Source organism: Leptosomus discolor, chromosome Z (genome assembly GCF_034619465.1).
Source record: "Leptosomus discolor isolate bLepDis1 chromosome Z, bLepDis1.hap2, whole genome shotgun sequence".
Classification (NCBI taxonomy): Eukaryota; Metazoa; Chordata; class Aves; order Leptosomiformes; family Leptosomidae; genus Leptosomus; species Leptosomus discolor.
In genome coordinates, this window is record NC_141419.1 from 65,311,160 (window position 1) to 65,380,118 (window position 68,959).

General features: G+C 43.3%; 4 protein-coding genes across 5 annotated transcripts; 2 read left to right on the forward strand and 2 right to left on the reverse strand.

Annotated features, from left to right (window-relative positions):
* Positions 1-783: 783 nt before the first annotated feature.
* On the reverse strand, positions 784-2,064 carry FOXD1 (forkhead box D1). The gene has a single exon (XM_086480246.1). It carries the CDS (start codon positions 2,062-2,064, stop codon positions 784-786), a length of 1,281 nt encoding a protein of 426 aa, XP_086336372.1.
* Positions 2,065-14,303: 12,239 nt separating this feature from the next.
* On the forward strand, positions 14,304-21,514 carry BTF3 (basic transcription factor 3). The gene is made up of 6 exons (XM_086479282.1): positions 14,304-14,359; positions 14,671-14,739; positions 17,603-17,716; positions 17,903-18,104; positions 20,581-20,637; positions 21,146-21,514. Exons 2-6 carry the CDS (start codon positions 14,671-14,673, stop codon positions 21,190-21,192), a joined length of 489 nt encoding a protein of 162 aa, XP_086335408.1. The 5' UTR covers positions 14,304-14,359; the 3' UTR covers positions 21,193-21,514.
* A 13,145-nt stretch (positions 21,515-34,659) lies between these two features.
* Positions 34,660-42,674, reverse strand: ANKRA2 (ankyrin repeat family A member 2). 2 transcript variants are annotated; one of them, XM_009958180.2, is made up of 8 exons: positions 42,323-42,674; positions 40,115-40,273; positions 38,649-38,714; positions 37,195-37,292; positions 36,921-37,046; positions 36,475-36,541; positions 36,306-36,386; positions 34,660-35,248 (listed from the first exon to the last, which is right to left on the reverse strand). In XM_009958180.2, the coding sequence occupies exons 1-8, from the start codon at positions 42,618-42,620 to the stop codon at positions 35,193-35,195; spliced, it is 951 nt and encodes a 316-aa protein (XP_009956482.1). In that variant the 5' UTR covers positions 42,621-42,674; the 3' UTR covers positions 34,660-35,192. The 2 variants fall into 2 exon arrangements, with proteins under 2 accessions (XP_009956482.1, XP_086336706.1); XM_086480580.1 differs by lacking the exon at positions 36,921-37,046.
* A 1,127-nt stretch (positions 42,675-43,801) lies between these two features.
* Positions 43,802-54,989, forward strand: UTP15 (UTP15 small subunit processome component). The gene is made up of 12 exons (XM_086479404.1): positions 43,802-43,891; positions 44,414-44,506; positions 44,591-44,775; positions 45,878-46,056; positions 46,860-46,985; positions 47,607-47,742; positions 48,909-48,993; positions 52,463-52,612; positions 52,838-52,939; positions 53,143-53,276; positions 53,777-53,835; positions 54,342-54,989. The coding sequence occupies exons 1-12, from the start codon at positions 43,802-43,804 to the stop codon at positions 54,563-54,565; spliced, it is 1,563 nt and encodes a 520-aa protein (XP_086335530.1). The 3' UTR covers positions 54,566-54,989.
* The last annotated feature ends 13,970 nt before the right edge of the window (positions 54,990-68,959 follow it).

Consider the following 68,959-nt stretch of genomic DNA (forward strand, 5'->3'; position numbering starts at 1 on the left):
TCACGATGTAAAATTCCTTGGCTATTGTGCTGTTCCTCCCGAAGAAAAAAATATCACTGTCCCAAAGAAGGGAGAAGTATTAAGGAGGGAAGGGTCTGAAGCCAACTGTTTGGCTGGGCTCCTTTGGTCTTCGGGTTTGATTTTGCTTTTTTTTTTTTTTGAAAATTAAAAATTTTATTTTTGAAAATGTGTAAAAATTTTACATTAAAATGGTACAATAATACTTGCCAGTAATTTTTAACAATATTCCTTGTAAAGAATACGCATAAAGTACAAAATAAAAAACTCCGTAAGTCTATTATAATACAAAACACAGGTTAAAATAAGAAATGATAATCTTGACTTTCTTCTGTGTAAACATGTTAATCTTTTCTTTTCTTTTATAAAAGTACATAAGACAAGTGTACTAAAATGAAAAAGTATTGCTTTGCTGTCCTCCCTCAAGCCTTTTTTCTTTTTCCTGTACATTACTGTTTTCAAGCTCCTAAACCTGAGAATCTCTGAACTTAAACGGTTTAGAGACGTTATTTATCACCATCTTTTTTTTTTTTTTTTTTTTTTTTTTTTTCTTTTTAAGGATTAACGAGTAACTTTCCAATAGCGTGACCGCCTGCCCGTGCAGCATGTAGACCCGGCTTTGCTTAAATACAGTGGGTGCCCCCCGAGCCCCACCGCGCAATCCCCACGCAAAGCCAGAGCCCCTCCGGGCAGCGTCCGCCGGGCATCCGAGCGGCGGAGAAAAGAGATACCCCAGATCCTACCTTCGGAAAGACTCCCAAACCCTTAACAGTTAGAGATCCGGGCCGCGAAGCCGGGGGCAGCGGGCAAGGCGGCGGCGGGCGGCAGGCCGCCCCCGGCGCTCCCCAGCGAGCGGGCCAGCCCCGGCGCCGCGGCCGACTGCGAGGCGCAGCTGCTGCCCGCGCCGGGGCCGGGGCCGGGGCCCCCCCCGATGATGCTCTCGATGGAGAAGGGCGAGCGGGCCAGGGCCGCGCCGCTGCCGGGCTTGGCGGCGTGCAGCGAGGCCGCCAGCGCCGGGCCCAGTGGGTGCGCGTAGCCAAAGGGCGTCCGTGCCAGCTCCGCCGCCGGCAGCAAGGGGCCCGGCGGCGCGGCGGCGGCGGCGGGGGGCAGCGCCGCGCCGGGGGCGCTGCCGGGGGCGGCGGGGGGCTGGCGGGGCTGCGGGGAGGGGTGGTGGAAGGCGAAGAGGGCGGAGTGGGGATGGTAAGGCTGGAGCTGGAGGCCGTAGCCGCAGCCGTAGGGTCCGTAGGCGCAGGGCGGCTGCTGCGGGGGCTGGGGCGGGGGTTGAGGGAGGAAGGCGGCAGGGTCCACGGCGCGCAGCAGCAGCTCGGGCGCCGGGAGCTGCTGCCGCTTGAAGCGCTTTCGGCGGCGCAGGAAGCTTCCGTTGTCGAACATGTCGGCGGACTCGGGGTCCAGCGTCCAGTAGTTGCCCTTGCCCGGGTTGCCCGGCTCCCGGGGGATCTTGACGAAGCAGTCGTTGAGGGAGAGGTTGTGGCGGATGCTGTTCTGCCAGGCGGGGAACTTCTCCCGGTAGTAGGGGAAGCGCCCGCTGATGAACTCGCAGATCTCGCTCAGCGTCAGCCGCTTCTTGGGGCTCTGCAGGATGGCCATGGTGATAAGGGCAATGTAGGAGTAGGGCGGCTTCACCAGGCTGTTCTTGCCGCCGCCGCCCGCCCCGCCGCCGCCGCCGCCTGCCCCGCCGCCGCCGCCCGCCACCGCCTTCTGCGGGCCGCCCCGCGAGGGGGGCCGAGAGCCGCCGGCACCGTCCCCGCCGCCCGCCCCGCCGCCGCCGCCGCCTCCGCCTCCGCCGCCGCCACCGCCGCGCACGGGCGACCGCGGCAGCAGGGCGTCGTCGTGGAGGTCGCCCACATCCTCCTCGTCCTCTTCCTCCTCCTCCTCCTCGTCGTCGTCATCCTCGGGGTAGGAGCGGCGGCGGCGGCGGGGCTGCGGCTCCTCGTCGTCCTCCTCGTCGTCCTCCTCGCCCACCACATCGATGTCGGTCTCCTCAGCCAGCGCCGACGCCTCGGACATCTCTGAGCTCAGGGTCATGGCGCGGCGGCGGGGCAGCGCATCGGTGGCGGCCGGCGCGGCGCGGCGCGGCGGGCGGGCGGGCGCCCTCCCCGCCGCCGCCAGGCCCCCGCGCCGCTCCGCGGAGAGCCGCCCCGCCGCCGCCTCCGCCGCCGCCGCCGCGGGCAGGCGGGCCGCTCCGAGCCGCGCCGGCCCCCAGCGCCGCCGCCGCGCCGCGGGAGCGCTGGCGGCGGCTGGTTTGGGGTTTCTTTCGGGGTATTTTTTGCTGTTTTTTTGATTTCTTTCCCTCTTTTTTCCCCTCCCCCTTTTTGGGGGTCTTTTGTTTGGTTTTTTTGTTCTTTTTTTTGTTTTTTTTGGTTTTTTGTTGGGGTCGGGGTTTGGCGGGGGGGGCTGTGCCGCCGCGCCTAGAAGTCGGTTCCCCGTTCTTTCTCCTCACCTCAGCCCCCAGACATTAATGGATGCGGGGCAGGAGGCAGCGCGCCTAGTCCTGGGAGGAGGAGAGGGGAGGAGGCTGACCAGGAGGGAGGGCGGAGCGGGCGCCTTGCCGGGCCTTAGGAAAGACGATGAGAAGGCTGGGGCCGAGTCCCAGAGAGGGCGGCCTTCCTCCCCGCCTTATAGCGAGGGGGCCATCACATGGCTCACAGCGTCAGAGCGCGGCGGGGCGAGTGGCGGCCCCGGGCTGCGCCGTGTCTCCCCCTCGACGCGGAGTGCCTCGCCGCCCGCCCCGGCCCCCCGCTCTCGCCCAGCCAGGAGCGGCTCTAGGGGGCCGCGGGGCGGCCGGGGCCGTCTTCAGTGGAACATGGGGGCAATAAAGACAATACGCAGCCCTTCCCCCGGAAAAAAAAAAAAAAAAAAAAAAAAAAAAGTGCAAGTCTGTCCCAAAGTGGTGGAGCGTCTTCCCAGGAGCCGTCCGCAGGGTGCCGGGAGCTCTGCGTCTCCTTGGGCTGCCCCCAAGGACGGGGTCCTGCTGCCCGTCGGAAGGAGTGGGGAAAAAAAAAAAAAAACAGGCCGGAGAGGGAAGTGGTGAGAGAGTGCTTTAGAGACATCTCCTCCACACACCCTTCGCCCTCCAGAGTTTAATTCATTTAAGAATTAAATCAAATATCTCTCGATGTCGACCTTGCAAGCTCCCAAGGAACCGCCTCCAAAGCACACCGCTAATCTCACAGTTTATTTGTAAGGCTGTTGTTTTTAAAGGGAGAGAAGCAGCTCCCTCCATTATGGGAAACACTAACAGAGAATTAGCGTCACCTCTTTCGTATGCAAAGGAAAACAATTCACCAGCCTTTTAAATGCGAATTCTGCTCTGTGTAGGAGCAATACTTCCGAGAAAGCGACACAAAGGATTGCTTCCTAATTAAGTCCCACCGTTCCCAGTTTCAGGTGATCTGTGCGAGGACAGCAGAAGAGCGAGGATCTCCATTGTGGGAGGGCTGGCAAGGGAAAGAAAAAACCCAAACTTGGACATAAATGCAATCAGCATGGTTTTAAAAAGAAAAGCTTTGAAAATTCCCATCCCTCCCAGTTCTGGCAGGATAAACCACGATCAGAATCCGATTGGGATGGGAGGAGTAGGAGAGCATTTCGTACTCCGGCAGAAATTGTCGTGAGAAGGGCAAACTGATGCCGGGCGTCCTTACTGCTCAAATCTCGCTTCTCAAACAACCCACACAACACCATTTTCTTGAAATACCTTCTCCGTATATTGTCCTAATCCAAAACTACAAGCCACCCTCCGTTCCATGGATTTACGACATAATCCTTTCTACTATTTCCAAATAATCCTATTTACATTTTGTTCACTACTAAAGCGCCTGCAGGAGAATATCACCAAAAGTTACAAAAGAAGGGGGGGGGGGGGGAGAAAAAAAAAGAAGAAAAAAAGAACCCCCAAACCCAGTAATTGACTACTATTTTTTTCCTGTGGAAAGACTGATAATGTCACTCGAGATTTATAGTTCAAAGGACGTAAAATGCCTCTTTGAATTAGTTTTGGGGTCCTAGGGCCAGTTACTAAAAGGCAGGCAGAAAGAGGACTTTTCCTCTCCAAGAAGTTTCTTGTCTTTACAAAGAGCTGGATTCTTCCTTTTTACTCCTTTTTATTCTTGCTTTTCTCCTGGTAATTTCTGACGTGCTTGAACGTTTAAAACCATCTTGCAAACAAAACCCACGCTCTTAAATAGGAAGAACGGTGGAGTTAAAAAATTTATGGGGAAGAACCGTTGTAGCGACAAACCAGAAGAGCTGGATCTGCCCACGATCTCCTGCTAACACCCACGCAGGGCGCACCAGTGCTTCACTGAGCGTGTAGCACCGGCGGGTCTCCGGCAGCACCGCGGCCCCAGAGTGCCGGGAGGGCCCCGGCTGGGGTGCTGGTCCTCCTGGATGTGGCCGGCCGGGGTGGCCTCGGGGCGGGGGGGCGGGAACACCCCTGGTAGATTTGAGCAATACTGCCAGCGCTCATTTGTCGCCGCAGGGCTGGGGGATGGTGGCGGTGGGGGTGGCGCTGAGGGGCTTGCTTTCCGGAGGGCAGCTGAGCCAGTTAGGACCTGGTGTCACTGCAGCCCTTGGAGATCGCGACTCGTCTTTGTGCATCCTCCGCTCGCTCCCGTCCCAACAAACCGGCAGGTGCCTTCTCAAAAGGGCGAGAAAGAAAAGAAGGAAGGCGAGCAGCGGCGGCACAGCCATGAGGGGCGTTTCCCCAGGTAGGGCCCTGCCGCCCCTGGGGCCGCGGGGGCTACCCTGTCCCCAGTCCCGCGGCCGGCCCCGCTCCGCGCCGCTCCACTCCCGGCGGCGCTCTGCGCGGGCGGGGGATGCCACCTACCGGCAAGGAACGCCGAGCGGAGGCAGGTCGGCCGGCTCCGGGACGCCGTGTGCCCAGGCAGGGTGCCCGGCGTGGCCCTCTACCCGAAGCAACCCCCGGGGAAGGGCAGGGTAGGGCAGGACAGCCCCCCGCCCGGGGACTGAGCGGGACCCAGAGACCCGGAGGAAAAGCAGAAACGCCCTCCATGGGAAGTCTGGAACTTCCCCGACCACCTTGCCACCCCGCCCCGGGGCTCTGACGCCCCGCAGGCCTCCTCACGGCACCGCGGCTGCCCCCTTCTTGGGCCACAGAAACGGCCACTCCGGGCCCAGGACGTCGGGGGCTGTCTTCCGTGGTTTCCAGCTGGTTGTGAATGACTTAATAAAACATGCACCTAAAACCACTGTAGCACATAAGCGAGACATGAAAGACAGGTACACATGTAGGGTTTATCTTTCTATTGCTTGGGCTTATTAATATTCATTATACATTTAAATTATACACTCAATTCCTGCATGCATATACAGAGCACTCCACGTTTCAGCAGTGCGGTGCATGCATGGGATCAAAGCATGCTGGTAACCCACAGAAGCAGTCCCGGTAGCTCCTGCTCTTCATTTGAGCCCATGCCCCTCCCCTGCATGTCTACACGCCCCTGGTGTCCACAGCTCCTGCAAGGCAGCGAGGACAGGCACTTCCACCCCAGCTTCATCCCTCAGATCCAAATCCAAGAAAGGTTTGGGCATTTTGGCAGCTTTATGGTGCTGGAGGTGGCTGGACCAGGGACATCCTGGCTCAGATGGTGTGTCCAGGGACACCAGGCAGGAGCCAGACTGGGTGGACCTACCATTGCTTCCCTTTGATGTCTCCCTTGTTCCAGGTTACAGTGTTCCTTGGGACCCCCACAGCACCCCAGGTCACACACCCTTCTACAGCTGGGGAGCCTGTTCCCAAGCAGGGCACCCAGGAGCCCACATTGGGACAGGGGGTAGATGGGCCTACAGACCTTTCCTGGCCCTTTATTCAAAATCAAAGAACACCTGGGCTATCGTTTAGGGCATTTTCAAAGAGCCACACTGGCACACTGGCTGAGGTGCTCTGGGTTTTCTGGAGCTGACCCTGATCATGCATAAGGATGACAGAACCTTCTTCATCACCACATGGGTCTGGCGCCTGGTAGCAGTGTGCACCCCTGGGTGATGTGTTGAGTGTTTGGCTAGGTGCAGCCTGTGGAAAGTGAGGTAGAGCCTGGCCACTAGCTACACATGCTGGAGCCAAAGAGACTTCCCTGGGCCTTCTGCACCTTGCAAGACTCCCAACACCAAAGGCTGCACTTCTTTTGGCGTGGCCTCATACACCTCCACACCCAGATCTGAGTTTGCAGAACTGGATTAGCTGTTACTGAAATAAAACAATTTCTTGAATAATTTACACTTTCTGTCAATGTAGTTCCTTGAGCCAAAGATTGGACTGGATTCTGAGATGCTTGTGTTACAGAAAGAATGAATCCTTTAGCAACGACCTTGCAACAGATGGTGGTGTCTGTGACAGAGATCATTGCAGCAACAGCTGTGGTCTCCATTGTCCAGTATCACAGTGACCACCATTTTAGCTCCACTTTTGTGTGGGTTTATCCCCCTCTTCCCTTGCTGCGTAGTTTTGGGGGAAGGCAACACTTCCTTTAAACCCTCTGCAGAGGCTGGGATTACAAACAGTGTCTGTGTGACCAGGCCAAAAAAAAAATTCATTGCTGAGAGGTGTCAGCAGCCACCTGAAAAGCTGAAGAAAAATCTGGGGCTTCCCACCGTGCCTACTGCTGAAAAAGAGTTTGTCACCCTTGGAGACGACCCTACCCCCTCACCCCCCCCCACCTCCCCCATTGTCAAACCTTTTTTTTCTTCTTGCCCAAGTTCATAGTTATTTTTTTCTTCTTCTTTTTTTTTTTTTTTTTCTTTTTCCCCTTTGTTCTATAATTCATTTGCTGTTACAGGTCAAAGTCACTTCCTTTAAGGCCCTTTTTGGCCTTTAATTTCTGCAGCATGTGATTAAATGTTATCAGGACCCTTCTGCACTTCTTGTTCAACAGAATACAAGGAGAGTTTACACCAGGTTAGACCAAGACCTGTCAAGCAGCATAAACTGACTTGAACATCAGTCAATACCAGACATTTAGGGAAGAATATAGGAATAGGACAAGTGTGTGAAATTGATTCCTAGCTGCCAAAAATCTAGGTTTCAGAGTTTTTTTAAGCCAGAGATAATATCTGAATTTAACAGCCTGTGATGGAACTTCTGTGAATTTCTCAGCCACTTTTGAAATCATGTACATTTACACCACTGCACATGTTCTGCAGTGAAATGTTCCCCAGCAACAATCATGTGTGGTGTGAAGTGTCTCTTTTTGTTTGCTTTAAGCCAGTCACCTGCCCATTTAATCCTATGCGCTCTCATTTTTATACTAGAAGAGGCAAGCAACAACCGTTGTTAACTACCCTTTCCCCGCTGTTTGCGACTTTGCAGATTTTTTTTTCATTGGTCAGCTCTTTTTCAGGCTGAGGGTTCTGCTTCGTCGTCACTGGATTAGCACAGAAGTAATTCTGTACCCCTGACAATCCTTGCCATCCTCTCCACCTTTTCTCATTCTGCTCAGGTTGACAATTATTGTAATAATCCTCCAGAACAGCACAAGATGTCTAAATTGCTTTTCCAGTTTTCATTTCAACTTATTCCTACTCTTTTAAGCCAGTGTCTATTCCCGATGCTCGTGGAGGGTTATCGGACTTTCAAAACAGACCATCAGAGCTGATACAGCACGGTACTTGTCACATGAACAAATTATGTTTGTTGAGGTTACATTTGATTTCGTGACTCCACTAACTGTTGAAAACCTTTTCCACATAAGCTCCGAATTCTTCATTGTAGACAAACTCTGGCAAATTAGGAGGGAGATCCCATAATTAATGTCTCAGATATTTGAGATATTTTCCATTTAATTCTGTAGTGATGCAAGTAAGCCCCTAAGGAGTATGAACTCATTCATAAATGCAGAGAATATTGGCAGGTATGCTCTTTGTTCACTTAGAAATCCTTGGGGATAAGCTATACTGTCATCAAAGATAGAGAAGATTGATTTTTCTATCTGAAACCAGGTGAGTGGTGTGTACCTGTCAGGGCTTGAGCAGAAATAACAGATTGCTGCTGCCCTGTCTGGCCTCCCCACCTCTGGCCACCTGCACTCACCACTTACCTTCTGCCAAGCACCAAGCCGGACCTCAGGAGGCCTAGAAAGCCAGAGGCAAAATCCAGAATGAATTGCACCTTCACGGCTGCCAAGACGTTAGTAGAAGGTGGCATATTGACAGCTACACATCTAAAGTGGGGCAAATTTAGTCCTGATCATTCTGGGCTAAATGTGCCATCCTTGGGTGGGACTATGCTGATTTTGGGTCATGCCTTAACAACGTTTCTGACTTGTAACTAATTGTCTTAGCAGGGGTCAAAATATTTCTGTGATTATGGCTTAAATGATAACGTTCTCTTGAATTCTGTGTTTGTGTGTTTGAATCTCTGATATCTATAAATTTAAGGTACTCTGATATATAAATTTAAGGTACCATCTTTTTCACACACAGCCAGTGAGGAATAAGGTGACTTCAGACTTTTACCTATTCCCCAGCAAGATCTTAATTGTTAACTAAGAGTAACACAAAAGCCTTACTCTGTGAGCCTTTACCAGTCTGATCAACATGAACTCTTAAGTATTTGGCAAAGCCTGTTTGAACCTTGTTCAGTGAAGGCAGGTGATTCTTCAGGTAGTAATTCTCCAACTACTCTCTAGTCAGCCTCTGTGGAGTATAATAAACAGAAGGAGGCATCGTACAGCTCATGAAAGGCTTGTGATGTGGCTTGAACCCCAAGTATTTTGGGTCACTGAGTTTAAGAGTTACAGGCATGGTGAGAAAAGGCCACTGTTTGCTGAGGAGCACTCTCTCTTCCTTGACGCTGAAACCTATTATGGATTACACCATACAGCTCACTGGCACATGGTACAACACTGTAATATGTGAGATGAAAACAGCACTGCACTTAAGTTCAATTAAGTCCAAAGCGATTCAATTAAGATCAAAAAGCAGTTCAATTAAGATCAAAAGGCAATCAAAGAGATGTCGGGGCCTTGGGATGGTTGGTAAAGTAATCTGGAGCACAGGTCATTTCTTCCTCTCTCTTTCCAGTCACTGCCACTAACATTAGAAGAAACAGATGGACCCAGTCTATAATACATGAAGCCAGGGCTGGTGCCACCGCCACAGTTTTGGGTTTTTTGATAATGGGATGGCCTACATGGCACCAGGCTTGCTGGAATCAGATGGTGTCACCATTCTCAAAGGAGGAAGATGTACTCAATGACTTTTTTTGCCTCAGTCTTCACTGGAGACCTCTCTTCCCACACCTCTTGTGATGACGGGCCACAAGACGGGGACTGGGGGAGCAAAGTCCCTCCCACTGTAAGAGAAGATCAGGTTCGTGACCTGCTGAGGAACCTGAACACATGTAAGTCTATGGGACCTGATGAGATGCATCCCAGAGTCCTGAGAGAACTGGCTGATGTAGTTGCCAAGCCACTCTCAATGATATTTGAAAAGTCATGGCAGTCAGGTGAAGTCCCCAGTGACTGGAAAAAGGGAAACATTGCACCCGTCTTTAAAAAGGGTAGAAAGGAGGACCCTGGGAACTACTGACCTGTCAGCCTCACCTCTGGGCCTGGGAACATCATGAAACAGATCCTCCCACAAAGCTGTGCTAAGGCACATAGAGGACAGGGAGGTGATTCGAGACAGCCAGCACGGCTTCACCAAGGGCAAGTCCTGCCTGACCAGCCTAGTGGCCTTCTATGATGGAGTGACTACAGTAGTAGACAAGGGAAGAGCTTTGGATGACATCTGTCTGGACTTCTGTAAGACCTCTGACATGGAGCCCCACAACATCCTTCTCTCTAAATTAGACAGATGTGGATTTGATGGGTAGACTGTTCGGTGGATGAGGAATTGGTTGGATTGTCACATCCAGAGAGTAGTGGTCAATGGCTCCAGATGGAGATCAGTGACAAGTGGTGTCCCTCAGGGGTCCATAGTGGGACCAGTGCTGTTTAGTATATTCATTAATGACATAGATGGTGGGATCAAGCGAAACCTCATCAAATTTGCAGATAACACCAAGCTGAGTGATGTCATCTGAGGGACGGGATGCCATCCAGAGGCACCTGGACAGGCTTGAGAATTGCGCCCATGTGAACACCATGGGGTTCAACAAGGCCAAGTGCAAGGTCCTGCACCTGGGCTGGGGCAAGCCTTGGTGTCAATAGAGGCTGGAGGATGAAGGGATTGAGAACAGCCCTGCTGAGAAGGGCTTGGGGGTGCTGGTGGATGAAAAGCTTGACATGAGCCAGCAATGCACGCTCACAGCTCAGAAAGCTAACCATATCCTGGGCTGCATCAAAAGGTCGAGTAAGATGACTCTACTCCGCTCTGGTGAGACCCCCACCCATAGTACACCCAAGGCCACAAAGATGGTCATGGGGCTGGAGCACCTCTCCTATAAGGACAGGTCGAGAGAGTTGCGGTTGTTCAGCCTGGAGAAGAGAAGGCTCTGGGGAGACCTTATTGCGGCCTTTCAGTACTTAAAGGGGGCCTGTAAGAAAGATGTGGGCAATCTTTTTAGCAGGGCCTGTTGTGATAGGACAAGGAATAACGGTTTTAAACTAAAGGAGAGTAGATTTAGACTGGATATAAGGAAGAAATTTTTTATGATGAGGGTGGTGAAACACTGGAACAGGTTTCCCAGCGATGGTAGAAGCCCCATCCCTGGAAACATTCAAAGCCAGTTTGGATGGAGCTCAGGGCAACCTGATCTAGCTAAAGACATCCCTGCTCACTGCAGGGGGGTTGGACTAGATGACTTTTAAAAGTCCCTTCCAACCCAAACTATTCTATGATTCTGTGACTGTATGATTCAATCTTCCTGGGCTCCCATTCAATGTTTATATATTTAGTATCTATTAAAAAGTTAAGAATTCTTCAGTGAAATTACATCTAGACCTTTGGAGATGGTTTCTTTTCCTTTCATATCTCTCACAAAACTTTTGCTCCCGTACTGCATAATACTGCTACTTTCCTCCATTAATGTACTAACATATATGCATATTTTTCCAGATAACTTAGCACTTTTCCCCTTATGTCCTGGAGTATCTACATCAGGAATGACAACATTACTATTATGCCTTGTGGTGCCCTGCTGATATGTCATACGATTCTCTTTTCTCGACTGCTGAATATGGCATTCTTTTGAGCAAAGGTTTCCTAATGAAATGTTGAGTATCAGACAGATTTCCTTCACTGCCTGAAAACACATTGAATAGGAGATCTTTGTGGTCACTGGCAATCAGGACAAATATTACTTGACTTTAGCCTGATCCCTTATGTTTATGACCTGCGATTTGTTTTCTGAATACATACAAACTTAACACCTCTTCTCAATGTACCCTATTATTACTTACGCAGAACTGGCCATGCCTTTCAGGAGAGCTTTTCCACTGGCATTTTGACAGCAAATGTTGTCATTCTTCTGCCTTTAAACTTCCACATAACTTAGGAGACAAGTTTCCCAAGTAACAGTTTAATGGTCTTTTTTTCCACTCCTATGCCACTTCTGTGCAGCTAATGAACTTTGCTTTAGCAATGCATATTCTTCAACGGTTTTGAGATCCTAACTTTCACCCTTTTTCAGAACTGAAAAGATGCTTACTGAGCTCAGCCTCTGTTTCAGTGCTACAGGCTTTGGATCTGTTTTGTTTCTCAACAGAAGTTCTTCAGCTACAACTAAGTCCAGGTTTAGGTTTATGTTTCCCATTATGCAATTACACAAAAAGGACTGGAGAAAACAAGCCAATACTATTTTAGTATTCTAAAATACTTTTTCTCTGATGCAAGTTTGGTTTTTGAAGGTCTGCTGTTTGATCCAGGAAATGTAACCAAATCCCTTGAACTGCAGTTCTTGAACTGCTTCAGCTGATTCCTGATACAACTCAGTGATGTGGTTTTCAGCATAATTTGTCTTCACAATCTCACATGCGGGAATATGAGATCATACCTCCACCCCAGTTAATCCTAGGCTGACAGCTGTGACAGCGCTTTCTACAGCTTCTATCTTGGAGTAATCTTTCTGTGACTCATTTTCACTTCAGTATTTCAGTCTATGAAAACATTTTGCATGTTTGTAATCATCAGTTGGCCTAGTAATTCTTCTGAAATCTTGCTTATATATTGATGTCAGACTGTGATAAATCTGAAGCTGAAGTATTTATTGCTTTTACCTTCAATAGCCTCCAGTGATTCAGGTGGGTTTTTTTTTTTTTTCATCTTGGCTCTATTCCCTTTTGCTGAAGGTACATTGCCAGTTTCATCTTGCAGTAAATTTATAAGCTTTCTTTTTAGCCCAGAATAAACTCTGGCCTCCCCAAATCTCTCCCCAGATGCCCCCTTCCCCTGGATCTGTTTTGTTCCTTTCCTTCTGAATTAGATACTGGGTTTGCTAGTTCAGATACAGTAACATGGGCTTTTTTTATCTTCCCTTTCTTTTCTGAGCAACTGATTCACTGCTCCAATTTTACAGATATGCTGGATCAAATTTCTGCAGGTTCCCCCAACATCCTTTATAGCTGTTGGATCATCCTCTAATTTTCGGCTGTGATACTAGCCTGCTGGGAGGTGCAGGTCGCTCTTCAGCAGCACCTTTTGAATCACCACCTCCCTGAGACCTTCTGTCACCGCCAGATGGAGTAATTCCGGGTTTATAATTCATACTAACTACAAAAGTCTTAATTTTAACAGCGATCAAAATCTTCTGTACAAATTAACACTGAGCTCTAGTGTAGTAAAGAGATATTGCAAGAGCAAATAACATTTAGACTCACATGAAAAGCAATGCCTTGAAAAAGCTTTGGCTCTGGGAATTACCAACACAGCAGCCTTAACATTAATCAATAAAGAAGGATAAATTCATTATTAACATAGTCTTACAGAAAGAAGAACAAAGGGAATAGTTTATTGAGGATATTCCAGAGAAGAACCAGTTTAAAACACATGAAAATACAGGATGAGACGACAAGGTCAGTAGTATTTCTGCTGATGCCAGGAGGCCCATTGGGTTTGATTGTAATGATGATGGGGTCAGCATCACGGAGAAACACATCTTCTCCTCTCTTGTGCCACCCAGTAAGCATGTGTAGCAGTGATGGGAATGCCAGGCTTCTTCCCCCTTAAATCTACTCCTGCACCCAGCTATGCAACACAGATCTGGATCCCTGCAAAGACTGCTTAGCTTTCTGCGTGGTGAGAATGGTCATGCGAGCCAGACATGCAAGATACCAATAGTTGTGAATTAGTCCCACCTGAAACCTCAGAGAGAGCAAACTGAAACCTGTGGAGAACTGACATTGTAGACTGTGAATGATCTCTGCCCTGAGGAACAAAGGCTGAGAAACAGAGTTTAGAAAAACTCAAACGCAGCAGCAACTGCTTGAGTTAGGCCTTGGAGGTGTGTGTTTGGTTCTCAGAATAGGATTCAGGCAACAGGAAGACAGACAGCACAGGAAAAGGGCACATTAAGACCTCGGTGACGGAAAACACCGCTGCAGAAGAAAAGCTCTGGGAGAACCAGAGAGCACAAGCAGAGCGTGGTCAATGGCCAGCAGCAGCCGCTTGCACAGGGGTGCCTGGTAACAGCAAAGAGGATGCAGAGCCACAGCGGAAAACACCTGAGACGGAAGGAAAGTAAAAGGAGACAAGCACGGCCAAGGGGCGGTGGTGACAAGACAGCCTTGCGGAAAAGATAAAACCCTCAGTGGTTCGGCTTTCAGAACGGAGGCCGGGCGGAAGAGCTTGGCCCGTCGTGGAGCCCCTGCGGCGCGGTACCGCCCGACGAGGAGGGCGGAGAGAGGGCGGGAGAGCCACGGGAGGGCTCGGCTGGGAGAAGGAAAATCACGGACACGGGGAGGAGGCTTGCGTTACACCAGCGAGAAAGAAAACGCAACGCTCACGTGTTTTCTAGGAAGAAAAAAAAAAATTAAACAGATAACGCCAGGTCGGAGACGGACCCGTCAGTGGCAGGGAGCGCCGCCGGCGGGGCCGCAAGCGCCGGGGCGGGAGGGAGGGAGGGCGGGAGGGAGGGAGCGGAGGCGGCTGGCGCGGCACGTCGAAGCGGCCGGAGCCGGCGCGGGACCGGGCTCCTGCAGGTCCCACCTGGCGGCCCGGCTCCTCCCCGTGGAGACTCCGCCCCGCCGGCCCGGAAGGGCGCCCCCTTGCCGAACCGGTCAGGGGCGCATGCGCTGTGCGGGAAGCTGTGTCTTCCTTCCGGCCGCCATCTCGCTCCCCTCCGCGTGCTGCGCCCGGCCCCGCGCCCCGCCCGCGGCCCTCGGCTTTTCCCCCGCTCCGGTGCTGCCGCTGTCGCCCCGCGAAGGTACAAAGGGGGCGGCGGGGGACGGCTGGGAGGGGGCTGCTGCGCGGCTGGGGGCTGCGGGTGGTTGGGGGCAGAGAAGGCCGTTAGGGGCTGGGCCTGAGCCCGAGGGGAGCCGCGTTTCCCTCAGCGGCGCTGTGCGGAAGCAGGCAGCCCCCTTCGCGCCCCTGTGGTGGGGCTGGGGCGCCTTCCTACTCGGAGGGTTGGGTGTAGGTGTGTGGCGAGCGGTGGCTGCGGAGCCCCCCGCGCCCACCTGCGCTGCCGCTGGGCGCTTCCTGACCCGCCTGCCGTGGGCGCTGTTGTTGCTTCCGCAGATGAAAGAAACAATGATGAACCAAGAGAAGCTCGCCAAGCTGCAGGCCCAAGTGCGCATCGGTGGCAAGGTAGGAGCTGCCTCCCCACCCAGCCCTCGGGACTGCGTGGCCTCCCACGCACGCCGGACCTAAGACGAAGGGCCCTGAAAACTGAGGTGTCGAGCAGCCCGACGTACTCACAGTTTGGCTTGACTGCCCTCAGGGGAAGCTGCGCTGCTGTAGGGATCACTAGAGTCAGTTCCGTAGAAGCAGTGTGTGGTAGCTGAACCCCCAGCCTTGTCTCCTTGGGCTTGCTGTGACGTATTACAGCACACTTGCAGCCGGTATTCTTTTATGGGCTATTTTAGAAGCTGTGTAAGATTTGAAGTGAGTAGACCTTAGAGCAGGTGAGCTCAGGTGCAATTTTCATAATAGATTATAGAAGGCTATGTTCCAGACTCTCATTATGAATCTTTAAGATGCTTGTGTCTGTTTTTTTGCCTCTTAGAACAAAGTTGGAAACTCTGTACTTGTCATACTCTTGTAATTGTAGGCTAACACGCTTAGAAGACCTTTTTGTTTTGTTATGACATCTACATACATGTAGCTGTGTGATTGCTGAACATAAAGTGTTTTTAATATAGTTGTATGGTAGTAAACAACTTTTTAATTACAGTGTTAATTTTAAGGCAATAATTTTTTTATACCTGAGAAAGTGTGCACACAATATTTTAGCATACAAATTCTTGAACTGAACTCTTGCTGACAGAGTTCCAGCAGCTTTCATAACTGTGTTTAATTTTTTTTGCCTTTAGCTGGAGATTTAGAGAGCTTTAAATCAGGCATGATGTAGTAATTGACTGGCTTGGTGATTTTGCATATTCTTTGTATGGGTTACTGGTTAAGTAGACAACTGCTGTATTAATATGTTGAGGATTGTGTGCATGTTACCAGCGTGTGTTAGTTGACTATAGAGGCTTTTAATGTTTGTCATGTAAGAGAATGCATTCAGATCACAGCTTTTCGATCTCTCTGGTCAATATAGGTCCTTTAGAGACATTAAGCAGATCTTATAATATGCTGTTGGTGCTGTCATTCGGTTTTAAAATTGGTCTGTGAAATACTTTAAATGCCTGAACTTGACTTTTTAAATTTGTTTTATAACTGGAAATTATAACTGGGGTTCTAAATGGCATTGTCACCATGTAAGTTGAGATGGGTGTGGAGGAGGCAGAGGGATGAGAGTCACTTCTCCTTGTGATAAGAGGTTGCACATTACTGCTGCTCGAAGGCTTTTATGATGTTGCAAGGATGTAGATCTTACAAATAAGCTAAATAGGATGTTTAGGTGGAGGGCTATTGTAGTACTTTATGTGAAATTTGATATTTTTCTGTAGCATATAGCTACAGCTAAATGTCGTGGCTCTTCTTCCAAACCTTTTTAGAGGAGTGGCAGATGAGTTTGTAGTATTCCATTGGTGGCCTGCTGTACCCACTGCTCTTTATTATAGAGGTAGAGGGGTATGAACAGCATGTCTCAGCATGATCAGGGTAGAATTTGCTTAGTAAAAACCTGTAATCTTTAGAAGCTTAAATCTATTGAGATGAAAGCAGCAGCTGTTCATTAAAACTAAACTCAGATTGTCTGAAGTTTGATATCTGTTTAATACAGGCACAAAGGAGGTACATGTTCCTACATAGCCTTTGGTTCAAGACGTCATTTTTTTTGAAATTTGAGAGATCTTTTGTCCAGAGAGACTTAGCACATGCCTTACATGACTCAATTTCTGGGTAGTCAAGGTACTAAAATAAAGCCATTTCTATTTTAGTAGTTTCCAAATTGCTGTGTGCGCTAACCTGACAGTAGCAGGGAATGAATATCAAGCTTTCTAAACAAATGACTAAACTTCTGAGTCTTCCCAGCGTTGTTTGCATATGGATTTGTTATTAACATTCCTCATTGTTTGTAACTGAATTGTATTAGAGTTGTTAGTATCCAGCCAGTTTTCTGACTTCCACCAGTTAACGCAAAAGGTATTGCAGCTGTTTATATGTCCGGGCAGCAATACATTCTCGTGCTGGTTGGCGCATGGGCAACTGGAGTAGGAGGACTTGGATTAGTAGTTATAGTGTGTCAAAAAGGAGCTTAGTTTCACTTATTCCTAGGCAATTTATATCAGATTTTATTGAAGCTTTATGGTTGTGCAAGGAAGTATGGGACAAAACTTTCTGCTTTTTCCTTGGTATAGTAATCTTCTAATTTGGGACAGTTACTTCTCTGGAGAAATCTAGAGCTCTGTGTCTGTAGGGGAACTTAAACTTTGCTTGTTTTGCTTTTTAAACAAGGGTGGTCTGCAATACTATGTAGAAGTATTTTTTTAAAACTTTTTTATAAAATATTTTGGGAAAATAAGTGTTCTTCAAATACCTAAGTCCCATCAGATGAGAGATGTCTACTTGGAATAAAAATTTAGTATTTTGAGTATTCTTATATTAATTTTTTAATGATGTGTTGATAACTTTATGGCCTCTGACTGTTATATGAATTTGGCTGCAATTTAAGAAAGATGATCTAAGTAAAAATTCTGAAGCTTCAGAAATTACCTTATTTCCTAAAATACCTTCAGTTTTATGCCTGTAGTAACAAATGAGGGCAACCTTGCAGATTTTCTTTTCTAAGATGCTGCAGAATCCCTGTAAGAATTGTGGAATAAACATTCTCTGGTGCATTGCTTCCTAAAACCTCATGCTTCTCACAGACATGCAAAGCCTGCCTTGCAGCAAGGGAAAGACTGCTGCAGTGCAGCTGGAGGGGTGGGGTTGTATGCACTGTGACACAGAAGTAAAACTTTAAGTTGATTTGTAGATGGCTGCAGAGTAGTTACACGGCCCGGAGGTTTAGAGTTTGTGAAGAACTACTAAAGTATTAATTTGTAACTTTTTTTTTGCAAAGGGTACTGCCCGCAGAAAGAAGAAGGTTGTCCACAGAACAGCTACAGCAGATGACAAGAAACTTCAGTTTTCTTTGAAGAAACTGGGAGTCAACAATATATCTGGAATTGAAGAGGTAATTTCTTCAAAGGAGTAAGTAATTTTCTATATAGAAGTAGAAAGTGTATCGAAACCAGTTTCCTGGTAAGTAGCATCCTAAACTTGTCTGTAAATTATCGGTAGGTCTTTATCGAACTTCACTTTCCTGTTAAATTGAAAAGTCTTGCTAAACTGCTTCAAATACTGGCTCTTTTTCTTGCAGGTAAACATGTTTACCAACCAAGGAACAGTGATTCACTTCAATAACCCTAAAGTTCAGGCATCTCTGGCTGCTAACACTTTCACTATCACCGGCCATGCTGAGACAAAGCAGCTGACAGAAATGCTTCCTAGCATCTTAAACCAGCTCGGAGCTGACAGTCTGACCAGCCTGAGGAGATTGGCAGAAGCTCTACCCAAGCAGTGTAAGTTGAAACTTGGAACGCATTTCATGCTGGCAGCTGACATGAGGCTTATCTGTATAACAGCAGTGAAATTCAGTGCACTCTTGCTGTCTGCAAGTATATTATAAAATGCTTATAAAGAAATGGAATTCTTAGATCTTATTTATAGCTCAAACCCAATGATGAGTAAAACTGAATAAAGCAGAGGCACCTGTTAGCATATCTTGCAGCTGGTCTAGGACTGGAAAGCTATAGCCAGACTTGATTTCATGGTAGTGTACTTCTTGGTTGGGCTACCGTATTTTGACTTATCTTGTTCATTAAAGCTAGGAAGACTCTGGAAGAGTTAGGTTTTAAAAAAAGAAAACTTTTGAGTATGTCTGTTTTGACACTTTGAGTGGAAACAAGTAATAGAGAAAGGGACTTGAGGACAGACATCTTGCAACTACTTTGCTGCATCACAGGTGTGAAGGTAGTTCTTGCATGGGCTTTTTGATAGCTAGGAAGGAGTTAAACAGTATGTTACAACTTCGCTGTGTGTAGAGAACAGGACTGCCATGGGCATTAAGCTAAGTACACCAACTTTATCTTAAATTGGTAAAAGAACGTGAACGCTTGTTCTTCCTAAAACTGTGTGGGAGAAGTAGAGGAAGGACTTAAGTATGTGGTGTTTGGAAAAGGTGCTGCCAGTGCAGGGTGAGAATTAGGAGTGAAAGACAGGCTTGTTGGTACTGGGAGCATTCCTTGTCCTGCATGTATGGTCTTCCTACTTTTCTGAAATATCTTAAGCCCATTCCTTCCAAGGTGTGGAACATCCCAAGCACAGAGAAAGGGGAGAAGAGTATCATTATGTCCAGTTTCTAGTAGGTCTGGACTTGATTGTTACTTTTTTTCTTCCTGTGCTTTGCTGCCAACAAGACAGCTTCCATTTCCCTTCCTAAAGTTGCTGGCATTTCCCTCTTGTCAACTTCCCACTGAAAAAGTCCTACTAGAAGTAGTCTTCAGAAGGTGGGGTAAACTGCTTCTTTCCCTGTGGAGCTCAGGTCCTTCTTGATAATGTCACCTGTGTGGCTTCCTTGTGGTAGTAGTAAAAAAAAATTTGAAGGATTTAAAATGATCCCTGAAGATCTCTTTTTCTCGTAACAGGGCAGGTATGTTCTGGATAAGCTAAATCGTGCAATTTTAATATTAGGGAAGCTTGTTTAAAGTGCTTGCTTTGTGTGACCTAGTAAATGGCTATTCCTTTCCACTTTGGATAGTTGCCAGAGTGGTTGCACAAAACTTTCCATTCAGCATTGTCTGCTAGATTTGGAAGCCTGACGTTGAAGAGTGAAGTGTCTGTGATGATTGCATCTACAGGTGTTAAAGTAAACTTAGTCTGGTCTTGGGGATGAGAGAGAATCAGACAACTTAGGAGGAAATAACATGGTTTGCTTTCAAAATGTTGTATTTGATGCTAAGATGCATTTAAGCTGTAACAGCTTTCTGCTGTTTAAAAAAAAAAACCAACAAAAAAATCCCGAAGGGTTAGCAGTGACCTTGTCCCAAGCCCTTTCAGACAAAAGTTTATGCATTCATCTGTTTTGCTTCTGTAGAAATCAGGGTACAGGTCTAGTATGAACCTATCTCTTTCCTCATGCTTTTCTCGAACACTGAGAAGGATTAATTAGGATAAACCTGAGTAGAGAGTATGAGGTGGCTTACCCTTGGTAGTACAGCTAAGAATAGCAGTAAAAGTAGTGGCACAGGCACCCAGGGACCAGAGATATCTATTTGTAGCATTATATTGCTGTAAGTCAACAGATGCTCGTTGGTCTGCTCCAGTGGACATGGTTAAGTTTCACTAGCTCTGGCAAATACAATGGGAATAGTTAAGAAATTACTGAATCAGCAGAGATGTGGACCTGAACAGATGATAACATCAACCACCGAAGTGTAAAATTGTGCATGCAGGTCCATACTCCTCTGACTTTGCCAGGGAGCAGTAGTACCTTTAAGTACCTCTAGTCATGTGTGTCTGCCTGCAGCTTCACCAATGCAACCTCTGTTTTCCTTGAAAGCCTAGGATCATAAGAACATTTATTTTCTTTAAAACTTGGTTATGTAAAATATGTAAACCATGAGAAACACTGAGCAGTTAATAAACCAAGCTGCTTTTAAGAGAAACAGTCAGTTAAAATCAGTCCTTGTGTTTGTAGCTGAAAGTGATTACCATGCAAGGCACTTGGTGTACCTAGATACAGGATAGTGACTGGTAAGCTGGTTTAGCATGCATCTTCTCATTTCCCCACTGGGCTGTTTGAGCATTATCAATAACAAAGGGAATGTGAACTTCCTAGGTTAGCTGAAGATTTTTATTCAGCAGGGGAACTCGATAAAGCGTTGTGGTTTAGCTCAGGATCTTTGATTAATGTTTTCAAAAAACACAAAGCAAAACAACTAATCAAGACGCCAATGATGAACTTGACTGATGCTTTTGAACTACTTTCCCTTGCAGCTGTGGATGGAAAAGCACCACTTGCTACTGGTGAAGATGATGATGATGAAGTTCCAGGTAAGAAAAGGCATGCAATAGAGGAAAAGGAAGTGAATTTTGGCAAGAGAGCATGTGTAACCTCAGATTTGGGCAAGGATGGCAAGAGTATTGACTAGTCATACACTGTCGCAGAATTTCTGCGGGCAGATTGTTTCGTTGTTTTTGGACACCATGAGGGACAGTTTACTGGTTGGAGCTAGCATTTTTGTCCTGTGTAGAAGTAATAGCTACAGACAAAAGAATTATTTAATATTCAGTAAGAAGTATGGAAGAAGCTACCTTCTCAGTATCACTTTGCCCAGCTGTGGGTATAGTGAAGTTAAGTGCTCTTAGAATTGTGCTTTATAATGAATCATCCAAAATTTAATGGATTGAGCAAGAATGAACCATGAAGCTCTTAAGTTATAAGCTGGAAGTTTTTTATCTTGTAAGCACTTGATATAAAGTAGAACTTCGGAACAAAACAAAAATGTTTGGCAAGGTGCAAGTGGGTCAAAGTTTAATTTCAATGTTTTTTTTTTTCTAGATCTTGTTGAAAACTTCGATGAAGCTTCAAAGAATGAGGCAAACTGAACTAAGTGTCACTTTCTGAATAAAGTTAAAATTTGACAAAGCTACATGGAGCTGCTATTTTATATTGTGACTGCTTTGATTTTATTTTTGTTTCCTGATGAGATATCAAGATCTGTGATACTTGGAAACTCCTTGAACCTGCAGCTCTTTAGTTACTGCTTGTACACAATATTATTTGTGTGGCCTGACTGAACAAACCTATGCTTTTAAATAAGGCAGGTTGCTAATGGATCTCTGCCTAGAGACAATTTTTGAGTAACTTGTATACAAGCAAAACCCATCTTTCATGAACTTTGACATACAATAAAAATATAAAAAACTCTGGTGTGGCTTCTTGTCAGAAGAGCAGGAAATAAATTTGCCATAAATATTAAATAATTATGAAAGGTCTTGCTTTTCTGCAGAGCATGTGCCTTTTGCTGTGATAGAAAACTGGCTTCTAAAAAAATTTTCTGTGAATAATAGAGCATTTTAGACTTAATTGGTGAATTGCCAGTGTTCTCAGGTCAGAGCTACATATGCTCTAAATCACTTGTAATCTAATGTATGTAAGAAATAGATCTGTATTGTAGAAACGATTATTGGTAGTTCAGTGTAACATAAAATGTGCAAGTTGAGAGACAACTGTGCTTGGCCTTGAAGAACAGTGGCAAGCTGTTCGCGTTTTGTGGCAACTGGATACTAATGTTGAATTTTTATCTTCAGAGAGTGTTTAATAGCTATTTCCAGGGTGTAGCTATTTTATGAGTTAAATAATACTTTCCCAGTATTTAAATTTTATTTACCTGAAAAGGTCAGTTATGTGGGGGAATGAAGTACAGGAAGCGGAAAAAGCATTAATAGAGTTGATAATGGCTCTTAATTAAGTCTGTATTTAGCATCTTCAAATCTATTAACTAATAATTATATTTGGATGTGTCAGAAATATGTTCTTTCTGTTTATGTGTTCCAGAAAAAAAGAGAGCTTGTTTTTTTGGCACAAGAAAGACTTCTTAAATTCCAGTCTGACATTTGCACAGCTGGACCTTCTGGGGTGAGGGCTAAACTTCATGTCTGGGAGTCTTCGGTGTTAATGTTAGGTCAGATCGCTTCAATAACAGAAGCTAAGTGAGGATAGAAGAGCACTCAACTGCCAGCCTTCTGAGGTTGTTTCTGGAGCAAATACTTCTGGAAGTTCTTCCTGACTTGCGTGGCATAAAATCCGGGGTAGAGCTTTGCTATGGCCATAACAAAGTTCTCTTTGTGCCTGGGGAAAGGTGGGGCTGTGTCTGACTTGTCAAGCACGTTTGTAGTGGTGTAAGTCATTGCTGTTGGGAAACAGTGGAGGAACTTGTTCTAGCTATGCAGCTACTGTGCTTTGAGGTAAGACAGCAGGCTGATGTGAGCGTGAGATGGCTAAAGTCAGGTGCAAGAACTTGGAGGAACAGTTTCAGTTTACTTGTCTCCATTTGCAAATACCTTATCAGTAAATTAGACTTTTAGAATTGAATTAATTAAAACTAAAAAGTGCAGTCATTGCACAATTGTGGCAATAGGGTAGAAATACTGAACTGTGCAAATTTGAGTTTTGAAATGAGGATGGTGATGTTAAGCTAATTGCACTGTAAAGGTAGAAACCAAATTCTACAGAGCTGTTTACCATGCTTCCTGTGACCTCTTGAGTCAATGAATCTGTACTGACTTTCTGATAAATCCATAAATGTGTTGCCCATTCTGGCATTCAACTACGTAAGTTCTCAGAAGTACTTCCTTTAAGCCACAATAGCCCTTGCTTATGAAAAGTTTCATTTTGGTTTCTGTATTGTGAAGTGGCTTAGTGTCTTGTTTAGATGATCTAAACTGTTAGCCTTTTCCCCACTAACAGACATCCTTGGTGCTTAAAAAATAAGAGCCTTGCTAAAACAATGTCTTTGAAATGCAAAATAATGCTAATCCAGTGATAAACAGCATGTCTGTAGAAGTCTACAAGCTGGGGACGCTCTGGATCAGGAAATACTGGCACACCTCTGCACCCCCAAACTGACTGAGGATCAAGATAGGATAAAAATGTGTTCTTGATTATAGCAGATGGAAGTAGTTCTCTTGTTGGAAGTCTGTTTTGTGTCTGTGCTCCGTCCTGGACTCAACGCTGTGATTATTTTCTCTTACTAAGAGGTTTGGTTATGGTCTTCCTAGTCGGTCATTAACTGCTAGTAACTGAAAATAGTTGTGTTGATGTTTCTCACTGGCTTGAACTTCGACGTCACCATACTGTAATTACGCCTTTATGGATTCACACCTCTAGTCTTGCTCAAGGAAAATGATTTCGTATCTCCATTCCAAATATCTTGGACAATGGAGAAACAAAAACAGATGCCTGCATTTCTGTTGGAACTAAGGTTTGAGCTTTTTATTTTTGAAAAGCTACGTGAATGTTCTGGTTCTGTCATGTCAAACTTTCTAACAGCTTGACTCAAATGCAGTAGTGGGTACTAGTGAGTTTTCTTTCATCATTTTTGCAGCAGATTTTTAGAAGTACCTTCATCATTGTTAATCTTGTGCTTCAAGGGCTTTGTTCTTGTTTAAGACTAGTATATTCTAGTGAAAAAAAACAAAACGGTTAAAACCCTCTTGGAAGATGATGAGACTATGTATTTTTATTAAGCTAGTGTGGTGTGTATATATAAATAAAAAGCTCCCCGATGTGGTTTTAAAATAATACAGTTCTTAAAGCTGTAGAAGCATCTTGAGTTGGTGGTTGTTTTTTTTTTTTTTTTTTTAAAGTCTTGTGAGTTTGAGGTTTTGTCTCTTAGGAAATGCTCCCTGTGAGAATTTAAACCATATAAGTGGTAGTGGATATTTGACATAGGTGACCAAGGAGGATCCCTGGAGTTGGTTTAAAATGTTCACAACTTGATACCTCAAATACCAGATCAATACTTGTTATCTTATTATGTTGATTTGCTGAGGGTGTGGGGGAAGTTCACATCCTACTCCTAGAAATTTTGTGCTAATAATGTGTTTTGTGGGTGGAGCATCATAGAGAAGTTTCACCTTCCCTAAGCTTATCTCTGCTGAAAACTTAAATGTCACATTATGGCACAGATAGAGTAATGAAGAACACTTGAAGAGAGTATCTTGCATTTGTCAGAGGCAATAGAAGAATTAAAAGAAAAACACAGTGTGGTCAGAACAGTGACTAGGAAAAAAAGCTTACATGTGTGAGTGTTATAGGTGGTGGGAGGTGGGTGGGGCAACTGAGTATTTTTCAGGGAGATGGGAGGAGTGACTGAGCAGCCAGAACATGGAGGGTGGTTGATCATCCTGGCTGTGAGAATCGATTCAGACAAGTTGGGGAACAAGGCAGTTAATATTCAGCAGAGGTAGGAAAGCCTACATGGAAGTCTGTGTTGATGATGACTAGATTGCAGCCTTAAGTGACTGGCAAGATGGTGGTGTATGTAAAGAAGAGAGATTTTTTTTTAAGCTAGGTATTTTAAAATATTAACAAATACTTGCAATGCGGCTCCTGATTTTTCTAAGCTATTGTTTGTTCCTTTGCAGATCTATAGTTTCAGCCACATCCTGCAATTTGTGAGAGTTGCTGAAAATATTTCCCACTGGATGTGACAGTTAAAAGATCCTGACCTGTAGCAGAGATTGGAGCCTAGGAGGAAGTCTTATTTACAGAAAAGGAGCTGACAGTTCAGCTGAGCCAAGCTTACTTAGCTAAGGTGAACAGTCTATAGCATGGGGGAGAGTCATGATTAGTTTGGCTGTTACTGGAACTCGGTAACTTTAGAGATGGGTAAAAAGTGGATGCATCTAGTAGTTCTGAGAATCAGGAGTATAACTATTTCTGAGTGTTCTAATCAACTTTAAGCTGTGGTTTCCTGGTAGCATGAGCTCCTTGTGGTCTCATCATGAAGGTCTTTCATTACTCTGTTAATATTCTGCCTTCATTTCATGCATAGATTATCATTAGAGAGTAATGCTAATGAATGGAAAGAAGAGAGCTTAGGTAATACTGTTACTGTATTGTCTTGCTGTAATCTTTTTCGAGAAATAGATTTAACAGATACAATTCATGTATTGCCTTTACATTGCAATGAAGGTTTCCTGGCAATGAAAAGAACCATTCTAACAATGTTTGTGTAGTGCAGGGATTAAGAAGACTTTTACAGATGAGTTATGGCCCAACCTTTTGCATTACTAATGAATTGGAACAAATCATGGGTTAATTAGTGTTGTAATGGTATAACCACTAAACATTGTTTTTATAGCAAATGTCTGTTATCCCTTATGTAGGCAGAAGGCAGAACTCTTAAGCTATTTTACTGCTCTTCAGATCCTGGGCTGGTTGAAGGTCAGTTTGATCATGCAACAGTGCTTTTGCTACCCAATAACCAACACTTGCAACACTTTTCTCAGACAGTCAGGGATTTGATATGCCATGCAGAATATTGGCAGAAATACGGTGGAAGTATCTGCTGCACTTGAAATCCCTATTCTAAACTTGTGTTAAGTATGAGTAGTGTTTAGGGGTTTTGCTTGGGTTTCTTGAGTACTGGAAAAATGTAGGTGTAGGTTGTGCCCTACTGTCCCAGTTTTTAGGAGGCACTTGAAGTTGAGTTAATAGGTCTTAATTTCTCTGGTTAGAGAACTAGACAGTGTTTTCTAGCACTGTATCCGAGTTCATAATGTCTAGTGGGCTTACTGGAATCTCAAATTTCAGCCATGTACATGTGAGCAGTCTCTTGCTTCACAACCAATGTTAAACTTGTGGCACGTGTTTGCACCTGCTTATTACCATAGAATGGTTTGAGTTGGAAGGGACCTTGAAGATCATAGAGTTCCACCCTGCCATGAGTAGGGACACCTCCCACTACACCAGGTTGCTCAAAGCCCCATCCAGCCTGGCCTTGAACACTGCCAGGGAGGGGGCAGCCACAGCTTCTCTGGGCAACCTGTGCCAGTGTCTCACCACCCTCACAGGAAAGAACTTCTACCCAATACCTAATCTAAATCTCCCCTCTTTCAGTTTGAAACCATTACCCCTCGTGCTATCACTACACTCCCTGATGAAAAGTCCCTCCCCACTTTTCCTCTAGGCCCCCTTGAAGTACTGGAAGGCCGCTACAAGATCACCCTGGAGCGTCTCTTCTCCAGGCTGAACAACCCCAACTCTCTCAGCCTGTCCTCATGGAGGAGGTACTCCAGTCCCCTGGATTATCACTGGTTTTAAAATGATGTAATAAGATAAAGCAAGATTTGAAGGTGTTGGAAGTATCTACTGAAACAGGAGGAACTCTGGGTCTAAGGCACAGCTCCAGGAACTGTGGCTATTCCTGCTTTCCTTTTACTTCCAGCAACCACATCAGGCAATTGCAGAGGTAACTTGGCTTGAGGGGCAGATCTCTCAGCAGTAGCATTTTGTGAGCTGCTGTTTTGCAATGAGTTGATAATAACTATGCCTAAGTAAGACTGCCATCTTTAAGGACACAGCTGAGATCAAGGAGAGCTTCTTGCGCTCTTGACTGTGCAGGACAAAGATAATGTAAAGATGGCTGTGTCTGCCAAAATTTATGCTAGATCTGTAACATTAGTGTTTGACACTGACATCTGTGGCGTTACACACCTGTTGAGGGTAACTGACAGTCATAGTAGGATGGTGTTGGTAATGCACATGGTGATTAAGATCTTGTCTCTTCAGTATTGTTGCCTCTGCAGGATTAGCAGGAGTTAAAAGTGGTAATGCCTCATTAGAGCCACTTACTTGAGCAACATGGCTGTGGTACATAGTGAGCAGATTTAAGTGTGTAGGAACAATTTTTTACAATATTTATTATGCTCACGTATGTTTTAAGGACTTCTGTATTTGTGCTGATTTCTAAAAATGTTTGGCTTCAGCTATACAGGTCAGTCAACTCACATTTTGTTGTGTTACAGTTGGGGGATTCATCAGCCCCCACAGGTGTGAAACTTAACTAAATATATGGTGAGAGACACCTACTGCCTCAAGGCTCCTGATCCTGTAAAGGTGATGTGAACATGAGTGTTTGTAGGATTCATACCTAAACTAAAAATTTGATGAAGTGAAAAAATTGAATGGTTGTGGCAGCAGTGTAGCAGGCTTATTGATTTGAGGTGTCTGTTACAAGTTTTTGTCCCTGGGACAGTTGGCATCCAAAGCAGCAGGGAGGAGTTAATGTGAAAATTTATTATTTGTCCCTTCTGGCTGCTTTGCATCACTTAGTGTTAGGAATCAGGAGATGCTGCAGTTCTTTCTGGGTTAGGGAAGTTCCTAAACAGCATAGAACCAGCTCATGCTGCTGGCATTTGCCTTTAGTGTATGTTTGGGGCAGCATTTGGATAAACAATCCCCATGTACATCTGCAGCATTTCATGCTCCAGTAATTCCTACCCGGGGGTGATGATCCTTAAGATTGTGTGTGTGTGTCTGTGTGTTTTACTGTTTGTAGAAGCTGGAGTAGCCTACAGGTCTCAGGATTCACTGAGTCATCTTCCACTAGCATATAAAATTCAGACTTGTGTAGATGTGACCTCGTGCACGTATACACTGGTGTCTAGGCTGACCTCTGTCAGGAACTGTAGATTAGATGGATTGTCAATCTGCTTTGGCATGTTAGCCCTCACATTTGTAGAATAGACCCTCCCATTGTATTTTGGTTCCTCGTATTTTAGCATTGTCCTATTTTAATTATTTGTTCCTTGAAAATTAAGTGCCGTTATTAATTTCAAAACCTGCAATTGTTTTTACTTTTGCTTTTTCAATTATCTCTCATCTTGGTAGCTCTCTGGTTTTGTCACGAATTACAGTATGTTTGACAGACAAACTATGTCAGCAAGCTGTAAGGTGAATTCCAAGGGGGACTTGAGCCTTCAGGGTTGCATCGGTATATTTTCTGGGAGGCTGTGGATCTTCTTGAAACATTCCCATTTTACATGAGCAGAAAAGCATAGCGCTTCTAAGGAAAAGCCTTTTTGGAGACAGTGTCAGTGTTGTTACACCTGTGTTCTTACCCTGTATTCATGACAGACATTATACCACAGATGCCGAGTAGCTAGACAAGCTGTTTTTGTGATGCATTTTCAGAAGCAACTGCGTTTTGAGTCCTTTAGATTGTAGCATTTGCAGTTATCTAGGTGTAGCCTAATGGCTACAAGTGCATGGATTTACAGGGTGTAGCCAGAGCTTGCCCACTCTTCAGCTGCGCTAGAAGCCTGGCTAAGTGCTGGCACATCACGTTTACCTGCAGATTGCACATCATCCAGTGTCCTCTAGCTGACAATAACACAGTAAGGTTGGGTCAAGCCATTGGGTGGTATGATAGGTCCTTCTGAAATATTTGCAAGTGATATATACTAGAATTTGTGTGAAAATGATACTGTCCTGTAAGATGTGGTTTCTGTTTATGAAATAGAAATGCTGATGTGGTAGAAAAGCTTGAAGGCTGTGGAAAGCATGTCATGTGGGTGTATTTGCCATGTTTTGATTTTAGTGCTAAAAAAAGAGCATGTGCTGCTGGCTTATGTAGTGAATCAAAACAATATTCTCCACAATGCAGGTCAGGATTTTTTTTTTTTTCCAGAGGATTATTCAGAGATTACTTAGGTTTCTTTCTGTAGGAAAGGGATGAGCTGTACAGTGCAGTCCCACAGCTGTAATCCACCTTGTCGCTGTGCCCAGTTTTACATCTCCCTTTCTGTTGGGCTCTGCAACCTTCCCTGCTGATTTCTGTGTGCATGGTTGGCTTCATCACTGCTCATCTGCTGAAGATTGACATGCTTTACAGTCCTGTATGCCTGGAGGATTGCTAGCTTGCTTTGGTGACAAATCACCCTCAACAGAAAGATCTATTCAGACGTCATTCCTAGGACTAACCCCTAACAATATCTTTGATCTTTAAAGTTCCAAGTGACTGGATTCCTAATTCACCCAGTTATGCATTCATTGCCAGATGGAGCAGTGTACTTCCTGAAAGCATTATGTGCTGCACAGCAGGAGGTGCATGCAAGCGGAACTACTATAACAATACTAATGATGATCATTCGAGTGACGGGTTGTGTCTGCACTCTGGTGATTTATACTGTTGTTGTAAAGGAAAAAAAAAGTCTGGTCCACAATGTTCAGGAAAAAATGCTGGAATGCCCCTAACAATAAACTTCTTAGTGAAAAATGCAGAGCAGATTTTAGTCTATCATCCCAGTAAGTACAGTCTTTCTCTATTTTTTTTTTTCCCCTGTCCTTATCCTTTACAGTTTCATGAGAACATGCATTTGCATCAAGTTTGTGCTAGGGATTAGCTAGAGCTGTGAATGTGAACTGCTTGGGCAGAACAAGTTACCTAGAATTAGGATAAACTTTCATGGTTGCTCTACTTCTGACACTTTTTGTTCCAAGTACTGTTAGAAAACAGTGGTGGAAAATAAGTAGTTCTGGCCTTAGTTTACAGCTGTCTCTTCAGGCTGTGAGTTAAGTAGCATCATCAGGCTTTAAAGCAGTGATCTTCAAGATTGCTTAAAGATTACTGGAAGAATGGAGGACCAAAGCACAGTAAAACAGCTTTGGAAATCCAAAGTTGGTGCATGCCAAAGCAGAAGTTTGTCTGTTATTTCTCAGCCAGTAAGAATAAGGTTCAGTGGTCAATTTCCATCTCCTTGGAGAGGAGCAACATTTCTTTCTGCAGGAATACTGTTGGGTTACTACGTGCTGTGGGGGCAACCTTGCATCAGGCCCTGGGACAGAGTTTGCCTCTGGTGCCACAGTGGGAATCTGTGATCACAGTGGGAATCTGTGATCACAGTGGGAATCTGTGATCACAGTGGGAATCTGTGATCACAGTGGGAATCTGTGATCACAGTGGGAATCTGTGATCACAGTGGGAATCTGTGATCACAGTGGGAATCTGTGATCACAGTGGGAATCTGTGATCACAGTGGGAATCTGTGATCACAGTGGGAATCTGTGATCACAGTGGGAATCTGTGATCACAGTGGGAATCTGTGATCACAGTGGGAATCTGTGATCACAGTGGGAATCTGTGATCACAGTGGGAATCTGTGATCACAGTGGGAATCTGTGATCACAGTGGGAATCTGTGATCACAGTGGGAATCTGTGATCACAGTGGGAATCTGTGATCACAGTGGGAATCTGTGATCACAGTGGGAATCTGTGATCACAGTGGGAATCTGTGATCACAGTGGGAATCTGTGATCACAGTGGGAATCTGTGATCACAGTGGGAATCTGTGATCACAGTGGGAATCTGTGATCACAGTGGGAATCTGTGATCACAGTGGGAATCTGTGATCACAGTGGGAATCTGTGATCACCTCGCGTGTATCTTGGAAAAGGTGGAGAGCAGAGGCCCTATCGTAGATCCCTTGGCTTCTTGCTGTGGGCACCAGCTCCCTGTGTGGCATAAGGAGTTGTAGGATACTGATTTTTTTTTTTTTTTTTTAATGTACCAAGGAAAAATCCACAGGAGGCTTGAAGGGAGGTGAGGCTCTACCCTGGGAAGATCTGGCAGGAGGTTGCTGCTTTCTGCAACTGTCTCAGAAATACAAGTGGGGAATTCAAAGTACAAGACAGATGAACAAAGAAGGCAACAGAGTGGAACTAGGAACAGCCCCAGGGAAAACCAGAACAGACAGGGAAGGGTGTTACAAAGCGCTCATCAAATTTACATGCAAATAGTAATCCTAACATAGTATGTGATTGACTTCTCCCTTGACTGAGTCCTGTCTGGATGAAAACATACAGATTTAAAGTTGTGTTTCTGTCACTGGACACTAAGGGGACAGACAGGGTCTTTCAGGGATCCTTAGCAGAACAATGATGGCACTAAAGGGTAGTTACAATTAAAGCTTTTTTTCTTAACCAGGTGTTATGATTAGTATAGCACAGAATTTATGATTAGAATGGCACAGGATTTCTCCAAGGAGAATCAGTGTAGTACAACTTATAAGCATAATATAGAATTTACAATACAATTTAACTTATAATTTCTAATCACCTGAACCCTCTGCAGATCGGGTCAAATCTTAATACATGGTTTGCTGTGCCAATGTACCAATCACAATCTGGACTCAAAAATCATACAAAAGGATGAGTCGCTCCCTCAGTCCTTGAAAGAAGCAGACCACGATGGAGGCATCCCTGGCCACTGAGGGGTCCTGGTCTCACTGTCCAGCAGCAGCTCCGGTCCAGGTTCCCCCTTAAGACTTCTAACAGCTTGGTTCTACAGACCAAGGTTTGGAGAGAATCGGATTGGAGTTAGGAATTTGACTGCAGAATTTTCAAATTCCTCTGGTCTTGTGGCATGTCATGGCAAGGAAACACTGCAGCCTTCAGACCCATGGTGTGGTTCAAAGGTAACTCCTAGGGTCTTCTCCCTGCCATCAGAGGCTACAGAAATTGTTCACTAAACCAAAATCAGCAGGCTGACATTTCAAAACACTAACCAATGTGGAATCAGAGGTTTTACAATTTTTACCACTATAAACAAAGAAAACTCACTACTGAGAAGTATTTACACCAAGAGAAACAAAAATTAATCATTGTGCCTCAGAGAAACACAAAGTATGCAGAGTGAAGCATGCTGTTAATATTGCATAATCAAGAGTTGTCTGTGGTGTCTTGACAGTGATTTTTTTTTTTTTTTTTTTTTTTTTTTTTTTCCAGTGAGTAAAGCTTTTTCTTGGCATAGATTTTTTTTTTTTTCCCCGCTCCCAGTGTGCTAACTCTGACCAAGTTTTCTTGGGGGTGTCTGTATCATAGCTTATGAAATACTGCTGGCTGTTCCCTGCAGGGCCCTCACATGAGCCACAGAAAACTTAAATGCAGTGTTCATTGCCTTAGCAGCTAATGTTATGCTATAGAAAGGACTCTTAATGTAGGAAACTGCTTCTGAAAGATGACCATCTTCACCTTCGTACTCACTTTTGTGGAAGGTGTGGTCATGACTATCTGACAATTGCTTTAAATTCTACAGCAAAAAGGAAGACATTTTAAATCTTGTGTCTTAATCTATGTTCCTTTATTTCAACGTCTTCCCATATAATCCAAAAATGCATTTTCTAAGATACATTTTCAGGCAATAGTTAAGAATTACTCAGTTTATTTCCCATATATTAACTCAGTGCTGACTGCAGTTCAAGACAAATTACAAAGCAGACATTGAAGGTTCACCATTTATAACAAGTACTTTCCTATAACACGAACAATACAGAAAAAGGAAATTCTGTTCCTTATGCATACTTACGTAGTATGTCTATAAACAAGATGTCTTAATGGCTCAGGTTATGATATTTCAAGAAAACAAAGTTGGCATTTTATTTGCATTGCTTTTCAACCAACATGGAAGTTCAATATCTGTTTTTACAAAAGCCATTGAATTTTAGTATTTCTAATACGCACCTTTATAGCAACTGCCACTTCATGTTATTTTAAAATTACTTACAATAAGATGTATTTTTCTAGATTGATTATGAAACAATTTCCCTCTCTTGCTTCCAAGGCATGTCAGATTTACTGTTTCTTTCATCTGATGTAATCATGCATGATACAGTAAAACTGGTGTAAACCCTACATAAAAATACACGTGTCAAAGCTCAAGAGACACATAATACTCACTTAGATGCAGCAAGGATTTCACTAACACCTGCAAGATCTGTTACAGTTTCTTGCTTCATCTCACTTAAGGTAAATTCCATTTCAGATCTCAGCTTCATGAAAGAAATAGATCTCTGGACTGGTTCTCACACAATCTTCCAGAGGTTAATTTGACCCAATTTACACCTTCTGTACACCACAGATGTTTCAGTACAGAGTCAGAGAGAAATTTGGGCAGAAATTCAGGTTTAATCCATGTAGGTTTGGAATTTTTTTCCTTACCTTTACCCCTATTGTATTTTCAGTCCCTTTGAAATAACAAAGTTAGCATTTTGAATTAATTAGTTCTCTGGCTCTGACTCAAAGAACGCAGCTGGATTATTCCTCAGCCTTTCAGTATCTTCAGTCAGGATCACAGTGCATGTACTTTAAACACTATTGATTTCCTTTGTGTATGGAATGATTTTCAAATTAAAAGAATAAATGTAGTGGACACTACGCTAGGAATACAGTAACTTAGCTGGGTCTACTCATGTCTTGTGAACTCTACGTGGAGAGTAAATTTTAGATTGGGCTCACTACCCACGGACTGGGTAAGAAAGGCAGGGATTAGAGGTGTATGTGCGTGAATAGAGGTCAGACCTCTAGTGGACACAGTGGAGAAATGCTCATGGAAACACGTGAACACCGGGTGGGGTATCCATCAGGGGAAAACCCTCTGAAAAGTCTCTTTCAAAACCTCGTCTATTATTTCTGCAAAACTATCACACGCCCCATTACTAAATGTAGTTTTGATTAAGTGCAGGAGCCTCAGAAAATCAGTTAATATGCCTGATTTTTAAACTAATTTCAAAATCATAATTGATGTTCCAACTAAACAGCTACACTGGGCCCCTCAAACTGGGGGATGAGAGGCTGAAGAGCAGCCCTGTGGAAAGAGATCTGGGGGTTGGGGCTGATGGCCAAGTTGAACATGAGTCTACAGTGTGCCCTGGCAGCCAAAAGGGCCAACCATGCCCCGGGGTGCATCAGACAAAACAGCTGGCCAGTTGAGGAAGATGGTTGTCCCGCTCTGTGCTGCACTGGTGCAGCCCCACCTCAAGCACTGTGCAGTTTGGGGCACCGCGATAGAAGAAGGACAACAAACTACTAGAGCGCGTCCAGAGGAGGGTGACCAAGATGGTGAAAGGTCTCAAGGGCAAGGCTTGGGAGGAGCGGCTGAGGTCGCTTGGTTGGCTCAGCTTGAAGAAGAGAAGGCTGAGGGGTGACCTCATGGCAGCCTACAGCTTCCTCATGGGGGGCAGTGAAGGGGGAGGTGCTGATCTCCTCTCTCGTGACCAGCAATAGGACACGAGGAAACGGAATGAAGCTGTGTCAGGGCAAGTTCAGGTGGGCGTTAGGAAAAGGTTCTTCACAGAGAGGGTGGTTGGTCACTGGAACAGGTTCCCCAGGGAAGTGGTCACAGCACCAAGCCTGTCAGACTTCAAGGAGCATCTGGATGATGGTCTTAGTCAGATGGTTTAGTTTTAGGCAGTCCTGTGAGGAGCAGGGGCTCAGACTCAATGATCCTTCTGGGTCCCCTCCAACTTGAGATGTTCTATGATCCAAAGGGCCACACTTTTTGGCTGAAAAAGGCTGAAATGCAGTAGGCTCTGCCTTCTCTTTCCATACAGCTAATGTCGGATTTCAGCCACTGCAGGGACAGTATTTAGGGAGCTAGGAATTCAGCACTTGCAATTAGGCTTCCATATACCAGAGAAATTCTACCTAGAACACTCTGCCCGAGTTGTTTCAGGACTACAACAGGAAGGCAGAGGCAGGTGCAAAGAAATCAGGTAGGAATTAAAACTACCATCAAAGTCCTTCAATTTATTACCAACTTCTTAAAGATCAGACAAAGCCAAAAGCTGACACAGTTAATAGTAACTGGGGATCTTGAGAATGATCAGACATGGTGCACATTTTGGTATTATTAACAGTAAAGACATCTCATATGGTGATATACCTCAATATTTAAACAAATTTCTTCCTACAAATACGTACCAATGATGTGATGAAGAAGCAGGACACTTGGCACAGTGCCACCCACTGCACTCAGTGTAAACATTTAGATGGGCAAAACTGGTTTTACTTATGAAGTTTTTCATGCACAACTGACTTTTTCTTCTAAAATGATATAAAAGACATTTATGAAAAGGATGACATTGCACATTCCTATGAACAACAATGAAAGAGGAGGAATATTAAAAAGCTTAACTAAAACCAGCAAATAGTTGAACTGAGGTAACATTACAGAACAACCAACCCTTGTCACTGATTACAGGGCTAAGAAGCAGTTCAAATCTCCAAGCCAAAAACTGACACCTGCAGAAGAGCCAACCATTATTCCTTGATATTTTGAAGTAGCCGTAATAAATGAGACTCGATAACCTGTTGAACTAAAGCAGAGAAAAAAATCAAGTTAATCAGTGTTCAATGTTTTTTCACATTTTTAGGGTTGCACTGTTTTTTCCTGGCAGATGGAGGCTTGACCTGTACATTCATTTAATTAAAGAACAGTACTAGATTCACTCCACAAGGAGAGTTTGCATCCCTTCAGAAAATAAAAGTCTCATATAATGCAAAACCAATAAACCCAGTAAGGCAAATGATGTTTTCGGAGGTGATGATCCAGGTGATTCTCTGGTTCGGATAGGCAGATAGCATATGAAAAGCAAATTTTTAAGCCTATAAATGGAAAGTAGGCAAAAAAATTTATTAGAAACTACTTTTGTGGAACATTTTGAGACTGAAGTCTTGAAGTAGTCCTACATCTAGACATTTGTGAAGTTACTGCCCACCTTCCATAAGCATAAGGCTCTGCTTGAAGAAGTCACACGTGCAATGGAGGGCTTATTTTTGATTCACTTCATTTCTGTAATGGCAGGCATTTCACAGCTTTCAAAATGAAGGCAGCATGAGGGAAAAACCAATGAAGAGTCCCTTCTTTGCCTCTGTTTTCCAGAACCAAGCAAGGCAGCTTAATTCACTGATGCTGGTACTGTTACCGTCTGCCTCCAAGACAAACCAGAGCTAGAGCTCTCTGACAGGGGAAGAAGGTTTTGCAAACCACATCAACATTGTGCCAATCAACAGAGTGCCAGGGTGAGAGGTTCAGCAGGGCTGCAGGCCTCTTAATTGTCCAGGGCAATGCACGCTCCTTTGTACAGGGCTGGGGAGCAGCTCAGCTCCCCTTGCCTGGATGGTGGCTGCATCAGCCCTACACACCATTATTTGTGCCCACAGACGCAGATCTACGTTAGTGACGTTTTCTTACTAGGTATCTGGCTTTCTAAGACAGGGATGGAAATTCCTACCCTTTTTGGCCTGACACATTTATATGTATTAAGACTAGTGATCTTGCAGCTGCAAAACCTCTGCTGGGCAATCACAGCAGCTACATAAACAAGGAGCAGTAAAAATAAACATCAAAGAATTTATGTTTGCAATACTCACCACTCCGATAGCCCAAGGCTACAGCCAAATCCATGGAATTATAGCCAGCATCTGTTTCGATAGTTGGATCAGCACCACTTTCTATGTAAAACAGGAAAGGAAACTCCTATTTCTGACAATGAGAACTGATACATTATTACTGATAATTCAGTTTAGACAGTCTTCTTACCAAGGAGAATTTTTACACATTTCACATGGTTCCCATGTACCGCATAGAGTAGAGGTGTGCCTCCATTCTGCAAAAGTAAAGAAAAGCCTTATATGTTTAATGATTGAGCAGTCTGCAACTGAAATTCCTTAATGCACCAGTATACTTCTATGCATCAGCAAGAGACTTCACAGGTTTTACACAAATGAGGTTCTGTTTTGGTTCTTCAGAACTTCTGTATTTTTTTGTCTACTGTTTAGACTGTAAGCTCACCCTTCTACAAGGACTCAGCGTTAGTCTCATTCCTTTTTTACCAAGAAGTCAGAACTAGTAGGGCCAACTTCTTTTATTCTGTGGAAGTTCTGAAACTGTCAGAAGAGGCAGAACAATTTTTCAAACCCAGTGCTGTGCCTTGTTTCAAATTTCTGACCAAAGCATCCTCTGACAAAATCAAGCTAGAACCTTACCCAGTCATACTCATTGACATCAACTCCACAGTCGAGCAGCATTTTGACAATATCTGTGTATCCTTTACTGCAAGCCAGTGAGAGGGCACTTTCTCGCCCTTTCCCCAAAATCTGAGGATCTGCACCCTGAAGAAATAATCATCATCATCATCAAATTAACCACACTGTTTTTTATATGAGGTTTTACACAGAACTTAACTTTAAAACTTAGGAAGGCAAATTGAACTAAAAAGTAAATAAATAAATCTAAAATGAAGTGTGTTTTTTTCCTTACATTCTGGAGGAGAAACTCCACAACTGCTATCTGCCCATGAGCTGCAGCCCACATCAGAGGGGTAAATCCTTCTTCATCCTTATGATTGATGACATTTTCTGTTTAAAGAAAAATATGCAACTTAGTAATCCCCTTCACTAATACACTGTATAAGCTAGTGAAATGTGTTGACATATCCATGATAAATGGACCGAGGTACCGGTGTGTCCTAAAAGTCATTCTCATTTTAACTTCAAAACCAAAACTCTATCCCAATGGTGTTGCACATATCTTTGTCCAAAAAAGATCCAGACCCAAGTAAAATTTAAGATTTGGGTTTGTTTATTTTTTTAAAGCTCTATAAATCAAGCTCTGTTTTTACTCAGAAATGTTATAAGTTTTCTGGAATCTGTGCTTTATCTTTGGAAAGAAGAGAAGGGCTGCTTGAAAAATAAAGAGGTATATTCTGTATTATATTGTAGAAATTGGGTTTTTATAGTAGAGTGAGTTAGAATCTTGTACAGATTTAGCTTGTGAAGTAATATAGATAGGGTAACTCCATTCCCCAAAAGTTCATGTCATCAATAGGGTGTTTTATGGAAACAATTAAGGTCTACTTCTAGTGCAGCTGGAAGAAGGAAGAAGGGCTTTTTTAAAGAACTGGCTGACTGAAATAGTTGAGTTGCATTTTTTTTTAAATACCTAAGTAGTTAAAAAATCCCATGCTTATCATAGCACCATAATATGCATGTTTAACTGTTACTGACACGCCAGAATCACTTTGCTTTCCATATACATGGCTCATTACAAACTACATGGACTTGGTGACTCATTACCTGCTTTCTAGTAAACATTTCAACAAAGACACACTGAAAGCATGGCTGATTACTAATAGTAGAATAAGAATATATTATCGTTAAGTCAATATGTTATTTAGAGTTGAAGTTTTGTATATGTGTTATGCACACAAATGCCACACTGAAGACTATCACACAGCTCATTCTCAGTAGCACTATTATACTGCAGGTGTGAGCCATACCTTAAATTACCAACATATAGCTCTATATGTTGACTGATTAAATAGAATTGGAAAGCCAGCATTAATAGAAACGTGTTGTAAATTACAAAGATAACTAAAAAAATAAATAAAAAATTAACTCTTCCACTAGACCTAACGGATTCTCCCTTCTCATTTCCATGGACTACCTACAGCTGGGGAGAAGGGGGAAGAAGGGATTTACCTGCAACTCCTATTAATGCTAACGTTTAATTTAAAACCCAAACCATAGCAATAAATGAAACAACAGTCCACATCTGCAAAGAACAGACACCTCAAATATCCTTCAATTTGTACCAGAATTGAGGATTTTTTATTTTATTTTTTTTAAAATACAGCTTTGTGGGAAAAGTCAAGCACAACAGGGTATAAGTGCCCCAAAGAAAAGAAGGCAGCATTCAACCTCCTTCTGCCTCACCTTGTTCAATACGTGTGGCCAGATACAACATTTCTCCCTGAGCAGCCAGCTGATGAACTGATAAAGCTGCAAAAAGGGAAGCAAAAACACATGTTACAAATACCAGTTTTCATTCTGCTCTATTTGGAGCTGGGCATAGCATGTCCATTGGCTTGAGCAGTATGGAACTTGGATTTGAGAGGATAGATAGGTTTCACCTTATGCTCTGAACTGGAATCACCATCTTAAAAAACTGAGAAGTTTCCAAAAGGTTTCATAGGTTTAGGTAATTTTTTTAACCAATCTATAAACCACACTAGAAAGCAAAGATATTTCCTACACTGACTCTTCACAAGGCAACATGCTCTCTTCTCTGCTGCTTGATCAGCAACCCAAGATCACATTAAGAACATTTACCAAATGAAAATAAGCATCTTTCAATAAATTAAGGCTGTGTAGTTGAAAAATGACATCTAAGAGATCACATGCCATCAGGAGTCATGCCGCTCAATAAAGCCAGTAGCACAACTCTCACTCACTACGATGCAGAATAGATCAGACATTACAGAACTATAAAACATGACATCTACAGGGGAAGAAACAGAATGTGGTGGGTTTTTCTAATTTCTTTTTTAAATAAAAAGTACCAAGCATTAAAAGCAGACTAATTCTTAATAGATTATAAAGAAAAAAATCTCCAATCACACAGTAAACTCTGCATGGGAGCATGATTTTGATAACAACTTGGACCAGGTCTGAAAGGTGCTCAGGAGAGAATATAAAATAAATTATAAATATTATATAATAACAAAATCAGCTAATGATTACATAATATGTAAATGTTCACTGTCCTCTTCCTGTTCAGTACATGAAAGTCTGATTTTTTTTTTTTCAGAAAGACTGTGTATTTTGTTCAGAGGCCTATGTTGCGGCTCCAGATTCACTTTTCCCGTCCAAGCAGCCTTTTTTTTTAATAAAAAAAAAACCAACCAACATTGGACTTAGAATTCATAGAGGAAATAATTTATAGATGAAGTAAATTATGGACAATTGATTTATAAAGAAAATGCTTGACAATTAACAAAACCTTCTTGACTTTCAGGATCTGTGACAATTGTGACATTTGCAGTAGTCTGCAGCACTTGCCAATCACCTAATTTTAATAAATTTTACAAGATGCACAGGTTCTGAGAACAAGAATATGAAGCACACTAACTTAAAGCTTAGAAAGGATCAGGAAAATCTTTACCTATATTTTTTAAATCAAGAATTGGATCCTTTCTGGAAAGCATGCTTCAGTCATGAATTCAATACAGCAAGTGGATTACTATTTTATGGTTGGAACCATATGAAATTAGATATGGCTATCTCAATGTTTTCTTCCTATATTAAAGTCCACTACAACACCAAAGAAAAAATTGGGAAAATCTGTCAAGCATCTAACATACAGTTCACAAATATTAGCGGTAAGGCAGAAGGATACTTACAGTTTACAAGCAGAGGTGTTGTAGAGACTTCATTTCCCCTGTGTTTGTTAGTTAGGGTAGTTGACTGTTTTATTGGCGAGAAATGCTTAGTAGTTGATGGAGTATAAACATGTCTTACTTGGATACCAGGGGAAGGAGAAGTGTGGATGTTGCATTCAGCTACATTGAACAGAGAAAACAGACAGGATTTTAGTACTAGTAAGAGCATTAAAAGCAAGACACAGCTTCTAAGTCAACTAGAAAGCACCAGTATCACAAAATCTTTAAAACACACAAGTTAAGTAATTTTGTGGCACGTGCTTTTCCCTCTGCATATTGTGAGAGTTCAATAAAGGGCTGTATTAATTTCTAGCACAAAACAATGTTGCTCCCCCACATATTCATCATGGCATAATGTCACCCAGAGAAAAGCTGGTATCTAAATGAGGTAAGCCTTTGTCCAGATTTTCAACATGCCTGGGACAGATTTATCAGGTAGGATGGCTCCGCTGAGCCCGTCATATCCTTAGTAACACACTCCAGCACAACATGATGCAGCTCTGGTCAGCCATGCAGTCAGGTAACTGCTCAGCTCATTCCTCTGCCTATTCCTTGACCAGTCCACTGCATGGGTGAAGATGACCTTCACTGATTTTCTTTACCAGGACTTTTTCCACTCCTGTTGGATAAAACTGTAACTGCATTATGAATGCCTTATGAATACTTATCCAGCAGGAAGAGAGTTATTCCACACTAACTTACATAAAATACAACTGCAGGTCATCACTTAGAATTCAAAAAGTTGTTCAGTGCTGCTGTGTTCACTTGTACTTTTCTAGATTTCTATTAGAATCTAATGGCATTTTATTACAGAATATATATATGTTACCTTGGCTTCTAATTCTTAAATGTAGTTTTTCGGTTTGAGAAGTAGCTAAGAAGCCAAGTAATTTTTAAGAAGCTAACTGATTAAATAATGGAAAGACATATTGAAGGATTAAATTCATTATAGGCTAAACTGATTTGATATCAGTGTGCACTAGTGATTAATGACTGGAAGCTAGTTAACATGCACACTGAATTCCCACCATAGAGAACTTCATGATCACAATCTCAAGAGTAAATCTGGGGAGAGAACCAATTAAAAGAAGTAGAGGGTAACAGGAGAAAAATGAAATTACATTTTGTTTGCCAATCAATATCTACAGCTGACACGATCAAATTAAGAGACCTACCAGGGATTTTTGACCTGCGGTCCCTGGATCCGCAGGACTACTTCTAAAGTGTTCACAAATGTTACTTAAGAAAAACAACCCTATCGCTGATGGATCTAAATTTGCCGTTCAGGTCTGCAGCTCCACTAGTAAGCACTTAGGGCCTGCAAATCAAAAAAGTTCGAAAATTACAATGGCTGAACTGCAGCCAAACAATACAAATCAGAGAAACCATCAAAATCCACAATAGGTCTGCGTTTGTACACGTTACAGGAAATGTGTGAAATTCAACCTCATGAAAAGATACATCACTAACAGCGAGCACTGGAAACCACAATTGTTAAGGGGAAACAGATTAAAGTCCTAATTCTGTTCTCTATCAATATGCTCAGCCACGAAGAAGCATGGATCAATTCTGATGAAGCTGCCCAGCAATGGCAGGAGATCAGCTGCAGGGATCCAGACACTGGAGCAACATTCGCTTTCGAGAAGTGTGAAGCTGAATTGGCAAGCCAATCGCTACAACAACCACAGGCTTTTTATAGCCACATGGATAAAACAAAGTCAACTGCATGACCTATCTTATTTTGTCATTGTACCAGTGAAATGATAAAACGTGCTGCAGAAAGCTACTGAAGTAGAAATGATCATACAGCACTTTCAGCAGTGTTTTGCCAAGATACAGACATTCAACAATGTGTAGCACCTTGTAGGACGTACCATACAAAAGAAGTCAGTTTGTTTTCATTATCATCATCAGAGCTAAATTAAATTAGAAACTTTTTGTGCCACTATGTTTTCAATTAAAAAAAAAAATTAAAAATGTGATTAAAAAAATAATCTTGGGGAAATCAATTTTTCATTGATAATCCATTAAGCATATAGTAAGAAATGTTAAGGGAACAAATCTTAGAAAACTATTACGGACTAACACACGGGTAAGGCAGAGGCTTTTTTTAAAAACACAACAGCTTAACAGGATCACATAACAATTAATTGTGCCATAAAGTTCAACCTTTAAATAAGACAGATGCCACTTCAAGGTCAGAGTTAACTTGGTCCTGAATATTTTTACTGTCCTCCTCATTCAAAGATTTCACAAATCGTGAGCAGACATTCATATCAAATCTATTGGGCAAAATGAATTTCATTCCCATGGCGACACTCTGAGCTGGGCTTTCCTCTGTGCTAGAGTCAAGCTGATGCTCCACTTTAATGTCCTGCATGGGTGGAAGGCTGTAGCTTGTGGCACATTCTTCCACAATTAACTGGGCCCCAACGTCCAAGTTTGAAGATGCCATGGCCTCAGTCATGTCAAAGTTTTATGCAAAATGTTTCTTCATAGTTTCCAGCCAAGAGCAGTTGCAGCCAACCAAGCTGTATCTAGAGCTCCTGATGTTTGAACAGCCTGCAACTGAACACAGGTAACGTAGGTTAACAGCATTCTGGTGAAGTAATGCATAAAAATACACCAAACTTGGCTTCATTTAAGGTTATGGCATTTGACTTTGATAGTCAAAACCCTGGTGAAATACTAATCTTACTGCAGTCACAAGCTATTGACCAAATGTTTCGTTTAAATTTTATCACAATGATATTTAAGCCAAATTCTGTAATGAAGCCAGCAGGAGTTTCATCTAAGCGACATTTCAAAGTATTAGTCTGATTGCAACAAAAAACCCCACCACAACCAACAACGTTTATACCAAGACAGGAACAAGCCATAAGGAGATTACTTCATTACCTAAAAACATTAGACCTGAAGAAAAAGTCAAAGTGACATTATGTTCCTTTATGACTCTAAGTCTCTTCATAACCCAAGTAAAATAAAAGGCTTCTACCACGCACGGAAGAAAATGACAAACCCCTTTTAGACCTGTAACAGTAGAACACTCCAGAATACCCGGCACTTTTCTGGAAGCCTAACGCTGGGTCGGGCGGCGCGGCCTGGCCTGGCCTGGCCTGGCCTGGCGCCGCGCCCTCCCCACGCTGCAGGCCACCGGCTTCAGGACGAAAGGCCCGAGGGCGGGCTGCTGCGGCGCCGATACCGCCTTCCACGGACGCTGCGGAGCATCCGCCGCCGGGGAACCCCTCCGGCAGAGCGGGCCCACGGGCCCACTGCCGGCTGCCCCCGCTCACCTGGGCGCCCCCACTCCGTCCGCCGCCGCGAAGGAGGAAGTGACGCCTTACTGCCCCGCCGCGGTGGCCGTTGGCTAGGAAGGGTCGCCCCCTGATGACGCCTGTCCACGTGAGCGTGTAGGCTCCCCTCGAGGCAGGCGTGGGGATCGCCATAGCTGCCGCGGCGGCGGGGCGTAGCGAGGCCTTGGCCCCCTGAGGCGGCGCGGGTGGCGCGGCCCGCCCCGAGCTCCTCCCGGAGAGCCGTACCCCCGGCCCGGGCCCGCCGGCGGGAGGGCGACTCGGCGGCGGCCGCCGCTCCCTGAGGAGGCGCCGCACGGGCCTTCGCCTCGCCGGGCGGTCCTTCTCCTGCTCAGCCATGGCCACCTACAAACCGGTGGTGGTTCAGGCGGTCCCCAAGCTCGGTGAGAAGATCACGCAGGACACGGTGTACTGGCGGGGCTACAAGGTAGGCGGCAGCCCCCCGCGGCGCGGGGCCTTGGGACAGCGGGCCGGCCTCTGTGCTCCGTGCCCGGCGGGGGTCTGCTCTCGGGCCCGAGCGTGTGCTACCAGCGCCTGCGGCACCTTGATACCGCCCTGAGACCTGTTAGACTGCTTTCTGGGAAACGACGCTGACTTGTGCCTCGAAGTGGCCCAACAGACGTAGTTGTTGTCCTAGAAGATTTATTTTTACTGCTTCCGCGAGACTAATCAAAGTATTTTTGAACATGCGTGAGTGAATAAGGATGTTTTTTTCCTTAAAGGACATAAATAAGGGGTCCATTGTAACGTGAGAATTGGGGAAAAAAAAAAAAAAAAAGGGCAGAAGTAGCCTAGCAGAAGAGAAACTCTATAGGATTGTATTTAAAAAATTATTTGTTTCTAAATGGAGTTTTGAGCTGTCTGTAGGAAGACTAGGTTTTGTTTTGCTGTTTTCCCTTTTGATAGTGTGCTGATGTGTATCTAATGATCTTTGTCACAATTATTTTAGACACCTGTTCAGATTAAGGAATTTGGTGCAGTAAATAAAGTTGACTTCTCCCCAGTTCCTCCATATAACTATGCTGTCACAGCCTCTTCAAGGGTAAGTGGTTTTTCTGAGGTTTTTACGTTCTTATCCTTCAGTTGGTATCGTGTGAGCAAACTTAATGTCTTCTTGTTTTGGTAGATCCACATTTATGGTCGTTACTCTCAAGAACCGATCAAAACGTTTTCTCGCTTCAAAGATGCTGCTTATTGTGCCACATACAGAGATGATGGCAACCTGCTAGTTGCTGGCAGCGAGGAAGGGAGCATTCGCCTCTTTGACATCAGTGGAAGAGCACCGCTGAGACAGTTTGAGGGTCATACAAAGTAAGACAGTGTTGTTTTTTTCTTTTTGTGCATAAGCTTGTTTGCTGTATTTGTATATGTCTTCTTTGCATGTCTGGTTAATACTAGTCTGTGTTTCTTGCAACTATCTCACGTAGATCTTACTGAAAAGTAGATTTTAAAATTTAATTCAAATTTGAGTGATTTTTAAAATAAATTCTAAATACAAATTGAGTACATGAAAGAATACATACATTTGCTAATTCAGGTATGTGTCTGTTAATATGTCGTGTAGATATAGTCTTGTGACTGTGTGGCACTGATAAGCACATTTTATTTGATGCTGGCAGGAAAAGAGTTCTAAAAAGTGGCTAAACGAAAACAGTGAAGAGTAGGAATCCTTTAAAAAAAAACAAAACAGGAAAAGGATGTGATGGTGGAGTGGGGTTGGAGTGGGGAAGGAGTTAGGAGTTCTGATGTACCAGTGAGAAGACGACAGTGGTAATGCTTAGATTAAACAGATTGATGTGCTGTGGAAGACCAATACATGTTTTATCTATCTAGAACAACAACAAACCCCCTTTCACTGGGAAGCATACAGGCAGACCTTAGGAGTGTTTCTGTTTGAGGTCTGTGTTTGTAGATCAGGTATTAATTTATGTCCTAACCACTAGGTTAACTGTAAAAAGATTTAGGGTATCTGTGTTTTCTGTCAGTCATTCTCTGCTGATAATACAGATTTAAACAGTGATTTTAAAGGACAAGAAGAATGTCCAGCCCAGTCATACTTAAAATTCACTATTATATATTTTTTTCTAAAGGACAGTGCTAGTACACAGTCTTCTAAGTAACAGATGCAGAATTTACAGCTTTTCAATGAGCCTCTAGTAGACCTGTAAAACTTTTAAGGCAGATTATATCAGTGCTTAGGTAAGCTTAAGATAAGCTCTATCAGCATGACCATCTTCTGGCTGGAAATTAAAACCTCTTTTAGATTTTATGCATCTAAAGTGAGGCTTTGTACCTTCAAACAGTAAACACTGCACTTTTAAGTTAGAGAGAATAATAAGCTCTTCATACAGACTAACTTTTCTGGAAAAAAGTATGTATTTTAACTTTGGGTATTGTGGACTTTGGTTTCTAGACCTGTTCATGTAGTGGGTTTCCTGTTTGATAAATACCGAGTATTTTCTGGTGGTGATGATTATTCGTCAAATTTGTGGGATATTCCGAATGCTACAGAAATCGTCTCATATAGTGAACATACTGACTATGTGAGATGCGGCTGCGCAAGTAAAGTGAATGCAGATGTCTTTATAACAGGTTTGTTTTTATTTTTTATATACACTTTTTTTGGATTGAATTGAAGAAAAATGCAGAAAGATAGTTTTTGATGCAGTAGGATCTTGTTTATTATATTTTGAACATGCAGAATCTGTCTTCCTACTCAGTGCCTACTGTATTTTTTTCTTTTTGCTTGTTTTCTAAGCTTGACACTGATATTTGTAGGGAAACTGAGTGAACTAACTTTTAACATTTTTGCTTTAGCCTATTTGGGTTAACAGGACTGTTCTGTCTGGCCTTTGTTTTAGGAAAATTGGGATTGACTGAAGTGTTTTATCAGGTTTCTGGAGGAGGACACTAATTCCATTGTAGTTTGTACAGCCCCAAACTGTCAGACTCAAAAATGAAAGGTTGTGTGAAAAGAGTTATTAGAAAGCAGTTGCTTTCGGTTTTCCTAGCGGTAGATTTCTATGGTAATCTGTGGTAAATTGCTATAAAAATAATAGTATTCCTTACTTCAGGAGGCACAGGAGACTAGGTTTCATCAGGTTGCCTGATACTTTTTGTAATAAATAAATTTGATTAATGGAAGGGAAATAAAATTAAGAATTAAATTACTTTTGAGGCCTGATACGTTGCTAGAATGAGAAGGGCTAGAATTAGAAGACTTAGTTGCCTTAAGGCTGTAAATTAACCAAGGTAAACCACAAGGTGTTCTAAGTGTATGGTTTACGACTGTTTCCGTTTGACAGGAGCTCCTTTTAGATCGTAGGACGTGGCTGTTTTATTTCCTGAAATAATTGAAATTATGAAACTGAAGCTATTTATGGTGTTGTTTACAGGTTCCTATGATCACACTGTGAAATTATTTGATGCACGAACAAAAAGTAGTGTCATGACAATAGAACATGGCCAGCCTGTGGAGAGCGTCCTTCTGTTCCCTTCTGGTGGGCTTCTAGTATCTGCAGGTATTTCAATAAAATCAGATTTCTTTTCTGTGGCCCTAATTTGAGAAATACTTTGTCTGCTTCTTTCTTGTGTGTTGTTTGCTGTTGATAATGAAGTGGTCAGTGGTGTAACAGCTGGATTTCTCAAAGATCTTCTTTGGGAATCTCGTGTTCTGGAGGGTGAAGGTAGAGGTCTTTTTGTCTCTGATTTGACTTTCTTTTAGTTGGTCAAAAAAAAAAAAGGACATTTTTAATGACAAGATAATTAGCCCAGTACTAAAGTGAAGGAATGAACGTACAAAGATGGGACTGTATCTTTCTCTTAATGGTGACAAGGTTTTTAGACTTTTCTTGCCATTGCATCAGAGGTCTTGTAACCCAGTGGTATATAGATTTTTTTAAAAATTTTTTTTTTGGCAAGGGGTATGTTGGATCGTTCAGCTATGCCTGCAGAATGGCCTAAGAAAGAGCAGGCTTGTAATGTGTCTTGTTCCTGGAGATAGTCATAATGGATGGGGATGGTGAGTAGGTACAGACAACTCCATGTTATGAAGGAGGCACTGTATCACTCTGTGAAAACTTCTCCAGTGACCTGTAAATGAGTACATACATCAAATTGTTTTGTGTGCTTCCTTCTTACAGGAGGTCGATATGTCAAAGTTTGGGATGTACTAAAAGGCGGACAATTACTAGTTTCACTTAAAAATCACCATAAAACTGTAACTTGTTTATGCCTGAACAGCTCTGGTCAAAGGTTATTGTCAGGATCCCTGGACAGGTTAGTATATTTCATGGCTTTGTTGTGATTTAAATTCTTCAGGACTTTTTTCCTTTGAAAGTTATTATACATCATTGTGAATCTGTGCATGTTTTTGGGCTTAAACACTTTTAACTGTTAAGAGGTATAACTTACTTGAAAACATGTCTTTGGGCCAAGGTACCTACTGTGGTATAAGTTAGTCTTTTCCTTTTATTAGCTTGAATGTCAGTAAAGGTTGCATGTGCCGTTTGGGAATGCATATGAACTTCTGAATAAGCATTCATTTTTCGGAATCTCTAAACTGATCTTTGCTGTCTCTGTAAAGTAACTGTTCTTAACTTTAATACAGTTTAAATATCTTAAAGTGTATCAGTATTCACCTTAAAGAGCCTGGGTTTTGTGTCTGTGTGCTACTGCTTTTTGTACTGAAGATGCACAGGTGACATGTGTCCTCCTTGTTTTTTTTCCTTTTTTGTTTGTTTGTTTGTTTGCGTTGAGTTGCTCAGTACCGGTACTCAATCTGTTGTCTCTGAGACATTACAAATATGAAGTGATCGGAAACGACAGCGGTCTGTTTCTTTCCTCACTCCCTCCTGTACTTCCTAGGCTTCCTCAGGCTTTGTGATTACAAAGCATAAGCTGAAGGATCACACTAGCTGTGCAGCTATTTGTCATTCGGTGCTCACAACAGTAAAGTTTATACTTGTAAGATAATATTTTGTTTTCCCAGTTGTTAAGTATTTCCTACCTTCAACCAAATGATTAAAGAGCAGACAGATGCAAGAATATCTATGGATTTACTTCCATAAATTGTCAATAGATCTTACATTTAAACTTTAAGAACAAATTTGAAGAAATGGTGTCTTAGTGTTTCCTAATAAGCAGTGCTGAAGTCGGGTAGTTGCTACATCTGTCTGCAATTTCTTCTTTTGTCCTTGCCCCATTTTCATCTTTTTTTGGGTAAGAGTAATCCTTTCTTAAGTTTTGTGTATCTTCTTTTAAAAGAACCTTTCTGTTGCAGGCCATGTCATAATCAAGAAGATTAGTGGTAGTTTGAAGAATGCTTTGTGTAAATGTTCAAGTTTCCTTAAATGATCTATAGAAGTTGAGAGTGATGAAATTCCTGTGAAGTGTCTACAGAAAGGCTTTAGTAATGAGATTTTAATCATTACTCTTCTGTATAGGCATGTGAAGATTTACAGTACTACCTCCTACAAAGTCGTCCACAGCTTTAACTATGCAACATCCATCCTCAGTCTTGCATTGTCGGTAAGTGCATTAGAAATCTTTTTAGACAAGGTAATTACTGATACCTTTTAAGTCACTTTTAAGTAATTCTAAGTAAGAATGCTGTACATGCAAAGTAGGATGACTGAATATATTCCTCAGTAAAAAATGCATTAAGTTGTTTTACAGTTAATACATTCAAATATTGGATGTTGCCTGATTAGATCTGTACAAGATTGTGTGTTTATCAAAGACAGTATGTATCACAGGGGAAGTATTCTGTTTAGAAGGGATGTCTTCTGACGTTATTGTACTGATTTTTTGCCTTTCAGAAGCCTTGTGATTTCTCTTGTGTGGTAAAAGAAAAAAGTAGTTAATTTGTTGAGGAATTTAGAATAAAATGAACCTATCTTAAAAGTTGTTGCTGTCAGGTTGGTATGAGGAAGAAAAGAGGAGAGGGCCTGAGCTATGAGCATAAACAAACTTGTTTGCCAAGGCATGAATCTTAGAATGATTAGGTTGGAAGAGACCTCTAAGATCATCAAGTCCGTCTTACTGTCTTCGAAACAGAAAACAAAGACTGATTTCTCTGAAACATTTGAGTTCAAATGGGTAAGTGGCCTGCTGGCCAGAAATTTGGAGACTAACACCACTTTTTAAAACAATGCTGTCATCATGTAATCACCCTTTTATGTAGCCTCTGAAGGACATGTAAAAGGGACTGTGAGGGATCTTTACTACCTTGGCTACTTTACTGTTTTCCTGCTCTTCTGGAACCTAGGAGGGGATATGTATGAAGAGGATGTCTTCCTTTCTTCATTTCCTCTAGGGAGCTGGAGCTAAATGAGTTTTGGATTACTTTGTTTGAGCTGAAGAATGCAGAACCGAAAAAGCTCCATATCCTTTAAGCCTCTACAGCAGCTGCAAAATGTGCAATGCCTGCAGATTGGCATCTCTAGAGCTGTGTATATGTCTTTTGCACCATAACCTTTTGTTTCCTGTTGACTAAAACCCTTGAATTTTAAATGATCGTATGAGAATGTAAGACTGGCTCTACTGGGTCAAACCAAAGGCCGGTCTAATTCCAGATGCTGTTTCCAACTGTAGCCGTAAGTAGATGTGTATGGAAAACTATAACAGGGCAAGTGTGTATGATAAGTTTCCTGATATTCTCTAAAACTCCAAACTCATTTTCAGATGAGCAGTTAGCTCGTCAGAGTGTAATTTCTGTATAATTCAAAGAATTTATCTTGCAGAAACCTGCTTAGTCTCTCCTTGAGCTTGGACAAACTTGTAACCTTCGCTGGTTTTCTTGACAAGGAGTTCTGCATTTCTGGTACTTACGTGAAGAATTGTCTGCTTTTGTTCCATTTGAACCTTCATTAGCTTCATTTGATGCCCCTAAATGAGACATTGACCAGCTGATCTGCATCAATACCTGTCAAAATTCCTTAGGCTTTTATCATATCCCTCCTCAATTGTCTTTTTTTTTTTTTCCCCATGCTGAAGAGCTCTGTCTCAAATCAAGCCGATCTTTGATTCTCTTTGGAGTTTCTTTTGTTCTGAATCTGCTACTGTTTTATTGAGAGTGACTTGCATAGGATTTAAGATGTGGATAAACAATGGATTTATGCAGTGGCATAATGTGACTTCTTAGTTTTTATTTCTTCTGTAGTAATTCTTAACACTTTTTCTCTCTCTTTTTTTTTTTTTTTTTCCTAACCAGCAGCATTCAGCCAATGTTTAATGGTTTCATAGAATTATCTGTTAATAGTAACAAGTCAGAACTCACCATTTTATATGTGAAGTCAGTATTTTTCTCTGGTGCATCATTAAAAATTATAACCTTTAGCACCAAATACATGCCACCTTTGTTATGTAGGTGAAATTATACATGTGACTGGTATTTTGAACAACTTTCACTTGTTTCTCAAAATTCTGCTGTTCCATGGTAGCTTTCTCATCGGTGGTGTTCCTGTCTGCTGTATGGCACGTAATAGCCAAAGGCAGTTGTACGCCATTAAAAAACCCAAAACCTGTCATAGTTTATACTTAACAGAAGGATATTAATACATATTTGAGTGTGCTTCGCTAGTCAGGCTGTAGTCCCTCTAGGTATTTGTTAAAGGTTGATTAGATGGATAATATTGCTTATGATCATAGCCTTGAAGCTGTCTCTGTTTTGAATAAGGTGTTTGACCATGGGACCTCATAGAGGTGCCTTCTGGCTTAAGTTATTCTATGATACTGTTATTAGAGCCTTATCATGAAGTGTAAAAATTTAAAAATCTCCATGGTTGTGGTGGGTTGACCCTGGCCAAAATGCCAGGTGCCCACCAAAGCCACTCTATCACTCCCCCTCCTTAACTGGACAGGAGAGAGGAGAGGAAAAAAAAAAAAACAACAGGCTTGTGGGGTTGAGATAAGGACAGGGAGATCACTCAGCATTTACTGTCACGGGCAAAACAGACTCCATTAAAGGAAAAGTGTAATATATTGCCAATTAACTCAGAGAGGGGTAATGAGAAATAAACCCAAATCTTAAAACACCTTCCCCCCACCCCTCCCTCCTTTCCTGGGCATAACTTTGATCTTGATTTTCCTCCCTCCTCCCCCCAGCGGCACAGGGGGAAAACAGGGAATGGGGGTTGGGGTCAGTTCATCACACTGTTGTTTTCTGCCGCTTCTTCCTCCTCAGGGGGAGGACTCCTCACATGTTTCCTCTGCTCCAATGTGGGGTCCCCCTCACGGGAGAAAGTCCTCCATGACTTCTCCAACGTGAGTCTTCCCACGAGTTCAGTTCTTCATGAACTGCTCCAGCGTGGGTCTCCTCCATGGGGTGCAGTCCTTCAGGAACCAACTGCTCCAGCGTGAGCCCCCCTCACGGGGTCTCTAGCAGCAAACCTGCTCCAGCGTGGGCTTCTCTCTCTCCACGGGCCACAGGTCCTGCCAGGAGCCTGCTCCGATGCAGGCTTCCCGCGGGGTCACAGCTTCCTTCAGGCATCCACCTACTCCGGCGTGGGGGCCCTCCACGGGGTGTAGGCAGTCATCTGCTCCACCGCCCATGGGCTGCAGGGGGACAGCCTGCCTCACCGTGGTCTTCACCACAGGCCACAGGGGAATCGCTGCTCCGGCGCCTGGAGCATCTCCTCCCCCTCCTTCTGCACTGACTGGGTGTCTGCAGGACGTTTCTCTCACATATTCTCACTCCTCTCACTCGCTGCAATTACTGCTGCACAACAAGGGGTTTTTTCACTCTCTTAAATACGTTATCACAGAGGCAAAAAACGCTGTCGCTGATGGGCTCGGCCTTGGCCAGCGGCGGGTCCGTCTTAAAGCCGGCTGGCATTGGCTGCATCCGACATAGGGGAAACTTGTAGCAGCTTCTCACAGAAGCCACCCCTGTAACCCCCCCGCTACCAAAACCTTGCCACGCAGACCCGTTACAATGGTAAAGCATGGATAATGGAATAAAACACTAGGTTCCTAACCTGTGATTTCTTCTTTTTAGCCTGAAGATGAAACCATAGTTGTAGGCATGACCAATGGGGTGCTAAATGTTAAACATAGGAAACCTGAAGAAAAGAAAGAAAAATCTCAAAAGAAGAGACAACCAGCATATAGAACCTATGTGAAAGGAAGAACTTACATGCCAAAACAGGTATAGGGGGGTGAGAAAATGTATACTGAAGCACTCTGCAAAATTTATTTTTTTTTTTTTTTAAATTTCTTTCTTTTTTTTTTCTTTTTTTTTTTTTTTTGGAGTGTGCCAAGTTGAAGAAAGGGAAGGGAGAGAAGTACAGAGACATAAGCTTGTTCATGATAGTACATCTAACCCATTGTGTGTCTGTGGGTGTCTTATTCTGAGCTTGTCTTTCCATTCTAGGAAGATTTCTGTGTCAGTAAGCCTGTAAAACGTGTTTTGAGGAAATATGACAAGCTGCTGAAGAGCTTTCAGTCTTCCAAGGCCCTTGATGCAGTTCTGGAGGTAGGGCATTGGTTTTTGTCTTCTCAGAGTTGCCTGCTGTCATCTGATGTGGATTTTTTCTGTATGTCAAACGAGTTTTATTTCAGTGTGTAACTAGAAAGGAATCAAACTTGTCTGGGTTCTGTTTTGGTTTTGCTGATACCATCCCTGTTTTGTGTGTAAAGATGTTGCTTTGGTACTAAGCTGTTGTTATATGTGTCCAGCCACCTATCAGGCTTTATACTCCTGAAGTTACGGTTGCAGTCATGCAGGAACTACATCGCAGAGGAACACTGAGGAGTGCGCTTGCAGGCCGAGATGAGAAGCAAATCAATCTCCTTCTTACCTTTGTGGCAAGGTATTATTTTAACCTGAGTTCTCTCTGACTGTGTTGAGACCTATAGTTCTTAGTACCTTTTGCCATAGAGCCTCAACAGACCACTAGTGGAACTCTTGAAATCTCACATGCCCTCTGCTTTCTGATATCAAGGTCTGGGACAGTACTGAAGTAGTTTACCTGTTAGCACAAAATTTTGCTGATAGTATGAGAAAGTATATTTTACTTCTTTGCCAGACGTTTTATCCTTAGTCTATTGTTTTCTGTATCCTTGATGAAACTCCTGTCTTCATGTACCTAAGACTTTTGCCAGTCCTCCAACCCCCACTGCCTTCCTGAAAGGAGGAGGGTGAATACCACACATGTAGGTTTTTTTGACTCTCATCTCTGACCTCTGTTCTGAGTTGTCTTTTCATGAAGAAAAAGTTTTATGTATGTGTGTATGAGAAAGCTGCTTGTTGGTAGGAGAAGGAGTGCAGTTTGCAAAACCAGTAAAATTGGGATGTCTTCTAATTTTGCAGGCGTGTGATTGAACCTAGATTTACTCCTGTACTAGTGACTGTTGCAGATATGATCACTGGTAAGTACAACACAAAAAAGATTCTGCAAGACACATAGCTAGCTTGGGAATAAGGTAAAAAGTGCTGCATTTTTAAGTAACCGAACCTTTATGGGTTTGTTTATAAGTATGAACTCAGTGTTAAGATAATGATCCGAAAAGATATACTGCCAGATAACTTTGACTGCAGTTAGTATCTGATTTGCACCGGCTGCAGGAAGCTCCTCATGGTCTCGAAGTATCTTTGATGTTTCTATTCTTACATAGTACAAGTAACTTCTCCTTCTCCACTGAGGTAAAAAATAGTATTTGAGGTTGTAAAAGCTTCTGTTTCTGTTAGTTTGACTTACTGTTACTGTGAGTGCATACCAATAATTAACACTGTTTTCAGAACACCATTAAAAGTTGTCTTACCTGTCCACAATGTTGGACTTGTGCCAGACTCCTTAAAAGCATCTCTAGCTAGCTAATGTAATTTTCACGCTTTTATAGGTATGTGGATTCTTAACTGGCTTTTTTCTTCACAGACATTTATCAGCCTGTGGTTGGGCAGTCGGCGATTGTTGATAGACAGTTCTTGAAACTTCAGGAGGCCATAGGAAAAGAGATTGACTATCAAGAGGAACTACTAGAAGTTTTGGGAATGATGGATACACTGTTTGCTACTTTTACTAAGAAAAGAGCTACTTACCTAGAAGAGAACAAAAGTAATGGTCTTGCAGAGACCATTGAAACTAATACGAGCAACTGACTGACAGCCATGACAACGAATTGTCACAAAAATAATGTGGACTTAAAATACATGACCTGCTCTCCTGGTAATTTTTTATACTATAATAGTGACTTTCAAAGTAAGCCCCTCTGTTGAAGTTCTGTCTTCCAAACTGTGTTTCTGAATAGGCTGAATTACTGAAGACAGAGAAGGAAGGATATTTTCAAGATTTTCCACACAATGTTTTCCGAAGAGTTGAATTCTAAAGTCTTATTACAAAATTATGTAACTTTTAAAGACTGTTTTATGTATCCAATACTAAGTCATTATTTGATTTAGAGAAACAGTCAACAATTTTCAGTTTTTATTTACCAGAAAGTAATTGAGGTTTGTCTAATTTGTATGTGTCACTGTCCTTATTTAAGGTTAATAACCCATCTCACATACTTGGATATAGGTATAAAACCACCCGTGCATTTGATAAAACTTGTCTACATTGTGTTTTCTCTCACTGCATCATCTCCATTTCAGACTTCCAAGAAAACAAGTGCATGCTTATGTATATGGAAAAATGTGTTTAGTTTTTTAAATAGTGCGTATACATTTATGAATTACAATTATCTAGAAAATAGATTTTTTTTTTCTTCTAAAGGGAAATTGATTCAAATGAAATTAAGGTAGAATCATTTTGGTTGGAAAAGACCTTGAAGATCATTAGGTCCAACCATTATCCTAACACTACCCAGCCCCCCACTAAACCATGTCCCTAAGCACCACCTCTATACTTCTTTTGAACACCTCAAGGGATGGCGACTCCACCACCTCCCTGAGCAGCCTGACCACTCTTTCAGGGAAGAAATTTTTCCTAATACCCAATCTAAATCTCCCCTGGCACAACCTGAGGCCATTTCCTCTTGTCCTGTTACTTGGGAGAAGAGACCAACATTGGCCTCACTACAGTCTCCTTTCAGGTAGTTGTAGAGAGCGATAAGGTCTCCCCTCAGCCTCCTCTTCTCCAGGCTGAACAGCCCCAGTTCCTTCAGCCGCCCCTCATCAGACCTGTTCTCCAGACCCCTCACCAGCTTCATTGCCCTTCTCTGGACACGCTCCAGCACCTCAGTGTCTTTCCTATACTGTGGTGCCCAAAACTGGACACCCTACTCAAGATGTGGTCTCATCAGTGCCCAGTACAGGGGCACGATCACCTCCCTGCTCCTGCTGGCCACACTATTGCTGATACAGGCCAGGATGCTGTTGGCCTTCTTGGCCACCTGGGCACACTGCTGGCTCATGTTCAGCCGGCTGTCGACCAGCACCCCCAGGTTCTTTTCTGCTGGGCAGCTTTCCAGCCACTCCTCCCCAAGCCTGTAGCGCTGCATGGGGTTGTTGTGACTCAAGTGCAGGACCCCGGCACTTGGCCTTGTTGAAGCTCATACAGTTGGCTTTGGCCCATCAGTCCAGCTTGTCCAGGTCCCTCTGTCGATCCTTCCTACCTTTGAGCAGATCAATACTCCCCCCCAGCTTGGTGTCGTCTGCAAACTTACTGAGGGAGCACTCAATCCCGTCATCCACATCATCAATAAAGATATTAAACAGACCAGTCCCAGTACTGAGCCCTGGGGGACACCGCTTGTGACCGGCCACCAGCTGGATTGAACTCCATTCACCACCACTCTCTGTGTTCAGCCATCCAGACAGTTTTTAACCCAGCTTAGTGTGCACCTGTCTAGGCCATGAGCTGCCAGCTTTCCTAGAAGAATGCTGTAGGAGACTGTATCAAAGCCTTACTAAAGTCCAGGTAGATGACATCCACAGCTAGGACCAGTGCTGTTTAATATCTTCGTTAATGACATAGACGGTGGGATCGAGTGAACCCTCAGCAAGTTTGCAGATGACATCAAGCTGAGTGGTGCAGTTGACATGCCTGAGGGACAGGTTGCCATCCAGAGGGACCTGGACAAGCTTGAAAAGTGAGCCCATGTGAACATCATGAAGTTCAACAAAGCTAAGTCCAAGGTCCTGCATCTGGGTCAGGGAAATCCCCAGTACCCCTACAGGCTGGGGGATGAAGGAATTGAGAGGAGCCTGGCAGAGAAGGACTCGGAGGACACTGGTGGCTAAAGAATTGGCTATGAGCCAACAGTGTGCACTCAGCTCAGAAAGGCAACTGTATCCTGGGCTGCATCAAGAGAAGCATGGCCAGCAGGTTGAGGGAGGGGATTCTTCCCCTCTGCTCTGCTCTGGTAAGGCCCCACCTGCGGTGCTGTGTTCAGCTCTGGGGCCGCCAGCACAAGAAAGGCATGGACCTGCTCAAGTGGGTCCAGAGGAGGGCCGCAAAGATGATCATGGGGCTGGAGCACCTCTCCTATAAGGACAGGCTGGGAGAGTTGGAGTTGTTGAGCCTGGAGAAGAGAAGGCTCTGGGGAGACCTTACTGCGGCCTTTCAGTACTTAAAGGGGGCCTCTAAGAAAGATGGGGGCAATCTTTTTAGCAGGGCTCATAGTGACAGGACAAGTAGTAATGGTTTTAAACTAAAAGAGGATAGATTTAGACAGGATATAAGGAAGGCATTTTTTACAATGATGGTGGTGAAACACTGGCATGGGTTGCCCAGAGAGGTGGTAGAAGCCCCATCCCTGGAAACATTCAAGGCCAGGTTGGACGGGGCTCAGAGCAACCTGATCTAATTAGAGATGTCCCTGCTCACTGCAGGGGGGATGGACTAGATGACCTTTAAAGGTCCCCTCCAACCCAAACTATTCTATGATTCTATGATCTTGTGGTAATTCGATTTATTATGATATTTACCATTCATGTTATTCTACCAAGTGAGTTTGCCACGGTAGAGCTGGAAACAGGTGCAAGATACCATCTACACAAATGGGAATCTGATCAAAACATGGAAAAACAAATGCTATTTAAGCTCTTAATTTCTAACAAGACTACTAAAATGAGATTTTGAAGACTTTCATCTGACTGGCCAAATGATTTTCTGCTACTTGAGTAGAAATATTTATTTGTATTACGACTTCTACTGGTTTCACTACTCCTGCATTGACAGCTAGTATTTGTGCAGGTGACACCTAGTCTGCTGGCCAAAATTGTCTGTTCTTTGTGTGTCTGCTCTTGTCTGTTACGAAAATTAATATTATTTCTTTTTTTGCCATCTGGTAAAATTTATTTTCATTATGCAAGTTTTTCTACAGTACCTGCATAATTAAGTTACAGAGCAGCCGGAATAGGATGCTGTTATTACCACTGTGGTGCCTGTTGTTAATTTCTGATTTTATTTAATTATAATATTAATATAAAACTTCAAATTTTGGCTTTTTTAATAGGCTACTTGTTGAATAAAATAGTAGGAAAAAGAGTTCTTTCAGGTAACCGTTTGCAGTGGCATCTCTGTGCTGGTAAATGTTTAAAAAGCATTAGTGCAGTGCCAAGCATGCATGTTTTTGTTTTACAGTTGAAAATTGAATTTATTTATATGAAAATGTATTTTTCCAGCAGTGCATTACCTTATACCCCAGAATCTACTATTTTGAAGCATCAAGGTGGAATGTCATGATCTGAAACAGTTAAAATAGTTAATTGTGCATTGGATTGGAAGGAATGTAATGCTGGATGTCCTGCTTGGGGAGAGGATATTCTTTATACTTTATATATTCTGCTTACACACAAAAGTGAGGATTTATTGCACATGGCATTGTCCTTGACTTCTAGGTAATTTGGGAATTACCAGGTTGATTTATCTTTGAAATATAGTTAAGAAATTATCTTTTCCCAGAGCAGACAGTTACAGACAAAAAGCGTGCCTGATACTTTTTTGACATCCTTTTCACCAGAAGCATTTTTGCAGCTGTTTATGAAAGTGGGAACACTTCTTTACCCCTGAATATTGTTACGGCTCAGGAGCATAGTTAGCATAGAGGGTTGCCAGAAAAGAGGCTTCTCTATTTAAATGCAACTAGAAATAGACTGGATTTTAAAAAGAACAGTAAATTCAGCACTTCTCTTTACTGTGGTCAGCCACCTGAATTACATGGGAGAAAGGGAGAGATGAGCTGGTTGGTCACTTGATTTTATCAAGCTTTCAACTGAACATTTCGCAGGAAAGACACTGATCTCTTTTCCCTGGACTAATTCTGCTAGTGAGTGAAACTTTTATTGCTAGATCACTTACACATTCTAACTTCTTGAGGGTGAATACCTTTGTGTTTCAACAGATACTCTTTGAAGACTGTGCTGCTAGAATTTGCTAAATTGTATTGCTTGAGTTGTTCAAAGTCAAGTAACTAATGATAAGAAAATAGAAAATACTGAAACATATATGGTCTAGTGTTATGATTCAGCTATGTAGAGTGTTTCAAAACTGAGAAACTGAAACAAGGTTATGAAAAGGAGAATCAGAGATAACATTGGTCTGTTGCTTGATGAGGTTGGTCAGCTGACAAATAGGGGCGTGGAAGTAGCGGAGACATTTAATGCCTTTCTCGCTTCTGTCTTCAACACCAATGATGGGCCCTGGGATCCCTGGCATCCTATGTTGGAAAACTGTGACTGAGGGGATGACAAACTCCCAGCCAACCCTGAACTTGTTTGAGACTTGCTGCTCCAGGTGGATGCACATAAATCTTGGGTTTGTGTCACTAGTATACACTGAGAAAAAGAGGATGCTCCCTCCCATGTGGGTGAGAGGCAGTAGTTCCATATTTCACTTGGGAGAAGGAGCAGAGTGCTAACGTAACCACGGGGTTATGTTATTAAATTGTCAGCCCCATCTTTGCCTTGCTGCTCAGGGAGTTGAATATGTGGGAGTGGAGGGGAAGGATAGCTACTAGATGAGCTCCCAAACCTCAACTATTTTGTGAGCTATCGTGCTGTTTCCCCAGCTGAAAGGGAACTTAAGATCTGGTAGGTTTGCTGCATCACCGTCTGAATTCACAAAAAGATGTTAAAGTGACTCTTATGAAGAAACTGATACATACACTTCTATTTTATCCTACATATCTTCGCTATCAAATGAAGTGAAAATAGATGATGATTATCTCTGGCTCTTGGAGATCTGGATTGATTAGGTATTGGGTTTCAGCTAGTATTACTGGCTTTCTCTGTACTTCTGATTAAAAACTGTTTTGTTGCTTATTACATCTTAGACATGTTCTTTTTGTTGTGCTGAAGTTGAACCGGTTGCATTTAAAGAATTGGTGTTTGGTCATGGAAGGCTTCTGAAACTGAAACAGTTTTATTTAATAGACACGGTTGTTCTTAGGTGGTTACAAAATGTAGTAGACTACAGTCTTCTGTGTAAATTGAAATAATGTGGTATACTTTTCTCCTTCCTAAATGGAACACTTTCTTGTTGTTTGCCATCATCATCTGCAACTTGTGTAACAATGTCATAAAGTGTATTTCCTTGCTCTGAAGTAATGCTGGGCTGTCAAGTGACCATTTGAAAAGTCATTTCACAACCCAATGTTTGTTTCACCATTTAGAAGTTTGTCATTGTAATGCAGTAAGCTTTGACACCTGCATACAGAAATACACACAGGATGAGGAATGGAGTGTGCTCACTCCCTTATTTAGCGTTATTAGCTGCACCTGGTGTTTGATAACCCATTAAGAATTTCAGTGATGAAGTCATAAGCAGCATCTCCCAGGTGGCTTTTTTATAGATTGTGTATGTTCACTGTCTTACACAGTTTAAAGACTAACTTCCAGGTGAATGAGGACATGACTCATTGCAAATGGAACTTTTTGATGGTCACATAGAAAGGGGCACTTACCTGGAGCCCAAACGACCAGTGAAACAGGGGTGTGTCACAACTTGAAAGGGTTACACATCCTGCAGGTGCATAGAGATCACAATGGTGGGTTTGCAGGATTCCTCAATACCCAAGCACTTGGAAGCTTTATTTCCTAAATTTCTTTACTGTTTTACAGATTACTACAAACAACCACTAACAAAGCAGGTATGCTTATGGTTAGTAAATTAAGTAGATACATATTACGAGTTCCTACAAAATTACTACCATTAAAGAAAATAAACATTTCAACAGTCACATCAATCAATATTAATAGCAATCAATAACAAAGCAAGTATATATCTCAGTATTACAGGCTGTTGCAAAATTACCACTAGTAAAGCCGCACATATACTTACAATTAATTACCTATTAGTACACACATAAGCTGATCACAGAATTTGGGCCAATGAAACAGAACCCAAAAGCAGGACCAAATGACAATGGGCGATGTCTTGCTTCAAAGATGATCTGCATCATGGACTTTGGAGGCAGCCAGGTGTTCTCAGCAAGGGTCTGATCTGTCTAGGAGATCTCACAGAAAAGGAAGTTCTCATAGAGAGAGGCTTTGTTTTGAATAAAAAGGAAGTTATTTTTGTATTGCAGACATAAGGAGGCATAGGACACCACCATGTGAGACAGCAAATAGATAATGATGTTTTCTTGGACCATTTTTTTTTTTTTTCAGGCTGTTTTTCTGGCCTTTCAGTTAGAACAGACAATGGCAGTTACCAATTTCTACTTCCTCAGGATTTTTTCCTGTTTTTTCCAGACTATTTTTCACCTTTGCAGATGATAAATTGCTGTTACATTTACTTGTTTTTTTGTATATCAAGGGTATTTCAGGATGTCTCCAGTTTCTTGCTGCCCACTGTGCTTCAAAGATGTGCTCCTCAATAATGCTCTGGCAGGCACTTTCTTGGTCAGTATTTCAGCAAACATCTTTTTCTGTTCAGTGTTTTTCCCTTTCTAACTAGATCGTTTTTATGGCTGCTCCCATCAGGGTGCCAACAGCATATGAAATAAGACAGCTTGGGTTATGTTTTTGAAGTTTACTTGCTATAATAAATATATATATTTTAAACAAAATTGTCTTTCTGAATAAGATAAAATATGGTATTTGAATGCAAAATTTGTACTCTATTTTTTGTTGTTGCAGAAAATCATAGAATCATATCATAGAATGGTTTGGGTTCAAAGGCACCTCAAACATCACCTAGTTCCAACCCCCCTGCCATGGGCAGGGACACCTTCCACCAGACCAGGTTGCTCAAAGCCCCATCCAGCCTGGCCTTGAACACTGCCAGGGAGGGGGCAGCCACAGCTTCTCTGGGCAACCTGTGCCAGTGTCTCACCACCCTCACAGGAAAGAACTTCTACCCAATACCTAATCTAAATCTCCCCTCTTTCAGTTTGAAATCATTACCCCTCATCCTATCACTACCCTCCCTGATGAAAAGTCCCTCCCCACCTCTCCTGTAGGCCCCCTTGAAGTACTGGAAGGCCGCTAGAAGGTCACCCTGGAGCCTTCTCTTCTCCAGGCTGAACAACTCCAACTCTCTCAGCCTGTCTTCATGGGGGAGGCACTTCAGCCCTCGATCATCTTCGTGACCCTCCTCTGGACCCGCTTGACCAGGTCCCTGTCTTATGCTGGGGGCCCCAGACTTGAACGCAGCACTGTAGGTGGGGTCTCACCAGAGCAGAGTGCAGTGGAAGAATCACCTCCCTCGACCTTCTGGCCATGCTTCTTTTGACGTAGCCCAGGATGCAGTTGGCTTTCTGGGCTGCAAGCGCACATTGCCTGTTTGTATTCCATTTTTCCTCCACCAGCCCCCCCCCCCGAGTCCTTCTCCCCAGGACTGCTCTCAATCCACTCATTGCCCATCCTGTATCTGTGCTTGGGATTGCTCTCACCCAGGTGCAGGACCTGTGGAACTGTAATACTGAAGTGACTAATAAAGCAAGCAATTTCTGACTGATTGATTGATTGATTGATTGATGTGGCAGAAGTGCTGGGAAATGGATGGATATAAAAAAAGATAGAAATAGTCTTCCTGTGTATGTACTAGGCCAAGTTCACCCATAACTTAGTGCATGAGCCATCACAAGAGAGTTGTTTCAGTTCTATTACTATCTCAAGGTATGAGCTTACTCCAGCCCTTCTCAAATGAAATATGTTCCTACTTATAGAGTTGCATTCCTGTTTAATCACTGATGGAATTCTGGACTTGAGACAGCATGAATCAGTTCATATGCTCACAGCAGTAAATGGAAACATTACATATGTAAAATCTAAAGTTTTGATGAAGAATAGGTTTCTTGATGCTTTCTGATCATTTAGCATTCTGCCAAGGATTTCTGCTTCAGGTTTGAAATCTCATGAATTGACTAAATGTGAGAGAGTAGACCATTTAGGAAAAATTTTGAGCACATTAAAGCAAGCTTGAGCCATCACTTACTTAAAACAAGCAAACAAAGAAATAAAATGTACCCTTTCATAGATTAAAAATATTTTTCTGACCCTGGCCTGATGAAGCACCCTCCTTATACTGCAGAAGTCCACATCAATGGTGAATTTGGCACTGCTATTGCCAGCAAATAACCATCATCAGTCTTCAGACTCTTTCACATCTCTGCATTTAAAAGCAAACAAAAAGGGTCTGTAATTCCTCTAACAACGCTTGTGCAACACAAGTAAATCTTGCCAAATATTTGATTTTGATTTGCGTATACTCGAACTTAGAGTTTGTGCGAAGGTTACAGTTTTGATACCGAGCTGAAACATTTTCAGGTTGCTCCTGGATAACCACTGTCTACCTCTCACCAACATTCCTTGGTTGGGCCCTGTAACCTAAACTACTGAAATGCTGCAAAACAAGAAAATCAGAGATTTTATGGAAAAACATCAGATTTTATAGGATACAGCAGTTTATGATTTAAAATACAAATTTTGTAGCTACAGAGCAAATTTTCAGTAAAGATCACACACATTTTACACTTGAAAAGCAAGCAAAACTAAAGAACCAAAAAAACCCCCGTATGTAGTTTTCAATAATTTTTCATTTACAATCCCCTTTAAAAACGAAGGAAAAGGCATATAGGAGATGTCAAAACACAATGTTGTAAAAAGGTTTGAGTGTAACTTGTGATTTTAACCCTTATCTACATAGGAATTTTAGCTACAATGACATTCTCTGATCAAAAATTACTTAAAGTGGCTTGTCTTTTTTTTTTAATATCTTCAATGAGAGTTACTTTGCCTTCTGGAGCTTACTGTACCACAACTTTTGGTCTTCAGGCAAGGATTATTTCAGCATTTTTCTCATTTTAGTAAGCATTTATTAAGACTGTAATTTCAGAAGTTGGAGAAGTTTCTCCAAGCTGTGTCCCTTGGGGGGTGGAGGGGGGCAGGGTGAGAAGATGAGAGGTAGGATAAACTGTAGTAAGTACTAAGTAAGTAGTAGTAATATTAGCAAGCTCAAAACACCTTACTGCCTCTTTGCCTATGATGCTTTCCATTTTGTAATCTTACTTTTTGCATGTGTGTATTGAAAGCTAAGCATTCATTTAAACATTCCAATTCTGAATGTAGTAGTTGGCACATCACAGATTCTTTGCTTTAAGCTGGTTTTAATCATGGACGTATTCAAGCAGAAACCATTCTGCTCACCATGAAAAATGGAGCAAACATTAGTCAGTGACATGTAAGCCTGAACAGGCTGCCCAGAGAGGTGGTAGAAGCCCCATCACTGAAACACTCAAGGCCAGGTTGGACGGGTCTCTGAGCAACCTGCTCTAGCTAAAGACATCCCTGCTCCCTGCAGGGTGGCTGGACTAGATGACCGTAAAATGTTCCTTCCAACCCAAATAATTCTATGATTCTATGAAGTCCTAGGTAACAGTCTTTACTTTAATGCCAGGATATTCTATGCGATCTGCAGATAGCCTCTGAAGTGTATGTGGTTTTTTTTCCTTTGATATTTGAATATGGTCTAGGAAAACTAACTTGTCACATTGCATGCATCATCCCAACACGTACAAAAAACTTACATAAATCCTCGTTTGTATGATGGAAGTGCAAGAGGTGGTTTCCTCTGGAACTGAGGTCTAAGTGTCTTAGAGTAATACGACACAGTGTTGGAAATCACGTAAATTAAATTTTGACTCTTAACTAGTTATTTTCGTAACTCTTTCAATTAGGAAAATTTGGAACTGAAATCCTGACGTTCTACAGCTGCTGCCAATGCACTTACGCTTGTTTTCATTTCTTGGATAATATGCAATTGGATAGCTTGATATATTCAGTGGTAAATGAATACAGCAACTGGTAAAGCAATCCTTATGTATGCTTCCAGTAAAGTATGCTGGGGCTGGATGTAGAGGAAGGGTGCCGTAAGATTATTGCAAGCCATGGGGCACTGCACCCCATCATTCTGTATCTCTTGTTTTTCCTCCTGATTGCACCGTAGCCAGAAGGTGGATTATCTTTGCAATCTCAGAGTTGTGGGCTTGTTCTGACAAGTACAGCACAAAGAGTCCCTGCTTCCTTGTACTCTGCTCAGATATTTGACTGTATGATAAGCCACTCAAAGCAAACCAATGAAAAGTTTTAAATTTTAGAGATGGACACACAACATGTAAAGCCATGAAACTCTTGCTGAAACACAAGGTGTGGTAATGAGGTTCTACTGGCTTCTTTCTTTCCTTCAGGGAGGTGCCTTCATGACCTGCACTCTGTTGCAGCACTCTAATATACTTCATTTTCAAATGTGCCAGTGAAACTATCATGTGTTTAGATGGGTGAAGGCAAGTGAATTACAGGGGTTTAACTGTGTGAAGGACATCTGGTCAGAAGACAGTAACTGAGAAGCTTGAATTTTTGATTATGAAATGTGAGTCAGGTTGTCATCTTGCGCTTTTAACTAGGAGCTTTCAGTGTATTTACCAACTTGGCTACAGCTTTCCTATTAGTTGAATATGCAACATGTAGGCCTTCAAATATCAGCTAAGGAAAACGTCAGTCTGAATTGTGTTGTTGTTTCCCGTGTACATTTTTAAAAAACTATCAACATGGATTTTTGATGTTCATGGGTTTACTATTCTCATTGCAAGTTGTTTTGTGTTTAAAAAACAGAACCTGCAAGTATTCCTGTGGATAGGGGAAAAGAGTACAGGATGGAAAAGAGGGATGGCGACAGAACCTGCATTCATCTCAGATGGTACTCTTGGAGGACTTGGATAACAATTTTTTACTATTGGCTTAGTAAATTTTAAACAGGTAGCATTGCTCAGTAAACTAATACTTAAACCCTACTTAAGGTCTAGTTCTGGATGGAACAGATCTAGCTCTTTTATGTTTTCTCTTCCTCTGATTGCCTTTATTCTCCTCTGTCTCCCAGATATTTAGATTTCTGAGGAAATACATGCCTTCATAGTCTTCCAGCTGCTGCTTCACAGTAAAACTCCAATTCTTTCATGCATTGCTTACAGCACTTGGGTAAACTTTTTTCATCCCCACAGCATTGTGCTGACATGCTGCTGTTACAAAAAAAGTATGCTGTCCATCTACGGCAAACAGGACATGCGTTAAGTTACAGTGCAGCAAGAGGGAGCTTGGTAAGTCTCTACCCCCAATCTCGTACTCAACACCGCATCTTTAGCCCTTGCTAGTGAAACAGGTTGTCAGAAGAGGCTTAAGGAATCAACATTATAAGACGATTTTAACAATATCCGAAGTTACGTATGGTGTGTGTTTGGCTCAAAAGCCAAAATGTGGTGTGGTCTGTCGGGATCGAAGTACTTTGCCCCATCAAACACGCCTGGAGTGACTGGGCAGCAGCGTCATCAACCAGCCCCTTGCGCGGGCAGCGCCCGGCTGGGTGCTGCGGGCTCCGGGACCGCGGCCCGACGGGCCGGGGAGGGCTCCGGGCGCTGTGCGGGAATGCCCGGGGGCTGCCCTGGCCCCGCTTGCCCCGCCGGCGGGCTCGCACCTTGCCGCCTGCAACCCCGCTCCGGCCGGGAGAGGGCACCGCTCCCCTCCGAGAGGTGCTGGGGGCCGGCGCTCACCCTCCCGCGGCCGGGGCGCCGTCGGGGCCGCGCAGGGCTCCCCGCGGGGGTCCCGCCTTCCACCCCCCACCCTCCCCCCGCCCCGCCCCGCCCCGCCCCGCCCCGTCGAGCAAGTGCTGCTATCGCTGCCGGTGGGCAGGTCTGCTCCCGGGAGCCGGGCACCAGCCTCCCCGCTGCCCCGGGCCACCCCAGCGCGGCTTTGTTCCTTCGTCCCGCGGGCTGCCGGGGCCCGGGGGCGGTGCATCTGCGGAGCCGGGTGCGGCCCCGGGTGCGGCCCCGGGTGCGGCCCCGGGTGCGGCCCCGGGTGCGGCCCCGGGTGCGGCCGGGCAGCGGCGCCTCCTCCCCGGCAGCGCGGGCGGCGGCGGCAGAGCCTCGCCCGGGACGCCCCGCGTAAGTAAGGCCGCCGCTGCCCTCGGGACACAGGGGGGAGCCCGGCCCGCGGCACCTGCTGTCCGGCAGCCCCCGGGCCCGCGGAGCGGGCGGGCGACGGGGCCGGGGCCCAGGGCGCTGGGCTGGGGACGGCGGGTTGCCCGCTCCCTTCTCCGGGGCGCGACGCCAAGCCCCGGGGGGCTGCGGGACAGCCGCTCCGTGGCTGTCAGTTACCTTCCAAAGTCCCAAAAGTGGGGAGAGGGGGGACTTTTTTTTTGGCATATATCCATGTATTTATTTATTTATTTGCCTTGTTTGTTCATTATTTTGCCTTAGGAGCCTCTCGGGTTTTTTTTTTTTGAGTTCTTGTTCCTAAGCGGACAAGGTATTCAGTTTTAATCGTGAAAGTGTGTGGCTTTCTCAGCCGGAGCAAAAGACATTTTTAAGTTACTTACTTTAATTTCTTTAGCAACCGAAAAATGGAAAGGAAATGAAACTGTTTGCTATCAGTAGAATTCTGAGAAAGGCTTGTACAACTTTAAAAGCAGTTCTTGTTAGCGTTTTGTTGCGACAGTGGTGTGTGCAGATTAAGAGTTCAGTCTGCACAGTGGTTCTTATACAGAAAAAAGTCTCTAAAATCCATCTTCGTTTTTATGGACTCAACTCCTGTCTCTGTACTTGGTCCTGTACAAAAATGAAGGTAGTTCTTCTCCTAAGTCTTATAAGGCACGCAAATACAATAGGAAGCCTAACAGATGACACAAGTTTTTTCTTTTGTAGAGATAATTTGCTTTTTACCACACTTCGTGGAAATTGATTTTAGGAGGCATTTGAGTAAGAGGGATTTTTCCATATAGGTAAAAAATGAACTGTATTCTCTGACTTAGGTATGAAAAATTGACAGGACAAAATCTGGTGGAAAGATTTGGGTACTTAAGTGCTCTTCTTTTTCCAAAGTGGTGTTTGAATATTGAGTGCAACAAAGAAAGTAATCGTGTAGATGTATCTTAATAATAATCTACCATGAAACTCTCGGCCTTCCCTGTTGACTTGTAAATTAAACATTTCTGCCAGCATTTTGTTATGTAATATCAGGGAAGAGTATTCCTTTTCTCGATCTGAAACTGCTGCTGTTATTCAGGAGAAGTTCCCATTGTCTCCCCTCAGAATAGTTCCTTTGTGGGGCCGTTTCAGAGGAGTTTGGCGTGTGAAATGGCCCGACATTCTTTTGATCTGAATAACACAGTTGAACCAGAATTTGTACCAGGATATAGGAAGGGTAGCCTGTGACTAATAATGTGACTCAGAAGATCCAGTTCCAATTTTTGACTTTGCCAGCCAAAACCCAGCTCTCTACATGGCCATGCATCAGTCAATTGATACCTGCACGTCTCAATTTCCCGCTTATAGTTGGGACATACAGTAATCTTGGGGCAGGAACATATGTTCTCTGTGTCTCCTACAAATAAATCTTTCAGATTCTAAGGTGCTATATAGACAGCAAGCAGAATTTGTGTCATCATGCATGTTTGTGCCCTAGTATTGGGGCTACAGAAGTCTTCGTTTGCACCCAGAGTTTTCATACTTTTGACTGGAGCACTCTTTTTTTTTTTTTTCTCATCTGTATTAGCTTGAATGTTACTACATATGTAGCATCTTCTCATCTCCTTTCTCAGGAATGTTTTTGGAATATTCTTCAATGTTGTCTGCTGAAATTCTTCAAAAATTACAGAATTTTCAAAAATTTACAGATTTTCCTACGGGCTAGTTGAGCTATGTGAGTTATATCTTTCCGGCTCGGCCTCATTAAGACAAGTGGGTTTTGCTAAACTGCATTAGTAATTAGAAGAGGATGTGAGGAGGAGTAGTTGCTCTTCTCAGTGGAAGCTGAATTATAGCTCAGAATTATATCTGATGACTTTTGGTATAGAATATTTGTTTCCTGGTCTTAAGTTTGTTTTGCTGTTCTAGCTGTTCTTGAAGGTGCAATGCAAATTACAAAAGTGTCATTAAACACAGAGTATATCGCCTAGCTTTGTTCATTAGTTATAGCAGTTTGGTGGATGGCCAAGCCTGAGTGATGGTGTGGTGTCCCAGATGGCATCGGAGCATGCATTTTAATGCATTTGTGGAACCAAATGTTTCTGGTCCACTTCTTTGCTACCTTGTCAGTAAACTGTACAACTGCCCTCTA

Coding starts and splice junctions, on each gene's coding strand:
- FOXD1 (XM_086480246.1), bottom strand. CDS start 2,064: ATGACCCTGAGCTCAGAGATGTCCGAGGCGTCGGCGCTGGCTGAGGAG.
- BTF3 (XM_086479282.1), top strand. CDS start 14,671: ATGAAAGAAACAATGATGAACCAAGAGAAGCTCGCCAAGCTGCAGGCC. Junction 18,105..20,580: donor AGAAGCTCTACCCAAGCAGT/GTAAGTTGAAAC, acceptor TTTCCCTTGCAG/CTGTGGATGGAAAAGCACCA. Junction 20,638..21,145: donor TGATGATGATGAAGTTCCAG/GTAAGAAAAGGC, acceptor TTTTTTTTCTAG/ATCTTGTTGAAAACTTCGAT.
- ANKRA2 (XM_009958180.2), bottom strand. CDS start 42,620: ATGACTGAGGCCATGGCATCTTCAAACTTGGACGTTGGGGCCCAGTTA. Junction 38,715..40,114: donor AACACCTCTGCTTGTAAACT/GTAAGTATCCTT, acceptor CCCTTTTTGCAG/CTTTATCAGTTCATCAGCTG. Junction 37,047..37,194: donor TGGAGTTTCTCCTCCAGAAT/GTAAGGAAAAAA, acceptor TTATTTCTTCAG/GGTGCAGATCCTCAGATTTT.
- UTP15 (XM_086479404.1), top strand. CDS start 43,802: ATGGCCACCTACAAACCGGTGGTGGTTCAGGCGGTCCCCAAGCTCGGT. Junction 48,994..52,462: donor TCCTCAGTCTTGCATTGTCG/GTAAGTGCATTA, acceptor TCTTCTTTTTAG/CCTGAAGATGAAACCATAGT. Junction 52,613..52,837: donor GAACTTACATGCCAAAACAG/GTATAGGGGGGT, acceptor TTTCCATTCTAG/GAAGATTTCTGTGTCAGTAA.